Source organism: Pezoporus wallicus, unplaced genomic scaffold (assembly GCF_028554395.1).
Source record: "Pezoporus wallicus isolate ANWC-B61680 ecotype Strahan unplaced genomic scaffold, APGP_CSIRO_Pwel_v1 contig_6658, whole genome shotgun sequence".
Taxonomy (NCBI): Eukaryota; Metazoa; Chordata; class Aves; order Psittaciformes; family Psittacidae; genus Pezoporus; species Pezoporus wallicus.
In genome coordinates, this window is record NW_026642312.1 from 2093367 (window position 1) to 2154314 (window position 60948).

General features: G+C 39.9%; 1 long non-coding RNA gene across 1 annotated transcript; it reads right to left on the reverse strand.

Moving 5' to 3' along the window:
- Window positions 1–13005: 13005 nt before the first annotated feature.
- LOC130609672 (uncharacterized) lies at window positions 13006–60102 on the reverse strand. Its single transcript, XR_008974842.1, has 3 exons — window positions 60033–60102; window positions 59367–59464; window positions 13006–13068 (listed from the first exon to the last, which is right to left on the reverse strand). It is a non-coding gene; the product is annotated as an uncharacterized LOC130609672 (long non-coding RNA).
- Between the last annotated feature and the right edge of the window lie 846 nt (window positions 60103–60948).

The following is a 60948-nucleotide window of genomic DNA, read 5'->3' on the forward strand; positions in this document are numbered from 1 at the left end:
AGTCACTTTCACATTGCACTAAAGAAACCATGGCTGAAAAAACCACTCAACCCTGACTGCAAGCACAATTTTTAAACTAGCCACTGCTATCATAAGAGTTTTTCCCTTATTTTCCAGGATAAATTGGAAAGGCTTAAAAAGAGCCAGAAGAGATGAGAGAATTGTAATAGTCTCAGTTCTGCAAACCAAGTACACAGTTTCCTATATCTATACTTTCGTTCAAGATTCAACAGTAGTGCTCTCACTGAAAGATTGCTATATTTACATCTACACACAATACACATGGAACACCTCAGAGTGAGTATGCTGAGAAAACCACACTTGCTAAGGGCAGAGTACATAACATAGGTACATACTATGAATAGGGGGGGAAAAAAAACAAAACAAGACAAATCACTTAAAAAGCTATTTTATCTGAAAGAATGCATACAAACATTTATCCTGTACCTTCTAGAGAGTGACTGCAGGGAATATCTGGGAAGGTGCAAGGAGTACAAAATGTTTGAATTTCTCCAATCTGGTGGATGAAACTGGTACTTTGGAATGGTCACAAGTGGCCCATTAAGAGAAGAGACAAAGCTACCCAAAGCCAGCATGAAATTGAGGTGGGGAAGCTGCTTCTTTTCAATTTGACAGGTTGGGAAGGAACACAAAAGGATTCCCCTTGTTGCCAACAGCAAAATAAAACAGAAACAAATCACATATTTGATAGAATCTCTAATCATGTGTTTTACAGATTAAACCATGTCATTGACCTGATGACATCCTGGTTGCATCCATTTCTTTACCATCTAAGGCATTGGATATGTAACAAAGCAACTAATGTACTTGCATCAAGGCAATAGCATTTCATAGACATAAGAAATAATACCAGGAGTAGAATCTGTATTAATGAGATGCCGTGTAGTACTGGAGTCACTAATCAGCTACACTGCAGGAAACTGAAGCAACTGAGATTCATGCATACAGACAACAGAATAAAACTGCAAACCCTTATCGATGTAGAAGGTGAAAGAAAGTTCCCTGGAAGAAGCTTTTTTTGAAGCACATAACATTGCCAAGCCTAAGTGTCCTGCCTTATCAAAAACTTCATCCTGCACTGCATTAGAAGGCAAGATGGATTCACAGATGAGAACTCTCATTTCATGTCCATTTGCCAGTTTTAAAACTCTACGTTCTTTGGTATATCAAACAAGGTCCAGGGTCTACCCAGGCAGCCTAGTCAGGAGTAGCAAGAGACATGGCCTGAGACAAAGCTATGACATAGGTCTGAGATTGCTTCAGAAGACAAGGCTGAAGACAGGTTTAAGGACAGGTTTGCTGTAGGTACACTTACAACAATAATTCAGAAAAGGAGGGCCTGAGCCTAAGCTTAAAAATGGATCTCCTAGACCCACAGGCATATGGTGCACCTCTTGGGACTCAGGATCAAGTCATAGAATCATAGAATCATGGAATAGTTAGGGCTGGAAAGGACCTTAAGATCATCTAGTTCCAACCCCCCTGCCGTGGGCAGGGACACCTCACACTAAACCATCTCACCCAAGGCTCTGTCCAGCCTGGCTCTTGAACACTGCCAGGGATGGAACATTCACAACCTCCCTGGGCAGCCTATTCCAGTGCCTCACCTCCCACACAGTAAAGAATTTCTTCCTTATATCCAATCTAAACTTCCCCTGTTTAAGTTTTAACCCGTTATCTCTTGTCATATCACTACAGTCCCTAGTGAAGAGTCCATCCCCAGCATCCCTATAGGCCCCATTCAGATACTAGAAGGCTGCTATGAGGTCTCCATGCAGCCTTCTCTTCTCCAGGCTGAACAGCCCCAACTTTCTCAGCCTGTCTTCATACGGGAGGTGCTCCAGTCCCCTGATCATCCTCGTGGCCCTCCTCTGGACTTGTTCCAACAGTTCCATGTTCTTTTTATGTTGAGGACACCAGAACTGCACACAATACTCCAGGTGAGGTCTCAGAAGAGCCGAGTAGAGGGGCAGGATCACCTCCTTTGACCTGCTGGTCATGCTCCTTTTGATGCAGCCCAGGATACAGTTGGCTTTCTGGGCTGTGAGCACACACTGAAACCGGCTCATGTTCATTTTCTCATTAACCAACACCCCCAAGTCCTTCTCCACAGGGCTGCTCTGAATCTCTTCTCTGCCCAGCCTGTAACTGTGCCTGGGATTGCTCCGACCCAGGTGTAGGACCTTGCACTTGGCATGGTTAAACTTCATGAGGTTGGCATCAGCCCACCTCACAAGCGTGTCAAGGTCCCTCTGGATGGCATTCCTTCCCTCCAGTGTATCAGCCAAACCACACAGCTTGGTGTCATCGGCAAACTTGCTGAGGGTGCACTCAATCCCACTGTCCATGTCAGTGACAAAGATGTTGAACAAGACCGGTCCCAACACCGATTCCTGAGGGACACCACTTGTTACTGGTCTCCAGCTGGACATTGAGCCATTGACCACAACACTTTGTGTGCAGCCATCCAGCCAGTTCTTTATCCACTGAGTGGTCCATCCATCAAATTGATGTCTCTCCAATTTAGAGACAAGGATGTCATGTGGGACAGTGTCGAATGCTTTGCACAAGTCCAGGTCGATGACATCAACTGCTCTACCCCTGTCTATCAGTTCTGTAGCCCCATCATAGAAGGCCACCAAATTGGTCAGGCAGGATTTCCCCTTACTGAAGCCATGCTGGCTGTCACCAAGCACCTTGCTGTTTTTCATGTGCCTTAACATGCCTTCCATGAGAATCTGCTCCAAGATTTTGCCAGGCACAGAGGTGAGACTGACTGGTCTGTAGTTCCCTGGGTCATCCATTTTCCCCTTCTTGTAAATGGGGGTTATATTTCCCTATTCCCAGTCATTGGAAACTTCACCTGTGATTTGGAGAAAACTCCAGGAACAAACCTGCCAACAAACTTGCCATCTTGCAGGACCCAAACCACAAGAAGCCCCCTGCTTCTTGTGAGTGTATACCAAACGGATCCTAGCAGCCGGGTATACGCCTTTACCTACGAGATTTCCTATCTCGATTTACGGAAGGCTTCCAAACCATGCGTATGCTTACCAATTTACCAAACCAATTTACCAAACCGAGATGCCCCCTGCACCTTACAAACCATATAAAAGAAAAGAATACCTTTTATGGGATGGTCCTTGTCTGCGCCTGCAGTGATCCGAATGAGTCGAGGGGTCCCTCCGGGAAAAATTCCTGAGGGCCAAGAGGGAGCCCTGTCCTCAGCGGGTCCTGCAGCCGAGCAGAGAGGGTCCCATCTGGGTCGCCAAACTGATACGGATAAAACTCCAGGAACAAACTTGCCAACAAAGTTTTCAAGCTGACAAGCAGGTATTCTTTATTGCGGCACCAGGAGACACGGGGGACAGCTCATCCTAACGTGTGTCTCCCCATTGCCACAGAAGCCATCCTTTTATAGCCACTGCGCATACATACATATTCATGAGGCTACGTATGGATTACATAATTTTCCAGAAAGTTCCCCGCATGCGTACAGAATTGTGGTGGTGGTCTCTGAGGGTCGTTTACTTCTTCCAACAATCTTCATCACTTCTGGCAGCCTTTGAAGCATGCGCAGTAGATGCTCATACCAGTTTAATTGGTTCGTTAGCACCAGAGACATAATAATCCTCCTATCCTCCTACTTATCAGTTAGTTTAACTGTAGCCCATCCTGGACACCTGCGGTTCCCAGATACTCCTTATCCCTGTGTCCTGCTCTTCTGGACTGTTTTTCTTAAACAATGTCACAACTATAACGATTTATCTTGTGAGAATTCTCAGTATGCTCTCTAGCTGTACTCTATTTTTTTTTCTCTATGTATCATGCACCTCAGTAATTTTCCATTACTACTGTTACAAAGCCATCAAACTTAACATTACTTAAATCTAATTCTAAAGGTTTCTATATTCCATTTTGTGATTTTGTGCCCCCTTGTTTCACCTGACTGCCATGATTTTTCAAATATGATGGACAGTGGCTTAGCAACTTCATTCACCAGCTCCTTCAGGACCCCTGGATGGATTTCAGCAGGTCCCATGGACTTGTGCACATTCAGGTACTTAAGATGGTCTCGAACCAGATCCTCTCCTACAGTGGGCCCAAGGTCTTCATTCTCACAGTCCCTGTGTCTGCCTTCCAAGTAGCTAAACACCTTCTGGTTACTGCAAGACATCCAGTAATCTTGTTTAAGAGATGATTCCTGGGGAGGAATGCTGTTTTTCTGTTGCAGATACAAGCAGAGGTTTGGAAGTTCTTCTGATCCTTGTAACTCATACAAAACAAAACAGCTCATCAATAATTTGGTCCTCTTTCTACTTTCAAATGCAACACTGACATCTTTCATGTAAGACCTGCTAGTGCCAGTAGCTACTACAAACAACATACATGATGAGACATGACACTTTGAATAGCCCAGAATAAACCAGCTAGTCTTAAATGAGGCAGTAATGAAATTAATTACCAAGCGTTCATCCATTTAGGTAAGAATGTACTGTCCTTGCACTAACAGTTGAAAATCCACTTGCCCAAGGCGATTTTTCACACATTCTTGTTCCGACTTCAATTTTTTGACACTGGAGCTTTAAGGGGAGGCCCTGACAAGAAAATCATGCAGCAAAACTGGCTTAAGTGGGGATTTATGTGGTGATGAGACCACACTTGCTGGGTTTCCTTGAGTATTTGACAATAATTCTCCTTCCCCTCTGGGTTTGGCACTCATGCGGTCCCTGTGGTGGGTCCAGAGAAATGGTCTCACACCGAGACCTCTAATATACAATGAAAAAATGTCTTCAGCCTGGAGAGTGTCCAAAGATAACTGCATAGCCAGTAATATTTTATTTCTTTTATTCACTCTTGGAACCTCTGCATTAGACTTTGGCAAGGTGACACCAGAGTTAATTTTGCAACATGCAGTCAAAAACTGCACTATTAAAAAAATTATGAACAGTGCACAGGTTATGACTCTTGCACCCTGCAGTCATTGAAATTCTTAGAAGTCACACCTCAGTATCAAGTACCAACTCAGATAACCAGACAAATGTTTAAGTCTGAAGATAAAAGAAAGGGATATTTAATTCAAAACTGAAATCTAGTTACATTTGTGAAGGATGCACTGAACTGGGCAGAGTGGTTTGGGTTTTCATTCACTGGGGACATGCCTCGTATTATGTTATTATAAAGGTACAATGTTATTTCTAGAGAACAGATACCAAATGAACCCAAAGTCGGTATAGTATCACCAGACATGTATTTGACTACAACATCAAAATCAGTCAAACGTTATTTCTGGGTTATTTAGAATGTAATTGATCTAATAAGATATATGAGCATTACACATGCCAGCCTTTACCAAAAAGGAAGTAATCTCCATTAGCCTTTTCCATTAATACAACGCTGATAGTAAGCAAAAAAAAAAACAACCCAGAACTCCTGTCTCACTAAGCACAGAAATAATATTGCCATCTTGTGGTAGTCTGCGGACAGTACAAAATTTGGAGGGACAGGCAGACTTCAGCTGATACACTTTAGGTATTCCTGGATATCAGAAATTTCAGGTTTACGAACACAATAGAAGATACTTGAAAGGCATCTTAATTCTGCCTTCATGAGGTTTCTCTCTGTCTCATCACCTCGGACAGAAGACCAGGAAGGCCATTAAATCTGACTCAACTGTAATCATTGTTTTTTACCACCTTAATTGTTTACTGTTAAAGTCTGCCTCCTTAAAAGTAGCATCCTGAATTTCCTCTGTGTTCCTTCTGGGAACAAGAATTAAATGCACTGGTCACCCTTCTTAGAGGAGGTGCTTCAGCAGCGTCATTTCACAACCCACAGGGCAAAATGCATCGTTTTTTTTGCCTTGAATCTTCACCACCCCCAGGAAGAATGTGTTGGTCTTACAGACTTTCATAATTACAAACAGACAAAATCAAATGGTGGTTATTTGGATTCCTAAGTCCCTGAGTGTCTGGGTGAGTAGGTTTCCTACAAGTTCACCTGTAAACAAGCAATCATGAAAACAGACTGAAGAGTAGATCACATTATTGAGTGGTCTGGGTTATCAACTAACATATAAAAATACATATGCTTACAATTACACATACAAAATAAGCTACACATTTACCACCACTATTCATTCACTCTAAAATAAAAGGTGGACTCCATTTGTGGCGATAATGGAAGTTATGTAAATATGCAATATATAATGTAAATTACGGCATTGCCAAATATGTGTACAATAAATGGTGAAGACCCATACATAGTTGCCTACAGTTCCATTTAAGACAAATTATGGATGGCAGTCATATGGCAATAATTTTGGTCTTTGATTTTTAAATTACTTTATCATTATTGTAAGGAAACAATCTTAATTTTTACAGTGCTTTTACTTTTTCCACCAACATACTATTAAAAGTTCAGAGTTATTTCTTAACAGTCTTTTCTCACATCTTTTGTGGAAGAGCTTTCTTAGGACAGACTTGGAATCATATTTGCATCTCTTAAAAAATAGACTTACAAGGCCTGTGACTTACAGAGAAACTAAACTTGGTTTTGCTTTCATAGTAAGATGTTTCAGAAAACTTTTAAAATAAGTTTTCTTGCAAGCCTTCCACTGTTAAAACTATTTCTATGAAAACCATGAATTAGAAAAAAAAAAAGACACAAGACAAAAAGGAGTACACCTGTTTCCTAAAATCAGCTGTAAGCCTTCCCTAAATACCCTTGACCATTTGCTTTGTTGAACACAGAAGTCCCTTAACTGACTGCTTTTTCAAAATAGTTACACAAATATGAAGACAACAGTTTTGATTCCAGTGCAAGTGCACAAAGAAAGCCATCATTCCACTTTTCAGATTTCAGGAGGAGACTGCAGTTCTTATTCCTTAAGAAGCGATATTATAGACACATTAGAGACACAGAAGAAAAATTACTGGTAAGCTTTTTTGTTATTGAAGATTCATTCTCTCTGAATACCAAGATACAAAGCAATCTATAAAAGCAGAAAACCTTGCAACTATATAGCACAGTAAAAGTTGATGTTTTTCTCATGTTATTACTGTTTCTAAAATGTACTAATTTTCCAGTCTAGTTGATCATGCAAATAAATGAACTTATTCAAAGATCTTTCCACCGCAACTTTGGTGGCAGGACTATAACAAATTGGGTTTTAAAAAAAAAATCCTTGGAAAAGTCTTCAGCCTCCTGTATCAGAATCCTGTTACCAGTTTTTCCCAGAAGAATATATTCTAGCGCCTTACTTTTCCTATAGTAGCAAGCTGCGGTCCTTTAAAAGCAAGTGAGATTGAAGTAAGACTGAATAATAGGTCCCATTTCTACAACGAACCTGAGCTCTGAGACAGACATGAAAATTACACCTTGTCCTAATAAGGCATTCTCATTCCAGCTGTCAGAGATTTGAGCAAGTGTTAAGTAAACTGAAATACATATTTACTAGTTACTAGAGCTTTTCTTTTCATTTTTACCTTTTAATGTCTGCACCTGCTAGACACATTTGTTACAATATTCCAGAAAGGAAGGTATAGCATAAACTACAAAACATTCTGCGAATATCCCCTTTGCTTGGAAATTTCCTCCTTTTTCCAGAAAGTGTGGGGAAAAAATACTAATGTGAAGCAGGATAGCTTTTTTGGCACTACGACCTCTATTCATTGAGAGCCAGCTGTACTTAACCAGCACCAACTCATGAAGCAGATTCACCTACACTAACTCAGTAGGAATGAAAAGAGAGGAAGTAACCAAGAGACTTCTGATCCTATTTCAACTCCTACATTGCCTTGGCAAAAGGACTCTGCTGGGCTAACCCTTTTTCTGCTTCACCAAGAGGCATAACCAAGAAAGTGTGAAATCAGAACATCTCTATTTTAGATAAACCACAAAAGGTGTTGCTGTCAGTTACACTTTGATTACAACCCTATAGATGGGGTCTCCTCACAACATTGCAGACAGCTCTAAAGAGCAACATGAACAAGATATAGATGGAAAGTACAACAGAGTTAAGAATCTGAATGTGGCACTGGAGGCACATCAGATTCTGTGTTTTCACAAGCAACTGTTATTGCTATGGTCTAAGAGTCCTATTGCCATTATTACATTTGGCAGTTAAAGCACCTAGTTATTAGCAAAGGACAAAAACTCATCTGGTTTTCATTCTGAAGGGCCAGTACCCAGCATCAGTTAGACACAAGTCTGTGTTCCAAACTGCTTAAACATATCTTTTGCATCACAATCTTACATAAGGTTTTTTGGGCACTCCTTCATTTGAAGCGATGATTGCCACTCCTTCCCTTCCCAACCATCCTTACCAAAAAGGTGTATGCAGCCCTGCAATCTGTTCCACAGTGTTTCAGTTATTTCAATTTTGTCACAGACCTACATCCACATACAGAGCCTCCTGTGCCTCATGTTTTTCCCACTTTGCTTGCACTCAAGCAAGTGCTTCAGGTTGTCCCCTTATGACCACTTTCACCCTTCCTGACAGCTGTCTCCCATCACCTTGCTCCATGTATTTGTCACCCCTAACCTCTGTTCCTTCTCTTAAGTGTAAGCTGCTATCACTCATATCTAGTTTAAACCCCTTTTCAGCAGGTTGTTAAGTCTGTAGACAAAGACAGTTTTAACTCAATTTGTCAGATGGATCCTGTCTGTCATTCCTTGGAAAAGGACATATAGTCACAAAAGCCAAAGTGCCTTCTGCAACACTAGTCACACAGTCACTTGTTAATTCACAAGAGGCATCCATTCCTACTGAACCTTTTCCCTTCATGAGTGGGAATGAGCACAATACAGCCTGAGCTATTGCATCCTTCACCTTTGCCTCCAGAGCTCCACAGTCCCTCTTGATTTGGTCTAGGTCTCACTTGGTGGTGTCATTAGTGCCCTCCAGGCAATTAATGAAGGGTAATAATCTGAAGGCTAGATGAATTTTAGCACTCCTCTAAAACACCCTGGATCTGTAGATTGCTGGGCCCCAGGAAAATACAGACTTCCCGTGACTTGTCTAACTGGCAACTGGGTGTCTCCATCTCATGTAAAAAAAACAAATCTCCAACCACTAATGCCCACCACTTCCTCTGGGTACCAATGCTTGTTCAGGCCCAACTGGCTCTGATGCCTCCCTTAACAGATTTAGTTCTCCTGTGTTGGCTATTAGGACACAGTACCAATTTTGTAAATTCAGATGGAAGAGAACAAACCTTTCTTCTGCTGCTGAAGTCAGAAGTTTCCAGCTTCTCCATTCTTGGGAGCATCTACCCACCACTCCTCCAAGCATGGGGTCTACTTGTGCTGTCTTCCTTGTATTGTGTACTTTGGGCTCTTGCCTCCACAAACACCCTGATAAGACAAGAAAATTAACACAAAGAATTCAGAAAATATATAGCAATAAAAGTTGGATTTAAGATCTCATCTATACTGTACTGAAACCTAAAACTGGATGCTCCAACTCTATCCTGATCATAGCCCTAGCCTTGACTCTATTTTATGATTCGGAAGCTACAGATCATGTCAGAAGCAGTTTAAGGTCATTAAAAACTCATTAGCACTTCAGAAGTGAAGTCATCTTTGTGATTCAGTCTGTTCTGGCAAACGGATACATCTTTTCCTTTAAGAAAGAGATCACTGATAAGAGATGTGTAATCCTTACAAAGATTAGAGAATTTTGCAGAACTGGATTAAGATTAATCTGACTCAAACCACTAAATAATTTGATCAGCATAAAAAGACATAGTCCTTGCTCAGTCTCACATTAATGAAAGAAACCCCACTGACATGAAAGGAACTGTTTGCATGCTTCCATAACACATATATGTAGTTGTTTAAAGAAAAAAAACAAAAACCCAAAACACAAAACAAAAAAAATCACAACAGGAAACCACAAACTTGCTATTTCTTCTTACAATAAACAAACATGAAGATATCATTCATATTATCCAGAGTTGCTTTTATCTTTTTTTCTCAAAAGGATGACAGACATCAATAATAATTTTTTCTTTTACTTATGAGATAGACCATTCCTGACTTAGTGTTCCATTAAGAACTTCATCAGCAAACCCAGCGATTTTGCTAAGATGATGTTATGTACACAAAGTTTTATTTAGTTTTAAATCCCACCATTTGTCCCTAAGAGGTTACTTTACTATTTTGTTCACCCCTATAGCATCTGCTAATACTTAGCATAGTATTCAATTTCACTTCTAGTCTCAAAAAAGTAGCAGCCAACATTTCCATTTTTAAGACACAAATTAAGAAAATATTCAACATTGTTAACTTCCCATTTAGTCAAGGACACCCCCCCACCCCCCCCTTACAGAAATAATTTCAGTAATTACACTTGACTGGTGGAATTTTGAGTGCCCAAGTTGAATCAGGTTCCTCTGAGCTTGATGCTACAACAGCAGGGTGAGGATTCCTACAGTACTCCTGCTTCAAAGCACCTAACTTTTAAATATGGCAAGCCAATAACGAGGAAATAAACAGAGCAGATGACATGAATACTAATTTAATTGCTAAGAGGTCCCAGAGATACAAGCAGATGGAGTATAACACCTCACAGGGGATAACTCATTCTGAACTGCACTGTAAGATTTGAAAAGGTTGCTTTTATTAAACATCATGGTTTATGCCCTAAAAAACAAAAAAATAAAAAAATTTAAAAAACTGAAGGGTTAAGAACTAAACAATTGTGGACACTGCTGAGGAAAAAGCAGAGGGATAATCATGGACAGCAACAGAGAACTGTGAACAATTCTCTGAAGTTCTCATTTATTGGTAAGCCATGTTAGTACAGCCCTAACTTCTTTTCAGGAACAAGATCATCCCTGAAAGTGGTAAACAAAAGTGGTACTCTTTACAACTCCAGTTCCTCTCTTCTATTCAGTACCTAATTCCCAAAAGGAGGTATCTTCTGCTAACCTGATAAGAACTGTAAGTTCTTCCCAAAAAAACACGTCTTCAACAAGACAACGCTTGAGGCAAATATTTCTGTCTAGAACCATAGAAATTCCCTCCATTTAATTAAATGCCAACTCAGGAGATTCCAGTAGGATGTCTAGACAGCCACTAGCAATTTAACCAAATAGCCTTCTCATAATTGCATTAGGAAAGTGCATGGCTAGCTGAGATGGCCTAATTATGTGTTAAAAGAGCGTTAAAATAAACTTTCCTAAACGAAATATTTGGCATGGTTATGTTTCACCTACTAGCCTGGTTGCACACTCTGTCATTTTGCCACAGGTACCACAGCAAAATGCACAACTCCCCCCAGTAACTGCATTCAGGGTGCTGATTTTTATCTAGATGGTTTACATATAGGGCATTGTAGCTTAAAAAAAGATGATAAGAAATAGTATGTTCAGGAAACTAAACAAGCTTCAAACTCATAAGGAAATTGAACACAGAGAAGTTGCAGGTGTGAGGCAGCAGCATGTACTAATAAGAATGATTTGTAAGTTACCTTCTTTATACATACCTACTTAAAGGTAGGTCTGTCGTGGTTTAAGCCCAGCTGGCAACCCAGAACCATGCAGCTGCGCACTCACTCACTCCCCTTCCCCCGCTCCCCCCCTCCCGAGGTCAGAAAATAGGATTTCTCTATCTTTTTATTTTATTTCTTTTTTTTTTTTTAGCAAATTAATTTGCCTAAGAAAAAGCGTTTCTCAGTCCTTAAGTCTTCCCTTGTTCAAAATATTTTTGTGGAAAGAGTGGAATAAATTGTCTTCAACAAAAAACAAAAAAGATACTCCAGTTGCCAGTGGCAAAGGAGGAAACCAACCTTAGACTTAAGCTCCAAGCTCTCATGGAAGCTTCTGTGGAGTTAGAGAACTCTTCTTCCATCACTAACACCTCCCCTGTAATCAAGCTGTGTTGGATAGTATGTTTATCTGTATTGGATACACAGATGAAACACCTGCTTTCACATATAAAGCAAAGAATTAAAATTTTATCTGAATACGCCTGTATTTTGACCAAATTGCTTGTAACTACTTTTGAATTCTCTCATTCCACTCTATTTACACCTTCAATTTCTTGCTTCACTCCCCACAGAGCAGAAGGTTAGACTGGATGAGCTCCTGATGTCCTTTCTACATTTAATTATCCTAATACAGGAATATATTACAAGTATCCTAACACACGAGCATTATGCTAACAAAGGAATACTGTAACCACCTCTCAGGTCTAGGACATTGCGCTTAAATTCCTCTCAAAGACCCCACATTGTGCTAAGCTCACTGTGATGATCACATGCATCTTCCACCCACAATACCGATGGAAATAAACAAACAAAAAAATGTAGCTTCCTGTTCTAGACATAAAAGTACATTTAAACTTCTGCGGCCTGAGCAACACTCAATATATGTTCCACAATACCAGATTACCACAGTAGACTGATGGAATTCCAGATTGAAGTAGCTAAATACTGAAGCAAGTTCCTGCTGGATGACCTTCGTTTTCTGACTAGCCGTAGCCATACATAGAAAGTAAATGTACACTTACTGCATTGCCTAGATACTTGATTTCAAGATTTTGAATGAATGGTCACGTTCAGTACAATCCATCATTATGATCCAGTGTCATTTGAGACAGGGAAGAAAGGTTGTTTTTCTTAAACACACATTGGTCCTCATGGGAGTTTTAACCACCCCGATAGAGGCTACAGAGACAACACATCAGTCCAAAAGTATGAAGGGTAAGGTGATGAAGTAGGTTGATAAGAACTTCACGACATTCAACAAGGGGAAGTGCAAAGTCCCGCACCTAGGTAGAAAATAATTGCATGTAGCAGTACGGGCTGGGGAGCAACCAGATGGAAAGCAGCTTTTCAGAAAAGGCCCTGAAGGTCCTGGTGGTCACCAAACTGACCATGAGTGCCAACCATACACACTCATGACAAAGGCAGCTAATAGCATCTTGGACCGCATTAGCAAAAGTGTCACTGGCAGGTTTAGAAGTGGATGGTCCTTACCTTCTGCCCAGCACTGGTTTAAGGCTGAATCTTGAGTGCTGGATGCAGGTCTGGGCTCCCCACTGCAAGAGGCATGGACATACTGTAAAAAATGCATTGAAGAACCACAAAGTTGATCAGGAGATTTGAGCATCTGACATACAAACAAAAGATGAGAGAGCTGAGAATAGTTATCTCCAGATTAGCTTGAAAAAGACTCAGAAGGATCTTGTCAATTGTATTGGGTTTGTATGGTAAGGTGCTGGTAGCAGCAGGGCTACAGAGGTGGCTTCCATGAGAAACTGCCAGAAACTCCCCCTATGTCTGATAAAGCCCATGTCAGCCACCTCTAAGACAGACCTGCCGCTGGCAAAGGTTGAGTTCATCAGTGGTGGTGGTCGCACCTCTGGAATAACATGTTTATTGTAAGAACAGCAGCTCTGCAGACACCAAGGTCAGTGCAGCAGGAGGGGAGGAGAGGTACCAGAGCAGAGATTCCCTTGCAGCCCATGGAGGTCCAGATATCCGCACAACAGGCGCAAAATGAAATACTGTAAAATCCAATTAAACATAAAACAAACAGTGGGGAAGGTCATGACCTGGAGTAGGTTTCTCAGAGAGGCTGTATAACCTCCATTCTTGGAGATATTTAAAATCTCATTGGATAATGTCCTGACCAGCCTGATCTTACTGACTGGCTTTGAGCAGAGGTGTTGGACTAGATGATCTCCCAAGAGGTCCCTTCCAACCTCAGCTATTCCTTGATTCAGTGAAGTTATGAGGAACATTAATATCTAAGTTAGTAGTAAACTTACAGCAGCTTTATTTTTTAAAACATTTTCACACTGCCTAGGCAGACAAAATAAGTCTATAAATATAGTAAGACTGCAAGTACAGGCCTTCTCCTGGAACCTTTCTCTTTATTAAACAGCTCATAACTAAAACTGGGATTCAAGCCTCTACCTCCTGTTTTGCACTATACTGCCCATAGTATAAGCATTCTTTCTCAAAAGTTTTCTATCTACATATCTCAATGCCAGAGGCTTCTCTTATTCCAAAATATCCTGAAGATAATTTTGTTCTCTTCAGGCACAGAAGTTTGCAGGCAAGAATCCCTCTCAATATTGCAAATGTACATATTTATGAATATATGTAATAAATTTTCACCTCATCTTTAAATTCTCAAGCTTACAGGGAATAATCATGTCCAAAAAAAATCATCATTTCATCATATAAACCAGGACAATAACTGAGCTGCAATTAGCTTTTTAACTCTACCACCCTAAGATTAACCATGAAGATAGTCAGCTAGTCCCAATCAACTTAAACAATTAACCACACACAAGAACACCTTGTGCACTTCTCTTTTCCAAACATCTGCTTTGTGCCTAGCAGATGAAATATCTACACATATGGAAAGCTGGGGTCACCATATAGGCCAAGAACATGAGATTTTGTCCTTCAAGTAAATTATTGTATAGTTCTACTTGTCCTATTCTGTTAAACTTCAGCCAAAAGACGCTCCTGAGCGATGCACTTCATAACCTCATGTTGCTAGTTCTAATAGACTACATGCACATTAATAACAGAAAAAAAAACACCCTGTTGTTCACCTAATCACTCCCATCACTTATTCCACTGCCATATCCTCAAATACAGTTTAGCCTGACATCTGGATTTTATTGTATGCAGTTTACCTAGCTTAGGTTTTGGTTTAGTACCACCTGCAGTGTTTGGGAGGTTTGCAAAGGCTGGGCTCTGACCCTGGAAGGGTTTCCCTTGTGATCTCTTTTGATTTCACTGAAAATGAAAATAATCTTTTACCACCTCAAGACCATACCAAAATAGCAAAAATATTTAACTCAGTAACACAGAGTTTGTAAATACAAAAGGCTGTACAAAGGACCATGGACATATCCATTAATTTTGCCAAAAGAGAGCCAAATGACCAGTAAAAATATATAGGGCAACAAGAAGATCTGAGACAGGGTCATGTTCTCTAAAGTCTCTTATGGCTATCAACCTAAGCAAAACAAGACAATGACCTTTACTGATTCATTCAACATACCACTGAATTCCTCTTTTTCCTTCCCTTGTTCAAAAGTACAGGAGAAAGGCAACCAAGGTCACAAAAAATAGTTCAGAGAACAATATTCAGCAACAATTTTTTTTGTTTGTTTTGTTTAACCTTTGCATAATTTCAATAAATGTTTTGGATCGTGATTAACAAGCCTCTGCCAAGTATGTGCAATAACAAAATATATCAGATCGTGCTTCAAGTATTTCCTAACCATCATATAGACAAAGCCATGGGCTGAGTGCTATGGCAGTGACTGAGGAGCAAACCAGAACAGACCAGTAACCATGGCAGTAGAAAGTATTCTAAGCACATAAAGGTGACGATTCACCACATGCAACCATGATGAACAGCGAAGGAGATAAAAATACTTGACAACCCAGGTATGTGATAGAAACAGTTGAAGGTTCCCACAGAAAAGAAATTAATTGGAATCATCTAGACCTCAGGTAACAACATGAATCTCAGTTACCTCTTGTAAGTGAATGTAGGGAATTCCTTTTTAGCATAATACATCACTTTCTGCGATTGGTATCACAGTCAGTGTTGCGCTAATACCCTTTTTCCTTTGAAGTATATCTTCTCATGCAAAAAAAACATGAAATCAGTCTTCTCCTAACTGCACAGTGAAGTCAAACTCTGTCTCTGTTCATAGGCATGAATACCTATAACATAGCAAGAACTGTCACTTATGTCACTCATCCAAAGTATTGAATTTTTCAGGTTAACAAATTCGAATGCACTACAGAATGGCAAGGGGAGGGGAACCCAACAACAACAACAAAAAAAACCCCAAGCTTTTTAACTCTATGCTGTCACATCATGAGTAAATTTAGAATCTATTTGCTACCAAAGGTCAGAGCTGCCATTACAGTTTGTGATGAATACACTGGTATACCCCAGTTTCTAACTGAAGCAGATTTGAGGTGGGGGTGGGGAACCAAACAAGCCAGCACCCCAAGGAAACACAACCCAAGCAAAACCCATAAAGCTGTATGAGTGCACTATGAAATTTAGCCAACAGAGAGTTTGAAATTACAGCCAACTAAAAGTACAGTGCAAGACCAAGCACAGAAATTATCCACAGTCTGACAGAAGTTTGTATACATCTTACACATAGACCAGAGACAACTCCTTCCAAGCAGTAGCTCTCTCCACAGAGCCAAAAAGGTATCACAGAAGATACTTCAGTGCTGCCAAGTAATTGCTCACATCTGTCTCTGCAAGGTGACTACTACCACTGCAAGTGGGTTAGACCCTGGCACTGTGATCATGTTTAAAGCTAGCAAGTTGCATCTTGGTTCAGCCTCCTTCCATCCTACCTCTGTACCTTAACTGTGAACCGACGTCTCACATCTTGAAACAGTTATGAAATACATAGAGGAGCCCACATGAGCAGCAGGCTGCTCTCTCAAATGAGATAGGTTCCACAGCACCCAAACCTGCGTTTATGTTTCTATTTTGGTTAATTCTTCTAACATTTCTAAAAGCTTCTGCTATTAGGTACATGAGCTCACAGGTCTGTTAGTCAGCCAGTCAACTGCTTCCCTCCTGGGCTGCTACTTTACACAACGGCATCTTGCAGCATCTTCTAAGATCTGTAAAATGGCATCAGGGCACACAAGTCTGGGTAAAAAACAAAACAAAGCAAACCACCAGCACAGAAAAGAGAGTCTGCCTGGCTGTTCACTTCTGTCCAGGATTTCCTCCACTACAACCTGTAGCATTACCTTATACTAGTCATGACCAGAAGAGGCAGCCTGCACCTCCCCTTCCAAACTTCACTGATATTTGCCACAGTTTACATGGTTCTCAAACAAATTAAAGAAAATGCCTCAAGGAGGTCAGATCTTCCTTTCTTTCAGGTGCTGAGGGAAGCCTTTTTTCCTCTCCATGGGGTAGCTCTGCTCAGGAGGAGTCTTATGGGATGGCTCTAACCATCTGAGGACATCACCCACTCACAGGGCTTCCAACCCTCAGAAGATAAAAAGGTATGAACATCAAGTCAAAACTAAATACGATTACTATAGCATGGTCCTGAAGGTCTTGAAAGAATTGTAAGGTACACCAAAATGTTATACAGTCCCATAATAGCATTGGATTTATGACAGTTTTAACTTCTACATTATACTCTGGCTGATATTTGGGGAGGAAAAGTTAGAGTTCTTTTTTGTTTCTTTAGGTTTTCCCATGGAAATCAGTTTCACCCTTCTTTCTGCCAAAATTGTCAGTATTTCCTCTGTCAGCAGGACTGAAGGCAGCCGTCTTTGCCAGAGAACATTCAATTCCTTGAAGAAATTATAGAAGAAATGGTTGTACATGAGTCAAACATGGGTAATCTTTACTCATAAAACCCAAACAACTCACAGGACAGTCCCACTCTATGCTGAGCACAAGCCATGTTCTATCTCTTGTAGCAAAGAGAGGTTTTCTCTGCCCCCTCAAAACATGTTTCAGACATGGTCATAGTTATTGACTAAGGCAGGATAAGGAGCTTGTTTAGTATGTCAAGAGGACTCTGAGGAGAAAGTTACCAACAACATTGATATTTCTGCATTCAGTCATTTCTCTAGATCCCCTCCACTTCTGGAATATATTATAATCCAAGTAATATCTCACAGCATGTCTTTTCCTTAATTTGTAAACGGCTGAAAGCAGGACTTGCTCTGGTGAAGTATGTGTTCATATGAACCACAGTCCTTTTGGGTCTTATTTATGTCACTTCAGCCACAGTTTGATAACTGCTCCAGCCCACAGCTCTGTGCATGGCAGTCCAGTCTTCTTTCTCTCTAATGTCAGATCCCCAGTTTCATAAATCAGGCAATATAGTGAGCACTGTAGCTCTACTTACTTGGTCATTACATTACTTGCCTGTGTCACCCTCTGCATAGCAAAGCAATTCAGCCAGTTGCCTGGACTTAGACTTTGAGTACTTCAGTGCTTTTAAAATGGTGAAACAGGGCAAATGTTCATAATTCTTACTAACAAAATAGTGACGAGTCATTTATGCTTTTTAACATACCACTGAAAACAACATAAGATGGAAAGAAGAGAAATTATTGTTGTGCTCCTTGGAAATCACAAGGCACTAGCACTGCACTAAACATTTATGTCTTCTCTCAGCATATCATCTGAAAAACCTTTAGCCATCTCCTGTGGTCTCTGTTGTTATCATTACATTTTAATGGCACGGCCATTAATTTAAAGCAGTCAGCTGCATGATACCAGCACAGCTGTGCAGCTAGTCTAATTGCTCAGAGTGATGTCATTCATCAATTCCAAACCTGCCCTACTAGACACCGTTTTCCCCTATAAGGTAACTTGTCCATTACTGAATTTATATCCAGACTATAATGTGTTCCAGAAAAGGTGTAAAATTATTCCACTGAAACCATGTGTCAGGCTGTTAAAGACTGGAAAAGACATACGGAATTTTAGCTTGTTAACACTGATAAAAGGTTTTATTTGTGAGAACCACAAGATGAACCGTGACAAAAGCCAGGCATTGTGCCTCATTTATGTGGAAGCACTGGTTTTACCTCCTACCTATAACTCCTCTGGCCCTTGCTTTACTCCTACTCAGTTCACTAAACAGCTACTTGTACATTGGACATTATACAGAAATTTTCTCAATGGAAAGCTACACATTTCTATAAACATTGCTTATACTTGTAACAGCTCAGTACTCTGAATGTACCTAATGAAGTGCATTTCTGACTTTTTTCATTTAAAAAAGGACACTATATTGTCTTGAACAACTTGTTATTGCCTCTCAAAACCACACACTGCTTTTATTTACTTTAAATTTGTTCAAATGCCCAAAACAAAACTATCAATTCATGTTTTAACAAAAATACCCTAATCTAAAGCAATTATATCCATGCATTTCAAAGCAAAAACTGAAATAATGAGATCAGAACAAAGGATTTACTTCACTTGTATTTACTTGGCAGCATCTCTGATTTATTCACATAACTCTAAGTTTTCAGTTCACATTATACTAAGGCTGGCATAAAAGTACTATCTAAAATAAAAGCCTCATTATTTCAATACAATACATTACCAAGAAACTACATTAAGGAGCATAGCAATTACTGATACTCTGTCACTAAATAAATTCTATAGATCTTGCAAGTGGCTTCGATGTAGACAGTCTTTTTCTGTGAAATACATTCTAAAAACAGTTCTTATATTTTGACATAAGAATGACTGCATATAAACTGTTACTGTTATCAGCATTGTCTTCCCACCCAAGCAAAGCTTGTTCTATGTGCACTTAGGGAATAACAGACTTAATGGATAGCTATAGCTCTTCTGAGAACTGGCAAGGAGCCAGTTTGTCTCCAAAAAGTCTAAAAAAATAAATCCTTGCAAACATCTATTAGAAAAGATAGTGCCTTTGAGAAAAGGAACAATAATTCAAATGCAGTCCATGCAAAAGTTCATAGCTATGTAAGCCTCCACACTGCCAGATGCAAGCAGCATGCAAGGTAGAGAAGCACAGCAAATAGACATGTTTTGTAATCATTACTACATGGTTCATTGCTCTTCTTGCAATATTTTGCTCAGTCACTGTGTCCAGGCCAAGAATAACATGTCATCTAAAAGGGGAAGGGTAGCATGCAGTCGGCAGACCCTGTATCACATTATTTCTCTTGAACTGCCTGGAAAATATCCCTTCCTCCCCCTAAAAAGGCATCTCGAGCTAACAGGCAATTGTCAGACATTTTTCACTAGCAGGAACATATGCCAGTGTCCACATATGCAGTTTGTCTTCTTTATTCTTGCAATAGAGTGAGCTACCTTTTGTGATTGACTATAAGCTAAAGTCATTTTGATGTTCATGCCTGTCTTCAAGAAGAGGATTTCAGAAATGCTGCTATTTAGAAAACCACATGTTATGCTTGGACAACTAAAAGCAAAAGTAGTCTCTCAGTGTTAGCTCATGAATAACCTTTATCAATAAGAGCAGCCCTACTGAACTGTGATGAACCAGGTATCACAAATATGCATTGCATGGCCCAAGTATTCAGTATCTCTTCTTGTTAATCAAGAATCTACTTAAATTTTTCTGGTCAAAGGTTTTCTCTTGTACTTGGAAGAGTTTTCTTCTTGTTTGGCTCACTAGTTGTACAGATGGCAGGGCAGGACAAACAAATAAAGCCAGTCAAGAAAGTCAAGCCTTGGAAAAAGCCTGGGTTGACTTTTACTTCTAGTCTTTTTTTTTTACCTAGAAGAAAACTTCATCCCAGCAGGGTCAAAGTAGAATTTATGCCTTTTTTTCTTTCTTTTGTTTAACATATTAGGCGGTGCCCTCAGTAGTCTTGGGATAACACTAAAGATTTATTTAAATACACTGCCATTCTACATCAGACAAGAGCCAGTCTGACTTGAAACTTGGGCAGCAAGTCAAATGTAACATTTAATTTAACATAACAGTGTATGCGAGACTGTAACAGAACTGGATTAGGTATGAACAGATATTTCTAAAGAATCACATGTGAAGCACCCATTGTTTATGCAGAAAGAGACCATCTGTAACAAAAACAGCTATAACTCAAGAATGAGATTTTTTTGAAGATAAGCTTTTTCAACAGAAAAGCTTTCATAAAAATAATTTGAAGTTAAAAACAGTATTGAAGTCGATGTGACAGAATTTCTCATCTTGAAGTTACCCTCCTTTTGCAGATTGCTACCTAGGAATACCTGGAGTCAGGATCTGCCATTCCCTTGATTCTCTGCATGTTTATCACCCGCAGCCATCATTGCCCTCTTTCACTGTTTTAAGAGGATCAGTTGGAAGTTTCATGGTTGCCAATAAAGGTAGGCAGCTAGCAATTGTCTTTCAGAATGAATATTGTGGCAATGCTGCACTGTGTAAGCATTCTTTTGCCTTGGAGTCTTTTGATCCTAGTCTTTGAGTTTCCTATTGTCTTTTTTAATTATTCACACCAAAATAGTATCTATAATATACTTGATCAAAGAAAAGATACTTTTCTCATCAGATACGATGAATCTGATACTTGTAGATCAAGTATATATCATAAAAAAAGTCCCCACCCCAAGAAAAATGAATCATCAGAATGTGAGAACTTACTTCTTGGTATTTTATTAGGTATCTGTTTTGTACACATAATGAACACTAATCTCCTGTAGTCAATGAATAACAGAAGTAATTTCAGGACTATTTTACAATTAGAGTTAAGGATGCAGTGTCTACACTTTGAGGGGCACAAAAGACTGCCTCTAGAATAAAAATTCACAAGATGTTTTTTTACCCACCACACCCCTTCAAAAAAATAAAGAATAATTGTGGTTTTTTCACCCACTAATATCTTCTCCAGCCTGTTATCCAAACTTTTCTATATTAACAGCCTGATTGCCCACTACAGAAGCAAATTCATCTGCTGGCCTTAGCAAATATGTAGCACTGGATGCAGGCCAGATTCAGTTACTCATCTGATCCATGAAGATAAATTGTTGAAGGAGCTAAAAGGTGAAGGTCTCCTAACACAGCATGAAGTGTTCAAGAAAGAATAACCATTATGTTTGAGGAAAGGTCCATTTCAGCTTCTGAATGTGATGCTCTGCTCACGTTGGGACCTGCAAGTCTCCCAGTTTTCCTAATCTAGCTTCCAGTTTAGCAAAAGGGTTATGTGACATGGCACTAAAGTTAGAAATTAACCTTTCACACTGAACTTTGGACCTGAACATACCTTGTGTCACCACTTTGGTCCCGTTTTATTCAATAATAAGCCCCCAAACGTATGAGCTGTAATAGCACTGGTAAAGCTCTGCTGAGCAGTCTCTCAGACACAGAATAATCCTCAGGGTTAGGAAAGGCAGCCCATCTTCACACATACCGTTCTCTCCACTACTTACAAAAGGTCGTTTCACACTTAGTAAAAATCCGCCCAGCTGCCCAAGACTCCACTCAGAAGCTACTGCTAAATGTCCTTGAGGTCACTACTGAATACCACTGCTATGAGTGTTGCTGCTTCCTCATCAGCACAGTCACTGAAAAGCAATAGGTCAGGGACTGTCTAGACCGACTGTCACAGATTCCCATCACATCTCTTTGAAGAGCACATTTTCTAAGGCACGAGAATCTTTGTCATCTTAAAGAAGCCAAAAGACTTATTCTGAATGCTCTGAATAGTTACTCTAGCCCACAGGTAAGGCTTGGCACTACAGTTCAAATCTCCTCTTCAATGGAAAGAATATCTCAGGAGAACATTATATATCAATACCATAATTTAAAGCATATGAGAGAAGTGGCAAGCAACGGACTGATTTTTTTTGTTTTCTTTTTCTAAGTGAAGTTTGATCATAACCCAATAAGAATCTGAATTCAATGCACTTGTTGGGTTTTGAATCTCCTGCTTGTGTTAAACTGTCGCTTTGGACGTATCTTAGTGATCCCCACCCACTGGCCTCAACACAAGACAAAAAGGTAGTCTTTTTCTGATCATGTAACACACAGAATTTGATCTGCTTCCAGGTAACCAAATGTTTAGAATCAAAATATACATATCAACAAATAAATACTGCTCACCTGGCAGTGTGCACCACAGGTCCTCTCCTAACTAGCCTGGCTACCACCACATGGATGGAATAGAGAAGAAACAGGATGTAAAGCTTCTAGCCTAAACAAGACACCCTGTGAGTGCACATGCACTCATGGAATTTTTCAATATTATAAGCAAGATTTCTGGCAGGAATGCTTGTCTGGGAGTGGAAGAAAAGCACACAATATACAGCACATTGGGAGTTCTACTAGCATCCTAAAAAACTTTGGACATTTTCAGTTCTCAGCTGTGACCTGGGCCTAGCCTCATTATCCACATTAGGAGCTCAGATCTCTTTGATTTTTGTACATAGAGGACATTTCAGAGTTCCTATATCAGTATTTCAGCCATGCAAGAAGCTTTAGTAAATCTGTTTGCACAAAGCACCCTCCCTTTGAAGGGAGGCCACAGAAGCCTAGGAAAATGCGGATGAAATCACTCAATTGCACACTGAAAAACTTCAGTTCAAGCGTCTTGAACTGAACCTGTCCTGCAGAACATTACCCGCTTTCTAGTCACAGTAAACATTAACAGCTGTCCAGTTTACCTTGACTTTTGATGTCAGCTAGAAACCAAATTAAATCAGGTATATATTTAGCAAACTTTCCCACATGGTTTTGCTATGCGTTTCAGCACATACTCAGCTGTTGCTGTAAGCAGGATTATGTTCAAGAGCTTGCATTCATTTAGCTGCAACAAATTTACATAAGCACATTACAGCATTCAGGCAATATTTTACAGCAAGCAGGCACACCTCGTTTTAGTCTTTATGCTCACTTTCTGTTTTTCTGTTTACACAATCACATCCACGATAGCATATGAAGAAGAGTAATACAAACAAGTAATTTTCTCCGTCCCTTGGTCACTCGATGCCACAGAATGCTCCAGCTGCAGTCATATCAGGATAGGTTCCTCCTTGTACTTCTGGAAGTATATGTGCAGGATGAAGCACTAGAGGGCAACAGATGCCCTTCAATAAGCGTAAGGAAGCCCTAAGATGTGTTTAGCCTTTAGTCCTCTCTTACTTTTGCCAACAGTATTATCCTTACTTGACTTCAAGCCCTAGTTCAAATCTTGTGCAAAGGAGATGCATATTTTACCACGTAATCCAGGCTACATGAGTATGTGTATACTCATCAAATGCCAGCTGCTTTCCTTCCCATTAACGCTTCTCCCACCATAGTCCCTTCTTCCCATTACAGGGTTATCCAAGTTTTTCAATTACATAAATTTAATCTTTTCTATGTGGTGTTCTTGTTTATCTCCTTTGCCATCCATAACTAGAAATAATTGTTTTAATGGAAAAGCGGATTAAGTTTTGATGAGGTCCATTCTACTATTTTAACAATGGCAGGGGAATGGAAGGAGAAGGAGATTTGGGCTGACTTCCTTGGTCAGATTTTGCTACCACTAGTGAATAACCTTATGGATGTATGACTTTTTTTGTTGTATAAAAATTCACCCTCTGCCCTTACATGGTCTTCCCATGAACCATTTTCACTCCTTCTCAATAATAAACCCAACAGAACAAATGTAGTAGTTGTCTACTTATACTTGAAGATACTGATTTCCAGAAATAAGAAAAAAAAAGGGGGGGGGGGGGGGAGGGGAAGAGAAGGGAAGCACACTTGAGTTGTCAATTTGCATATAAGACTGGATAAAGAAAAATAATTAGACAATTCACATGTAAGCCTTTCCTGTTTGCTCACTTTTTCCCAGGTTATTAGGGGGGAATAATCTTGACACTTGAAAATTTTCATACCAGTTGAATAGGTTAAATCACATTCTGCTGGGAAGACCATTGCTTGGGTGTTTGAGAACTTCAGTTTAACAGGTTCTTGCAGTTCTTAAGAAGTGTAACTGTCCCCCAATGGGTTAGAAAGAGTTGTAGAAGAACCTTTTAGAAGAATGTTCGGTGCTCATAATCATAGGTAAGTGTATAATTTAAGAAATTCCTGAACTGAGAACTACAGTTATAGATGAAGGAAGAAGGTCTGAATTAGAATGAACTAAGTCAATGCTTAGTACAAACAGCCCCCTTTAAGCAAATGCCAGATTTTAACAAAGTACAAATGGTCAAACACAAGCCCAAAGTGGAAAGCTTTGAGCCTGGGCAAAAGTGGAGTCACTGCTTCTTGAGAAAAGTATTGGTGAAATGACTTTAGGAATAGAAAGCCACAGGAGCTACCACCAACTTTAAAACAGAACACAGCTGCTTGCATCAAACTGGACCAATGCTTTTCTGAGTTTTAGTCGTCTAACACCTTGCAATGGCAAGTCACCATGCCCACATCTTGCCACATTTACTTACACACTTACCACATCTGCTGCTAAAGTAACCCATCATGTCTTGCCCTGATCACAGAAGACCTCTGTTACTATGTCAATCACTTAATTCAAACAGTGGTCATTCTTTTGGTAGATATTGCAATTTGGGAAGTGGCCCCAGTTGGATATCACAGCACTACTATATGACATTTATTTTTTCCTTTAAGACTTTGGAAAATTTGTCTATAATTCTACAAAAAAAAATTTTGAAAGACAGATTCTGAAGACCTGCTTTCATAAGCCAGATAATGTAATACGCAAGGAAAATGGGAAGGAAAACCATCACCTTGAATTACTGTATAGCATCCTTCTTTCATCTTCCCCCTTCTGATCCAGAATTCTTCCGTTTTAGTCAAAGCACAGAAAGACTTGCCCTTGAAATGAATCAGAGCTATGTAATTGAAAGAAGCCATTTTCTACAGGTCCCCTTCTTTCTCTGGTGAAATAAAATGAGGAAGGTGATGAAAAGGCAGTTTGCTGGTAAGAGTAGTTCAGCTGTGAGGCAAAAGCAAACCGCTACTTCTCCTACTTGTTTCTTTGTTAAATGTGGCTAGTAACAAGTCAAGCTTTTCTAAGGCAAGGGCTAATTGAACACATCAGATTCTCTCAAGTGCCTCGTGTTACTGGGGTTGGAGTCATTAAAAAGCTGAATGCCTACAATTGTGATGAGAGATGGCAGATCCCCTTTAAACCCAGATATTTATAGCACTTGGTGTGCTCTTAAAAGAAAGAAAACATGAACCAAACCAACAAAACATCCGCCAAACAAACAAAAAAAGCCTCAAACCCTATCCCCTCACCCCCCCCCAAAAAAAAACTAAACCCCCAAAACACAAACCACCAAAAAAAGCCCAACAAGCCAACTGCAAACAGGTTCTACCTGGTTTTTCCTACCAGAAAAAAAACTCAGCTATGAGCCCTGTTTTGCCAGTATTAGCCTCAGCGTCCACCTCCATTTCCCACCCACATTATCTAACTCTGAAGTACTGCAAAAAAAAAATATTTAAGAAACAGCAATGACAGCTTTGTTCTTGCTGGGATTCAGTCCCATCAAGAAGGAACAACAGGAGCACCTTCGCAGAGCATCTTTTGGGCTCTGCCTGCTGGTATTGGGTACATTATGGGATGTAAAGGAACAGCATTTGGGGATTACACCAGTCTTACTATAGCATTTTGGGAGGGCGGGGGAAAACAAGCATGGAAAAATGAAGGGATAAAGGAATCAAAAAAGCCAATCACATGTCAGAACACTTCTCTGGCCCTGTCCTGCACCTGACCAGCACAGTCTGTCCTGTCTTCTCATTAAACTCTGTTTTCCTGAGTGGGGAACTCCCTGTTCTCTGTGCGTATATGCTCATGTGTGTGTTCAGGGCTTCAACTACCAGCAAATGGCACTAATATGGGCCTGCAAGTGAGCATGTGATCACTAGCAAATATTAACCAAGGCTTGCTGGTAAGTAGGTGAAGCACCCTTGGAGCCAATATCTGTCTTGAAGAGTGATGCCACTGGAGGAGGTGGCTATGGATGGATCAGTGGGCTCCAAACCAGCTGCTTGTGAGGCCATAGGGCCTGGGGGGGTCAGTGACTTCCCCCTCATGCACCTGTCACTTTCTAAGATCATGGGGGTTTGGTTATCAGGACCCAGAGGGTCCTGGCAAGCTGTGCATGTGCATAGGTTTAGGCCAGCTGTATGGCTCTGTGGGCTCAAAATGTCCACGTGCCAGAAACTGGGGAGATGGGGGTCCAGGGGCAGCTACCTGCTAGTCCACATGCCTAAGTCCAGCTGCTGGAGAGATCCACATTATACATGTGTGCGCATACTTAATTATATATGTAATTATAATTACTATTAATTAATTGTAATTATTGGCAGCAACTCTATAATTTCTAGTGATTAATATATACTAATGATGTATAATAAATTGACAATATATAATTAATAGTGTGTGTGTGAATATATATCTATCCAAGAGGAACGGATACATATAATTATGTATTAATGTTTCACACTAAGAGACCGTCATCTTATTCAGCCAGAGAGGAGCCCAGGATGAGGCCACTGGTGCCATGTGTGTACCTGCCTGTGTCGATCTGCGTGGTCAGCCAGGCACATGTGTGGTGTACATATTTAGAGGTTTGCGTGCAGGGTGTGTGTGTACATGCACATGTGCCTACCGCAAACACACCCTTATCCGCACCACCGGTTGGAACCAGGGTCATGGAGCTGCAGCAGCCTCCCCTCTGTTGGGCTACTGGACCCAGTCCCCCCCCAGAATAAAGAATACATCTAGAATTCTCTATATACTCTAGATGTTCTTATAACCATTCACTCTGTAAAAATAACTAGTCATAACATCACCTTTGAGAAGTGCTGTTTTTCCTGAAGACACTGTCCATTAGAGAAATCCTATCTTTTTCAATGGCTATGCCCTTTTTTGTCCTCTGTACCAGCACCCACTGTAGCACACATCGTTGCTGGAAGACAAAACCTACAACATAATTTAGTGGTATCTGCTAAAAAAATTCATTGATATCTGAAACTTTTGAAGTGATAGACTTCGAATTAGCAATTAATCATATAGTTTACTTCAAAGGCTTTGTTCTCAACCACAAAGCATTGAAAATAAATACAGCCATGCATTTTGTTGCATGAGAGAGGAAGAAGCGGAAACAATACAGTCCTAAAAATGTTTTGATTAACTGCATATTAGGCAAACCAATCAGCTAAGGTAAGTTGTTAGAGAAACATACACACACTTCCCAAAATGCATAACCCACCTGGTAGGCCACTATCAACAGCCTCATCAAGAAGGCTGACTGAAAGCACTGACTTTACTTTCAGCCAAGTGACCAACTACTGATTGATTAACCAACAGCAGTTTCTGCCCCTCACATGAGCACTGTGCCTGGGCTTTCCAGAAGGGGTTAAGATTCTGTACAGGCCCATATTTCTTCCTCTGCCCTTGCCAAGAGAGTGAAGACAGCCCTCAAAGCTGTTTGACCAAAAGCAGAACAAAGTCTCATTAAGTTTTCAGACAGGCTTTTACACACCATGTTTGTTTCAATTCGACATCAGAGCAGAAAAAGAATTTCCAACCTGCATGCCAGGAAACTAATAAAACTCCTCAGTTCCTTACCAATAATCACAGTAGTGCAAAACAACACTCTAGCTATCTTAAGCACAGAAAAATCCTGACCAAGAAGCATTTTAATATTTAAGAGAGAGAAGAAAATATTCCCTGCTGATGAATTCTAAGTCTGTAGGTAGCACATAGTGATAGTGACAGGTACCAAAATTCACCAGCAACATATTAAGGGACCTCAAACCCAAAAATGTGGAAGAAACTAAACATTGGCAGCTCTGCTCATGCATTGCTGTTGCTACCTCCTCTCCAAAGATGCAACTGGTTTTCCAAGTCAGATACTACTGTACTTGTATGAAGGTCCTGACAAATTAAAATACCTCCTACCTTCTCAGAAATCCAATAGCAAAATTAATACATCTGATTCCCATTTTTTACTTTCCCACTCAGGGCCGTATATTGAGGATGCATGCAGTATAGCCACCTAATGCAGACCAGTCATTTGCATTTAATGGTTTCTTTTTCAAGGAACCTTTCGACCTGAATGCAGAGTCCCTTGCTGCCCAAGACAAACTCTGCTCTTACAAACTACAGTTACTAAACCTCACCAGCTGCATTCTCTGTTAAGAAATATTCATTCTCCTGGCTTTTTCATCCACTGGTCAGATTTCGTCCTATTTTTCATCTGGTTCAAGAAGCAGAGATTAGGGTGAACTTTCTGTGAGGAGCAACAGAATGGAAAATTCCATTACAGGGGAAAAAAAAGAAAAAATAAAAGGAAAAACAAACACCACCTTTAAACAGACGAAGGTGTCATAGCTTGGTTCCACTGGAGACACTAAGAATGTCAGCTAGAGCTAGAGCTCCTAGACACAGCTCCAAGACTCATAAAAACTCAAGGATACTGTGAAACTGCCCCAGCACAACTGATTCTCCAGAGCTGCAGGAAAGCAGTGCCAAGTGGCTGGTTTCAGCCTGTGTAATTTACATGTTAAATATTAGAGTTTTAATGAGTTCCTTTTCATCTCTGCTTTCCTCTCACCAGTTCCCCAAGCAAACATAAAGCCCACATGGACCGAATCAAGGAAGTTGCAGGTCTATGCTTTCAGGAAGACATGATATAAGGGATGACAAAGTAGAAATCCACAATCTAAACCTGTGGGAAGCATCCAGCCAGAGTGTAAAACAAACAGGTTGCTTACTTGGAGGAATCTATTTCTCTAAAGAAGTTAAAGCCATGGTGTAGACCTGCCTGAGTAAGAGTCATATGCCAAGGCAAGACAGTGTTTTGACTTAGGAAGGAAAAAAGGAAAAGGAGAAGACCAGTGTGCACAGATCAGCAAACCACTGGATCTCAGCCCAACAAAGTCAAGGAGGAAAAAGGGGGGGAAGATAAGAGCTAAAAACCTCACTTGGCTGATTAAATATCATCTCTCAGTTCTGATTCAAGCTTCTCAGAGCTAAGCCCACACAGACAAGTGACTGGCCCCTCTCCTCACTTTGCTGTCTCACACTAGCAGTACTATCCAGAATAAATACCATTAGGACAGCAGAAAGGGGCTAAATCTGATACAGAACTCATGTCTTCAGTGCAGGACAAAACCTACACACCTACCCTTCAAAATACTTATGTGTGTGCATATACATACACATGCACATACTCAAGTCGTATGTGTGTGTGCGTGTATGTGTGTGACTAGAACTACAAGCAAACTCAGTTATTATTTTGTTACCCTCATATTATAAAGAATTTAAGGAGATGGCAGACAAGAAAGCAGCCTCAACCTTAAAAAGGAGATTGCTTCAGAAGTACTTAATTTAAGCCTAAGGACTAGCAGTACAGACCACTAACACCCAGTCTACAGCACTGGCTATATTAAAGTTTTCAGCCACTGGAAGAGCAGGTTTTAGCTCCTGGGAACAAGCCAGGAAACGATATGGTATCATAAATTTCAAGCAGCATCACACTTAACTGAAGAGCTGCATTTTCCAGAAATCACAGGTTCTATCCTCAAAATCCACAGGACCTTACTAGATGAGGTTTAGAACTCCCACATTTGAAATAGACAAATCCTAAAGGATTTTAAGTTGTCATAGAAAGGACTTTGACTCCAGGTGTGCCTAGGACTGTCTGCATTGCCCCAGATCTGTCCCTTGGATTTCATTCCCAGCATGACTGTTTCACTGCAGAGCCTGCTGCTTCATCTTAACTCCTTTCTCTTGCTCCACTGAAAAGTAGAGTTACCTAGAAAGAACATTTTTTTGAGGCCAGATAGATCCATTTACTCTAAACCCATCCAGAATATCAAACAGTGCATAACCATAGAGCAACTTACCCACACCTGTGCAGGAATAGTTTGAGTACAGAATACAGTTGATGTAGACTGATTATTTTGGTAACACCCCTCCGCTCCATCCCTTGTCATGATTTGTCACAAGGGTGTTATTGTGCATCAGCAAGATCAAGGACAATAACAGTAACACAGGCAGCTTTTGGTACTCTGTCACAATTCAGAATACCCCTGAGGAGAAGGACTTGGGGATGAAAGATTGGATACAAGCTGGCAGTGTGTGCTTACAGCCCAGAAGGCCGATTGTATCTTGGGCTGCACCAAAGAAGCGCGACCAGAAGGTTGAGGGAGGTGACCCTGCTCCTCTGCTCCACTGTCATGAGACCCCACCTGGAGTACTGTGTTTAGCTCTGGAGTTCTCAGTACAGAAAAGACAATGACCTGTTGGGGAGGGTCCAGAGTAGGGCCACAGAAATGATCAGAGATGGAGCACCTCCCCTATGAGTAATGGCAGAGAGTTGGGCTTGTTCAGCCTGGAGAAGAGAAGGCTCCAGGAAGACCTTATTGAGACCTTTCAGTTCTTCAAAGGGGCCTATAAGAAAGACAGGGGACAGACTTTTTAGCAGAGCCTGTTGTGACAGGAAGAGGGGTAATGGTTTTCAACCAAAAGAAGGAACAGTTGGGCTGGATATGAGGAAAAAAATCTTTTAAATGAGGGTGATAAAATATTGGCACAGGTTTCCCAGAGAGGTGGTGGATGCACCATCCCTAGAGACATTCAAGGCCAGGCACAATGTGGTTTGCAGCAACTTATTCTAGTTGAAGGTGCCCCTGTTCATTGCAAGGGGGCTGGACTAGAAGACGTTTGAATGTCTCTTCCAACCCAAACTCTTCTACGATTATATGAAAGCAGATCAATTCATGCTGATAGGATGACTGTAAGGCTTAAAAGAACCAGACCAGTCAAACTGAACCACCAGGCTGCTACCAAAGTGTCGGCATTTTCACAGTAGTGGAAAAATGCAAGGTACTAGCGAAGAGGAACAAGGAGGAACCAAGAGACACTTCTTGAAGTTCTCTTCCTTCAGTTTTGGCAGGATCTAAGATCTACCGGTCTTCTTCCTTACCAGGAAGCACAGGCAACTTGCTTGCTTCTAAAGAAGTATCCTTGTTCTGGTTGACTGAAGAGGCACAGCTCTGAATTGAACATGTCCTAGAATAACAGTTGAAGACCTGGGCACACTAACTTTTTATGTCTTTCTTGAACAACTTAAATTCAAGTTATTTAGAAAAAAAACAAACAAATAAACAAAACACAAAACCAACCCCTAAACTCCTTCTTGCAGCCTATTACTTCCTGTGGGAAATAAACCGCTTTGTAAGATGGGAGTTTTCCTGGTGCATATTTAAATCTTGAGGAGCAGGGCCTAAGCCCTTGAACTGCAGAGTCCTAGACAGGTATGCCAAGTCTGAACAGAGATCCAGCCCAGAGCCAAACCCCTCCAGGGCCCATACCAAGCCTAGCAAGCATATTGCAGGCAACAACAGACATACAAACCTGTGCTAGCAGCAATTATATTTTCTGTACATCATTCTAATACCCCATACCAATCCTTAGAGAATTTCTATTAAAAACAGTAGTAAAATTTAAATGTATACCAGCTTGCCAAAACCTCTGCAGAATCTTGGAAACCCCTCGAGAAAGTCAGTTATTGCACAACGGCAGCTCTGTATGTTGTTTACTTCTTCAAAGATTTCACAGCCGTCAGAGGAGTATCAGGGTGTTAGCTTATAGTTTAATTAAGTTAATTCCATAACTAGCAAGGAAGGATGCTAATATCTTATAATAAAAATGTTCATTTCTAAACTTCCATTTCAGATAGGAAAGGCAAAGGGCAATGCATGCCTAGGTGGCTAAGTTCTGTGGGTAGCACATCCTAATTCAACTCTGCAATAAAAAGCAAGAGAAGGTTAACACACATTTAGCTGTATCTGCATTTCTGATGACAATAACCCTTCATTAGAGCTCAAAGATACTGACTCCTAAGTTAATTTCAAAGCCTGGCAGACAGGGAAATAAGAGGCTAACTTCAGTTCTCTGTGCCTTCTAAGCACAACAAGTAGACACAGCAAACAAAAGAAACCCCAGTGTTATTCCACTGAATACCCATATCATCCATTTCCATGGCAGAAGTAAGTTTTAACTTGAATTACATGTTTTGAAGTATCTGAAATGCAAACTGGAAACAAAGTGTGGTGCTTATTTTGAAATTTTACAGTCTGAAAGGTCGGTTATGACAACAGAACTTTTTACCACTAACTCTCATTCATTATGTGCAGCCACCACAATCATAATTGGAGGGAGTTGTTTTTTAGAACTAGCAAGCAAGCATATTTATTGGTGTATCAGAAATAGCTTATTTTTCATAGTTAAAACCATAAGGGCTCCAAATGGAAGATGAGCATCACCAGGTGGGAGGCTGGAGATACAGAATAGAAACATGAAAACCAGCATTAAATTTATTCTCTTCGTTAACTACCAAGACAAGCTGTTTACAAGAAAACCTCATCATCTTTCTAAGTCTTTCCTCACTGTCACCAAATGTTGACCTGTATGTGCCCTCTTTTTCATCCTCCATTCAGCTCCTACGCTTCTAGATTTATCCAAGCTATCCAAGTGGCAGTATCAACAAGAAAAACAGAGTGTTTAGGAGAGGTATTTTTCCACAAGGATGATGCTTATAACTCACAGTGGAGTAAGGTTGCTGTCAGCCAAGCTCAACTGGGGCCTGAGGACAGCAGCCCTCAAGAGACCCCAGTGTATTCTAGCTTCATGGACACTACTATGTTCCAAAATGTATTTAAATTCACAATTATTACCAAGCTTCGGTAGATAGACACAAGACTGGAATTTCTCAGTCACCATGGTGGTTCTCACCATAGCGTAAGTCCTTCCAGTATACTAGGTTCAAAATGGAGTGAAAATGATGATGCTTTCAGTGCATCTATCTCCTTTATGGCAGACAAACCGTACATTTGCTCCCACACATGTATACAGACAGGAAACTAAATATGCAATTACCCAATTCGCAAGTGTGACACATGTGCAGACATCTTTGAGGACACACCCTCTCAAGCTCCATCCTGTATTTCTCCAAATTTAATTCAGTTTCTTTCCTCCCACAGACATCCATCCTGCTTGCCAAATTCAATTCTGGAAAAAAACAAGAGATGAGCAGCACTGGTCACTCTGGCTGTTTGTGAACCAAAATGGGTTTTACTCAATTAATCCTTTATGCAGGTTCATTAAAAGAAAAGCCCAAAAAGATGGCAACAGGAAGACAAAGGTTAAAGTCAACATTTTTGTTTTGTGGAAGTCACTTACTCAGAGAATAAAAAAGAAAACCAAAACAACAGTATTTAAGAATAGGAAAACACATCCAGGGAAGTGGCCCATTCAGCGATTATGTTTTACTGCAACTGCTTATTTTAGGCCACATCAGTACTGCCGGAAAGCTGTAGAGATGAGTACATTGTTTCCTAAGTCATATCAGTGATAAATGACTGAAAATTTAGAAACCGAACCAAACAAGCTTCTCTTGATTATCTTCCAATACGTATAACAAGATCGAAGGAAGAGAGAAACTACCTGAAGACTAAAATTATGTACCAGCTTATCGGATCTTTTAGCTTTAAGCTACTCTGGTGACTGACAGAGATAACAGCCGACAGAAATATCAGTATTGGGCATACAGAGTAAAATAGCAACTCCTGAAGTAAAGCCAAAGTGAAACAATTGGTTTTCATCAAACTGGTCAAGGGCACAAATGCAAAAGGTTGAAAGAAGGTGAGAAAAAGGCTGGGAGTAAAGATAAGCCAGTTAAGTTTCATAGGAGGATTAGTGGAACACTACAAATTAAAATAATAATTAAAAAACATACAAACAAACAAAACCAAACAACAAAAAAACCCAAACACACAAATGTAAGATTAAGAGAATGACCCCAAACAGGGATCATTACAAACATTAATTCTCATCTTCCCACCACTTTGGCTAATCTCGAGAGTTAAGAGTCTTACACAGGACACTTCTGGGGGACCATCTCCTCTGAAACCATGCAACAAGGTGAAGCTGTGAGCTCCCCAAGGCCAACGTTACACAAGCCTGGCTGTAGTTGGAACCTACTCCCACTTCCCTGCGACTATTACCTACAGGCAAGAGCTCAGTTACAGGACTAACTGCTGAGGTGCCCGGCCCTTACAAGCCCTGGACCTCAGTGACACTCATGTGCTGGTTAAAGTCAGAGTTAGCAATGGCTGAGGTCACACAGCAGAGGGTAAACAAGGCCAAGCTGGGTTTCTGCCCCTGCCAGGAAGCAGTGCCCCTGTCTGGCTCCCCACCACATGCCACAAGCACCTCCAGCAACCAGATAGGCCCCAATCAACTCCTTACAGGAAACGCAACAGCACTGAAGTGGTTCATTTTTATTTGGGAAGGGTGTGCTAAGCCACTTCAGCTGAACAAGAGAGCTGAAATATTTCAAGTATACAATAAGAGAATTAACCCTTATTTTATCTACAGCAGACTCACGACAAGGCAAAGTGCTACTAAGAGAAAAGTTAATCAGAAAGACCAACCAAGAATAAGCTAGCTCACAGACTAGCACAGATATTAACCTCCAAGGCTGCAAGAGAACAGTTCTCAGTGTGGGAGCTCTAGATTTACACACACGTAGAGACTGAAGCCATAGACCTGTGAACACAGAGCTGCTGCCTCAGGGAAGCAGCTCACATCTTGAAGTGATGATCCTGCTAAAATCCAGCCCCAAACTCAATCCTTAGCCATGAAGTGACATGTGGTCTTTCAGATTATTATTGCTGTTATTATTATTATTCATTTTATGATAAAGTCTTGGGAGCAGGGGCTGTAAAGTTGAAGACTGTCTTCCAGATGAAAACTAAAATGCAGCACAGCAGTGCCCTCGTTCCAAATGAAAGATCCCATGCACCAATGTGCACTTAACAAATAATGACAACACAATACTGGATTCTAGTCTGCAGGGACAATTTCTGGACTATGAGAAAAGTAACCTCAGGCATTTCAAATCCCTTTGATTTTCAGGCCTGTCTTCCAAAGAAGACCCTAGACTCCAGAATACATGGGAATACATGCTGAAACTCCAGATAAAGGCAGACATAACCCTCAGTTCATTGTTTCCTGCCACCTGCATCCTGGATAACGTGTGATCATTACAGATCAGCTATCTAACCGACAATCTAAAGAAGCCTAAACCCCAAATAGCTATAATCACCTGTTGGAGCTTGATAACCTCCTCTCAAGCTGTTGTATCTTCATATACACATACATAAGCAAACACAGTGAATCTGAACTATGTAATTAACTCGTACACTTGGCAACATTTTTATTATTGCTATTTTGCAGCTTATTTTTTACTATGCACACATCAATACAAATGAAGCAGTATCTTCACCTGCACAAGAGGAAGTGGGTTGTGATATGCTACTGCCAAACACCCCTGCTATCAGAGTGCTAATAAGCCCAAAAATTTTGTTGCTTACCCACAAAGTAAGATTTTGGAGCCTCAGAATGACATCCCACAGCCCCAGCCAGAGAGCAGGATAAATGGAGTGGGCAGCCCAAGCTCTGGACTTCAGTCACTTACCTGGGTATAGGTCAAGGCTAGACTAGACTAGAACACTAGCCCACAGGTCAGGAACAACAGTGTCCATTGCCAGCAAGGTGCATAACAAATGCCTGTAGAGCAGCTCAGGCAGGACTGAGGGTCCAGGGCTGGGATGAGCTGAACTGGAGCTCCTGGGCCATGGGCAGAGGGTGGCCCAAGGTGAAGGTGGTCAAGGCCATTAAGGCCTACTAGTGCCCCCAGGGCCCCTGTAAGAGCTGTTTGCATGAGGCAAAACAAGTCTTATGAATAAGGGAACCATAATCCTGCAGCCTGGGGCTTCTTTTAAATGCTAAAGGCAAATAAATGGACCTGATATAAATGCTGTTTTTGAAGCTCCTTCTATGTTCCTGGAGAAAAATTAGTAAGAGCTTTTTCTTCTCCCTCTTCATGTGTTCTTATTTTAAGGTAAAGACCATGCAGAGAAGATTAAACTTACGTGGAAATATCTGTAGGAGAATGATATACTTGTAAATATAACCCTGGATGGCTATATTTCAAACTCTCTGTTCTTCACTGGATGGCATAAAGACTGGACAAGCATCTACTCTGCTTGCGCTGCTCATTAAGCCACCTGCTCCTGGGTGTTAACAAGTTTATGCTGAATTTTGGTGCTTTAACAGGGAAGTTACAGAGGCCTCACCCCAATTTCATCAAGACATTAAACCAAATTACTGGTTCTCCTTTTTGTTTATCAAATACATATTTAACACTAGGGGTTTTTTTCAGCTATAAGAAGTTGACTAGTCTACATTTATCTTTCCAAAGAAAACCTTCCTTCAGGCAGCTTAAACTCTGGAAGTTTAGGATATGCCAGAGGAAGACAAAAATCATAGCTTCTAAGTATCATGCCACATTAGCTAAAAGGAAAAGAGAATCATTATGGCTATTTTGTACAGACCAGCTGGAAAGGCACCAGGCACAGCACTTGCTACCACATGGCTATTTCAGGACTGCAGATGCTTGGTTCTACCAGCCTCAAATACCAGCTGCAAAAAAAAGGATCCTCAAGGAAAGCATTTTCTTTCTCTACCCAGTGAGAAACCCTGTAACACAGAGACTTAGGAGCAACCAGAAACTTGGCTGTGATGTTCTTCAGGAAGATACTGTTTTCTCTAAACTTCAAAGGACTCTGGGTTTATACTACACCAGAAACTGCATAGTACTTTTATACAGTTTGGCATTTTAAACAGAAAGTGGTGGGGCGTTTCTATAAGAACGGGTTACAGAGCACTGATTCAGGCTAAAGACAATTCACTAAAAGACCCTGGTGATGTGATGGCTGGGGCTATAAAAAGCTGCAGCCACAAGGTAGAAGGGTTAAGGAAAAACATTTAAGAGCTTAATTTTTCCTTTCCCAATTGCTAGGGAGGATGGGGAAGCCAGTAAAGAAGTCTCTACTGGGTTATGAAAAACTACTGTATCAGTTATACAGAAAATAAAAATACGGACATACTGTGAAAGAACTTGAAAACAACTTATTAAAAATCAGGGATTTGGTGGGTTATAGCGGTTCCAATGCTCTATGTAGAGTAGGAAAATGAAGGAAATAAAAGCAGAAAAAGTGTAGCAATGTGCGTGTACTTACAGTGCTTTAAAAGTGGCGAAGAGAGGAGGGGAGAGAAACCTCTGACAGCTTGACTAGAAGGTTATTCCTACCATTCATCTCTCTCCTTGAAGGGTGGTGCGACCAGTCTAGTGGGATTAGCTCCATGATTCTTTAACCATCTCTTCGCTCTACGGTACCTTTTACTGAGACCGATACAAAACTTGCTCTTTGAAGTTTCGGCACTGTTTGTGACAGCTCATTAGCACAAAAGTGTAACCTCTACGCTGATTATTTCATTCACTTGATCACATGAGAGCACAACAATGTTACCTACCAGATTTGAAAATGACACTCCAACAAGAAATCTACACTTAAAGTGGTCCATTACTTCTTTCAGCTGCGATGGAATTTAGGTAACTTTGCATTATTATGCAAAAGTTGGTTTAGTTATTTATAAAAACGTTTTCATACTCAGAGATCATGAAAAATAAAATTTGTTTTTATAAGACAGGGTTTTTCCATTTGCTGAAAATTGCAGTGAAAAATGAGTTAAGCATTTTTAAAAAGGAAAACCAAGAAATTGGTAACTACATATTTATGGTACTTAGCTGTGAGACCCAGATTCATTTGAACAGTAACCTAATTTATTTAAGTTGAAGTCACACCTCCCACATGCTACATAAGTATTCTGTCTCCCCTGTGTAACAGGAGTGGAGTGTCTAACATCTTATTCCCTGCTGAGGATGTGAAAATCTTCACAGAATACATTTGTGAAGTATCTCCTTTACAGATACAACAGGTTTCTCTGGAAACGAAAGTAATCTGATGAATTCCTTGACCATCTGATGAAAACTGAGGCGTATTTTATGTGCATTGGTTTTATCTTAATAGAAACATAAAAAGATTAGTTTGCTACAGTGCTGCTGAGCCAGAGGGCTATAGACTACATCTACGACTGCAGTCTCCCAGGAAGTGAGTTTACAGCAGTATGCTAAGCTTTGAAGCTAAATACCCGCTATTGAAGCAACAGATAGTCTTTAAAGTTACAGTTATTACTGAATATTCCTAAATTGCTGGGTAAAAATCCAGTCTTCACATATGGAAGTCCCTGTACAGCAGGTTGCATGAATTTAACTTAGAACCTCACCAAAAGCTTTTAGCTCTTAGTGAGCCTGGCTATGCCTGCAAGACAAACAGGCTGTATTCAAATAATGAAGGTGTTTTCTTGGCATATGAGAAAATGTGAAGTTTTGGAAGGACTTCTTAATCGACAGTCTGTGACTGTGTGGTTCTGTGGGGCTCTGGCGGAGAAATTGTATGTATGTATATGTATGTATAAACGCACGCTCATACACAGAAGAGGATGGACAGAAAGAGCAAAAACAGGCTATCTAATTGAGGGTAATCCTAGAGGCACACCTGCATGCCTTGCCTAGTGCAAAGCAGTGAGTATTGCTTGGATTACTGAAAGAACAAAATAATGATCTGTACATCTGCTGTAATGATTTCCTTTGAAGGCTGAATTCTAAACAAAAAGGGAGCTGTCAGGGACAAAGAACAGTGAATTATATGCACTTGTTACTTTTCCAGCAGGAAGCCAACTCAAAATACATCTGCTAACATCTGTTCACCTGCTAACTCAATAGCAGATGTGCCAAGTCATCGGTTAGGCTTACTGGTTATTGCTTTTACCTGGGGTCTCTAAAACACGTCACCTGCTTTAGGAAAGACCACCTGACAACACAAGGTTGAGGTGCAAAGGACTCTCAGAAGACAGGGACAGTGACATTGGCTAAACCAGGACCTGTCCCAGTGCCTACCACTGACAGTGGTCAAAAGCACACACCTTGGGAGAACTGTTCAATCGGAGTGAGTGGGGAGTGTTCCTTACCTGTAGCAGACAGGCTCAGTGAAGGGCCTGTGGCTGACAGAGAACTGCACGACATGCTGCAGCTGATGGGGCACAAGCCGTGGGAACAGTGAACAGAAGACAGTCAGGAGGATGCAGGAGAAGGTAGTGGAATGCACTGGCATTTATCTAAAGCGAAACATAAGATTGTGAGGTGGTGGGAATATGATCCTTTGTGGGAACAGTGTATTTTGTGAAAAGTTACTAAATGCTTGTAATGCAAAACAATGCCCTGTGTGAAGGTATATAAAGGCATGCTTTAGTACAATAAAGGTCTTCTCTCTACCCCACAAGAGGAGTCCGTGTCATCTGTTGTCACGCTTACCTGTACCACACATGCAGTCCCCAATGACGCCCAGCTCAGACACACTTCTTGAGCAACATACAACTAATATTTAATGACAGAGGATAGTATTCTTTTCCACAAATTTATCCAGTCTCCCTTTGAACCTATGTAAAACATTTAGGATCAATAACATTCTGTGACAAGGATTTCTACTGCTTAATAAGCAGTTTTGAACCTGAGTGCTGCCAGTTTCATCCCATGTCCCTTATTTCTGCATCAGAGGGGTCAGGAAGCAATCAAACCTCACTCACATTTTCTGTGACACTTGAAATATTACATGTGAGGTCTACTTCTCATAAGCTCTTTCCTTTCCAGCCTGAAGTGTTAAAGTCTACTAGATGATTTCCCATATAGAAGTCATTACATACCTCTGACGCTTTTTCCTTCAGCTTTATTACCTCTTTTGGAGGTAGGCTTGTGGTCAGATTAAGTAGAAAAGAGAAGTACAGGGGAAGAAGCAATACCATAACTGTACACAAGGCGCCAGATATAGGCGTACTATGGATTTCTGCAGTGGTCCAGTGCTGTCCGTTCTGGACTCTGACAATAACTTTGCATTAAGCTGACAATAACACAGGTTACTATAACAACGTCTATATGCTGTCCATCATAACTGTGGGAAGACAAACAGTTCTGTGTCCAGGATAGGAGCTGTTTCCTTCTCCTGCCCCTTGAGCATCACTTCATACCTGTTTACATGGAATTGCAACAGCTGTTCAGTACCGTGAGGTTTTTCTGCAACTCTTTACAGCCTGCTTCAGTTGTTTCACCCTGAATGCAGCAAAATGATTAAAAGGGTACCTTTTCTGTAATACTGGTACTGGTCAATAGTCTGGGTGTCAAAATACTTGCTGTCAAGTATGCTCAACCCTAGACATATACAAGAAACCCAATTAAACAGTTCTAGTCTCCTGACCACTCCCAAGTTTTCAAGTTCATCGAAGGATAAGAAATGCTGTGCCCACTCCTGTCCATGCTTGAAGTTGAGTGTTCCTACATAAATACAGCAACAAAGAGGTTTTGACTCAAGGGCTTCAATGCCCTTTCTTTCAATAAAAAAGTAGCAACACTTTAGATGCTAATTTTTTTCCAATTAAAATACCCCTTGTATATATCACAAAGGTGTGAATAGAGCCATACAAACAGTGACTGTTAATACATTAACTTCTCCAAGCTGAGCTTATAAACTTGCTGGTTTATGCTTATCAGAGCACTGACTAGTTCATATGTCCTGGTCCTGTCTGTCTTAGAAAACCATAGAGCCAAGAAAACTGGATTTTTAAAGACGCATTTTCAACCAGTAATTAAAGATTCTTAGTTTAAGATCCTAATGAATATATGTGCCCCCTGCAAACGCAAAGCTAACATCCTACACAGTGGAGTCCTGCTGGGAGAAGATCAGCCCTGGAAAGCTCTTGAAACACACGCTGTGAAAACTCAAAGAGTTTTGTTTTCTCGTCAGAGGGAGAAATTACATATAGTAGATGTTCACTATGAGTTAATGAACTGGTTTAAGCTATCTAATCCTCACAGAGGAAACGTTCAGCTCTTGTATCTCAGTCAAACATAGTTAGCCTTCATTGTTATATAGTAACCCTGAAATCTGCAGGCAGTTTTTTGACTACTATAGTGATAGAAGTTTCAATTTCCAGACACTGATTGCTTTCAAAAGGTTTTTTTTAAGCAGTTTGATGGCAATAGTTTCACGGACACTTGTGTGTCCACATGTAAGGTAGATGTATATTAACATCTGTAGATACACACCAGAGGGAACAACCTCTCTACCTAATCCACTGCAATTAAATAATGACAAATGTTATGACAATGATGTCTTCCCATTTATTTTCTGAAAAGCACAGTACCACATACATAGAATGCATCTTCATGAATACTCTGATTCTAGTTTTGACTCCAGGAAAAGTGCAATTGAAGTTGAGCGCAATATTAATGCTCTAGCATGGTCCATCGTAAAAGCTGTCTGTAATTGGGTATAATCAGTTGGGAAAGTCAACAATCACACTGTCATTGCATCACTTATTAGCCAGTATACTGCAGTTTTTTACTATCCTATTTTTTCCAGTCTACTGTTAGGTTTGATCTCATATCTCTGCACCGTTGCAAAAATAGAAGCCTGGCAGAATTTCATGCAGAAACAAATAAAACATTCTTTACATGCAGGAAACAGGAGAAAATAGTACTACCTACCTGAATCAAGACAACTGTAGCATAAGTGATTTAGGTGATTTTATTGCCATTTGGCAACACTCCAGATGTAGCTATAGAAACGAGCATTTAATAAATTAACATTGAGTCCTGGGGAGTTTGAACAGCAAATTTTCCAGCATAAGGAAACAAAACAATTATCTTAATGCATGTGGACACCATTAGGAAACACCAAGGCGTGTGGAAAGAACTTTAACTTTTCATAGCTATTCTTTAAGAGTTCAGACATAAGGGAGTTAATGTCACTCCCTTTGTCAGACATAAGGGAATAACCCACAATCAGAATTGAAGGCAACAGCTTTTGACCATATAACTGTGTGATTTAAGTGGCAGCAGGGAAACCCATTTCTTAGATCCTAACTGCACTGCCAATCTCAGGCATATTGAACTGAATCAATTTCTCAGGATCACTATTTTGGTCAACCTAGGCAAGATCCTGCAACAGAAATAGGGAAAGTAGTAACTGCTGCATAAGCGATGACTGCTGACCTCATCTCTATCTTCCCAAGTGAGAGCAGCAGAGACAACACTTAGAATTTGATTCCACAGTACATGTAATTTCTGATTTGTAGGGCAAAGATCAACTTGCCTGGAGAAACACGATGAAAATATGCACTCCCCTATCTGCAACAGAACTAGTGCACACCACGTGTCTTCCAATCAAGATGGATAAGCAAGCAACTGACTTTCCCCTTGTGTTCACCTTCGGAGATTCCTCCTTCATGTCACAGTTATGCAGCTGCCTAAAGGATAAATCGCTGCAGTCTGTATGAGGAGTGAGTGGAAAAGCACTGCTTCCTTATTTCCTTCAGTCCCAGCAACAAAAGGACTGCTGCTGAGACTTTATCAATTATTTATTCAACTGCCATTTCTTCTGCTGTCCTTTATTCCCCAGATTCAAATACTTCTCTCTCTGGACCAAACTGAAATAAAATCTTCAATTATTCATTCAATTGGGCAATTTTTTCCCCTTGCTCATTTAAGTCCTTTTTTTTTTGTTTGTTTGCTTGACTTGAACAATTGGAACAGTAGCAATTTGTACATTAGATAATACTGAGTTTGGAAGGTAGCAAAGACCTACAAGTCTCTGCTAAATAAATATCAAGATTTGGTATGGAGGATGGAGTAAATATTGCAATGGCTGTCATGGTCTTTGCATCGTATCATAATCATACTATTCTAATCCATGTGAATAGTGGCACTCACAGTAACTGGCTAAGTAGCACAGCCGAAGTACCTGTCACTAACTGACAGTGACCTCTATACACCCGTTCAACATATAAATCCCAGCTAACCATACAAACAAGTAAACCACCCAAGTAAGTGTGCCAGCTAGCTTCCTGTGCCAAGACTCCGGTCAACACATTTGGCTTAGGTTCACTCTTTCATCTTCAGAAGAAATTTCTCATTTTGCTAAGAAATATAATTAAACCAAAATCAGCTTCTTCAAAATTAACTTTACAAACATGTATCCATTTCTAACCAGTATTACATATGCAGGGTAGTCTAAATTGCCACAGAAGCTAAAGAAAAGAAGGGAGAAGGATTTTACGTTCATCATCTCTGGAAATCACTCTCTCTGAGTCTGGATTTTATACTGAATCGGTTAAAGTGATGAGGACTCAGAAATAGCATTTGCTTCTTTAAGGTTGTGCATGATGTCTTTAATATGATGAAAGCACAATCTTTTTAAAAAGGCTCAGAAAATAACTTCTTACTCTTCCCATTCTTTGCAACTTGAAAATTCTTGCTGTTCATACAGAACCATTTTGTCTTCTATTTCCATTAAACAGCACATTGAGACAACTAAATGTAGAACCTGAAAGTTTTGAAATGAGGGAAAAACATCTAAAAGGCTAATTACTGTCCTTACACAGTTGCTGTGCAATGGTTAATTATGGAGATAAAAGTTGTGGCACCATACCTAAGGCTGAACCAAGTATTTGGCTTCAAAACGTGGATTTTTGAAGTAAAGTTTTTGAAACTTTAATATTTATTTAATATACAAGCAAGCAAACATAAAATGGAGTCTGTGTGGAAACCTCACCAACTTTCTCAGAGGTTTTTTTAGTGGTAATTTCTCTCCTTGGTGGGTAGAGAACAAAGCACATTTTTCTGTCTTATGGTCCATTCTGTATTATCTTACTCTACTAAGCAGAAGCTGTTTTCCCTGTTTTAGGCAACAGGGTCCTATGGTAATGTACTAGAAGAGCTTAAACGCTTTCTTATAATGATGAACTGTATCTCTACCTTAGAGCTACTGCACGCTGAGAACATGAATTTTCCAGTGCTTAACAGTTAGATAAATTGACCAGATAACAGGAAAACAAGACAAATCAATTCTAATGCTCCATAAGTGGTCCAGATTCAAACAAAATTATTTCAATCATTGATTCTACAAAAACCCAACATTAGCCAGAAATTAAATGCAGAGACACCTTTAGGTCAGTATCAATCTGTTACAGAGAATGAGTAAAACCAAAACAGACATGAGTTTTAAATTCATTTCTGTTAATTTTTTTTTACTTCGCACAGGTTTGGTTCAAATAGACATGTCTCTAGCTTGTATCCCAGAGAGGTTTTTATAAATTTCAAGGTATTATTAATATGGCTACTGCTTTAAAGCTACTTTTGTCATTAATGTCCCAGGTAACTAAAACTAGAAAAAGCCAATGCTTCTACAGAACTGGCGCATCAGTACATATCAAATGCCACAGACTAAGTGTATAACTATTAGCCTTCATTCCTGTATAGCTTAGGGAAGTGTTTTTAAAACACATCAACTGAAAGCAGACTCACTTCAAACATCAAAGCACAGCAAGCCTCTGTACATCTTGACAGGACCAATCTATTTCGTGTCACTCTTTCAGTACAAACAGACATTACATTAGTCACTATCGCTTGACAATTATTTTTTATTAGAGAGCTTTAAAGGTCTTGTTCATGTAACTACCATCTTCCACCCCCAGGCACTTTACCCGGCTGTGTAGGTAAGACATCAGCAAAATACAGTCAGATCTTATTTTATTACAGCAGTACTCATCTTTCATAACTAGGAAAGAGAAAAGACAGAAATAATTTACTCTAAACACTCCGTAAAACAGTGGGTATCCCTGAAGCTGCCAGTGAAGGCGTAGGGCTGTGACGGCAGTGCATCTATTTAGTTTCGCTTGGTTTGCAATTCTGCCCTTTCTTTTTCACAGAGGAAGCAGAATCTCGTGGACTAACTTCTTGGAGCCGCTGAGCCCAAGGCAGGCAAGAATAACAGCTCTGGGTTCTCAGTGTCTTGGGAAAACTAGCCATTTAATTCTGAGACTTCCTCGACAGGTAGTCTGGAAGCATATTGTGCAACTGCTAGTACATCTCTCCCTCCCTAGACAGTCAGAACCATGTCAACCCTACTAGAGCTCAAGAGTAGCTATGTATTTTAAGTTTGCTGCTTATGACAACTTCACAAGACCATGATGATGGTAACTAGGAAGGTTCTTCCTCTCCTCTATTTTCCGTCTCCCAGTTATTATTCCTTCCTACAGAGAGAGAAGGGTGGCGGATGCCTATGAAATCTTACTGCAGGCAGTTAACTTCATTTAACTTCCATATGCTCTGAGGATTACCAATAGACATTTTGAAATACATGTTGAGAACACTTTGTATAAATTATGTTGCTGTCAATTAACCATTTTTATTACTTCAGTTGATTTATGCTCAGGACCTCTTTGTCTCTCAGGCTTTTTGATGCTGTGTCTTCAATTGCCCATTAGAACAGTCCCTTGGGACAAGCAGTCCCTTGGGAAAAGGTCGAAAGACTGTCTCTTCTTACCCTTTTAATTTCATTCTGCAAATTTAATTCTAGTTTTTGTCTTCATTGACAATAGCCTTTCTATGCAGTTTGTTAAGGGAAAATGACATCATTGCCTTTGAAAAAAACAGAAGGAAATTTTTGCAAATGAATCCATCATGGCAAGGGACCACTTTGGAGTAAGGCTCCTTCACACGGGGCGAGCAGCTATACAGGGAGCTTGCTGAGGGACTGAGTCCCTTGCAACTGCAACCCACCAGCAGGAAGCAGCCTCTGTGTAAGGAAGTGATTAGATATTTATATCCTTCACTGTGGCCAGTAAACAGAATTAGTGTGACTTGGACCAAGTTTTAATTATACAAGAGCTTAATGTGATCTAAGCTGTTGTGGGAGGAGAGCGTGGGGAAAGAGAATGAAGGGTCAGCAAAGTGCATCTGTCTGTTTTCTCTCTTCAGAAATGGCACTCACAGAGCTATTCTGGGTTTTTTTTTCCAAGGTGTTGTTTTTTCTCCCGTACTCCAACAAAAAAAGAGATTCATGACTGGCTCTTGAAGAAGTGAAAAGCAAGGAGGTGCTGGGTCATATTTCAAGCACAACTCCTTACCAACACGTAAGTTGCTGAACTTAGAACACCAGCAATCTCATTTCTCAGCATACATCCTAAAACCTGCTAGGCAGGTGAAAAAATCCTCTCTGAATGGTACCTGCTCACACTCCATGAGCTAACAAAGTTACTCTGCTGCCTTGACCAACAGCACAACTTGTGGGTCACAGTGAAGAACCAGCACTGATCATGTAACTGGCAGCTCTAATTAGAAATTTCAGGGACAGTGGGTCAGTTTCTACCTGTCTGGAAGGAAACTAATCTCCTGCATACTTAAGTTCAGGAGCTGTAATTGGATTGACATTTGATTCCTTATTTTTCCTACAACCTCCCAAATTGGAATATACCCTTCAGAAAGTCTATTGAATAGTACTGTTTCATTCCAGCTACCAGAACAGCTCTGAAGAAAAATGCAGGTTCAGCCAGTTGTTTTGAATCTTTTGATCCTTCCTGATTTTATTTTGCATAGAGGGAGCAATATGAATATGTCCAACACTTAGTTTGCCTAGGGATTCTCCACAGCTCACCTGTTGCAGCTAGCATAGCAGAGAATGAACACTTTGCAGTACAAAACTCATGTTTTGCATTTCTAAACGCACTTAAAGTTACAGCTAAGGCCTTGGCCAGTCTGCCTGGCAAATGGAGCATCTGTACAGGTTCAGATCTCAATAAAGCCTACTTGCAAGGATTTCATTAACCCCTGATATTCATTTTTAGGCTGGATGTAAGTACAGAGAAGTGGCATGCATGCTGAAGTAGGTAAACTCTTATACTTCTGGGTTTAGTCAAAAATACTGATATTTCCCTTTTTCATCATTCAAGTGTTAATTGCTGTGCCAGCCTCCAACATGATTTAAAATTGATAGAATAACCATCACTGTCATAAATAAAAAATAGGGCCATCAAATTAAAAATATAGGGCTCTGGCATGTACTGCTTCCACAGAAATAGAAACGTTTTTATGCAAGTAGTTTGCAATCCTCTGGAAAAAAAAAAAACAAAGGTGATAAACATCATTATCACTCTAGTAATGCTGAAAAGCACCCTAACAGTAAAGGTGATCTGTAATCTGACTTTAAGACAAAGAAAGAACTTATTTTCCTTTACACATGGACTGGGTATTCCAATGACTTCCAAACAGAAAAGTACAGCACAAGAAATTGTGGTTTACTGCCATCCCTTTCCTTAAGTGGAGCTCATTATGATTTTGACTAACAAGCTTCCCTGTCAGCAGGGGTAAATCACTGCTTTGTCAGCTCAATTGCCACTCACCTAACCAGAGCACAATCCTGCAATCAATCAGCACTGTCAGGACAGAGCCAGCAAGTTAACAGAAGGAGGGGAAACTGTGTAGAACCAATTTGCCCCATGAATGCTCAGTTTGAGAAATCTCAAATCTGATTTACAGGCTCCTGCCCTGGTCACCTGTGCCTGTGCTGAGCAGACTCACAGTTAAGTACTTGCAAGCAATATGCAGAACACAAGTATGCAGGAGAGGTATTGATGTATAGCTCAGCTAAAGGTTACACAGCTTTGAACAGCTGCAGATTACAAAGCACCTATTCAAGCAATTAAGTTCTCCTCACCTTTTGCTGAGATTGCAGAACATAACTTCATGGTTCCTACACTGCTATTGAAATAATTTATCAAAGGTTTGCTTTTCTTTTCAAAATGGCTGCTGCTCATTTTCAGCTTCATGAGTAGTATCAGCCTTCATGGTTAAAGCAACCTCAAAACTGAAGGTACCTTTTTTTAATGTAAAGAGGTTGTTAAGAAGGCAAAATAAACTATTGACATTATCAAGCAGATAGTATTAAGTAGATAATTCTGTATTTTCATTTAAAGGATGATCAGCTGGATTCAAGTGCCAAGTGAATTAAAAATCAGGTTACCACACCTGAAATCCCAGACCAATACATCATAATCTGTGAGTCAGATACCATAGAAACCCATGTCTTGTTCAGTCTGATAAATTTTGGCACAGCAAAAACCTGTTTTTCTGTGCCCAAAGATAAAAACCTGAAATATCTAAAATGAATCAGAGAGAGGTTTATTCTGCAAGAAGCTATCTATCATTTTGAGCCAGACTTCTGCAGTCTGTCATCCTGAATTAGACATCTACTGCAATTAAATTGGCTTTTCTTTAGGCTGTTGATAAATATAATTTGTGAATGTGCTAAGCACTGTTTCTGCAGATTCCGATTGATTCACAGTGACAGCATTTGAAGGCATCATCACTTACTCACCTAGAATAAGTGCCACACCAAGAAGTAAGTAATCCTATAGTTTTTCAAGGAAAAGTATTCTTTAAAAAGCACACGATTTAAAGGTTACTTCCTTTCATAATGCACAGAGACATACCTTCTTAAAGATGTTATGTATATTCACACAGAAGCCAAACAACAGAAAATGGTGTCAGTTCTAAATGTCAATTCTTCTCTTAACACCACAGTAAGAAAAAAAAAAAATCCAAAACTGAAATTCTTTAGTTCCTGACAAGTTCATCTAAGACCATGTGTTGGCATATGCATTGGGGTTATGCACTATCTAACCATATTGTGCGAATTGATTACATGCATCAAGGAAAGGGTTTTCAGAGATTACATTCTTACATGTAAAACTGCAAGGTCAAATTTGGAGGGTAATGCTTCAACACAAAGCAGTCAGCAATGTGTACATCTGGGATTTACTATATCTCATGACTCCCATTCAACTTTAGTGAATGACAGTTTAAAAGGTTGCAGTCGCGCGGTAAAACACTATGAGGAGACAGCTAGAGAGCTACAAAATCAATAGCTTCCTAACACAGAAAGAGTTTTTACAAACAGAAAATCCCAAAGTGAGTTATTTTACTCTGCAATAGTAAGCAGCTGTTGACCAGTATTTCCTAACTATCAATACGGAGCCACAATTAAGGCTTTAACTAAGAATTTGTAAGATTCTAGTCCTCCATTCAAATGCAAGCAACATGCATTGAACATCTGTAAACCAAAACATATTTGTGTGTTCTGTAGCTTTTGCCTAACATACTTCTATATGTACCTCCTTCTCAGTCCAGTGTGACTGGAACACAGCTTTACTTATTTTAAATTAAATTTAAAACAGTGATTAGGAAGAGAAAATAGTTTATTGAGCAGAAAATAGCTGTTACCTACAAATAACTTTATAAACATTCAAAGCTCTTCAAGAACCTTAAAAAATAGCAGAGATTCACTCAACTCTGAATGTTGAATGAGGAAGAAAAAGCAAAGGCCATTGGAAGAAAGCACCTCTACCTTTTTTTACTACAGTTACACTATTTGAGACTTAGAAAATGTGACCATGCTTTCAGAATCCCAATCAGAATGATTTTAGGCAGCATTTTAAAAACAAGAAATAGAGATTAAAAGTAGCCCAATATAAAGAATGCATTATTTTTTTACTTCTGATCCTATGTATTAGCTTTTCAGAATGAAAAAAATTCTCTAGTTTCAACAGTTTAATCATGATAGTTCAAACAAAAGCTATCATTGCTTTTCAGCAGAACAGATCTGAGAACATGAAGTACTTGACTTCTTTTCTTTACAGAAACAATTCACCATACTGAAACCTCACTCTCCTAAACTGTTTGCTCCCAAGAAGTTACTTTCTCTCTCTACTAACCACATCTGATGTGCAGGGCCAGGTGCCCAGAGCCAACAGGAACCAAGGAATGTGACACATACTAAAACACAAAATAGATAAAGAGAGCAGCATGAAAAACAGGACAGCACCAGGAATTGGGCTCAGTTCTGGAGAAGGAGCACCCAGTCAGATCACCCCAAGAGAAAAGCCAGTCAGACATTAAGACACAAACTTCCTTTAAACTATGTGCTTGCCAATGCCACCGCACGCTTCTTCACATTGCATGGGATTCACAGGATCAGGGAGACCACCCTGCACATGAAGTGTTTTGCACTTGGCAGGTTTTTTCCATTCTTTTCCATAAAGTTAAGAAAGTTCTGGAAATCTAGAATCAAGTCAGGAGGACAGAAATCACCATGAGTATTACCCTTACAGCATGGGTCTTTTGATGTCAATGGAACAGTATTTTCCAGGGAAGGAGTTTCAGACAGTTAGTCATTGGTGGTAGTGCAAGATAACAGGCTAATTACAGCACTATTTCTGCACAGCAGCTTTCCAGCTCACTGTAGAACGCTGCAACGAGAGAGCTGGCATCTTTTTTAAGGTACCTAAGGGGACAGAACGTAGCTGTTGTGAGCTGTCCCTACAAGCACAACAAATATCACCGGGGGCCTTGGAAACCCCAGTTAAGAAAAGAACAGAGCAAATTCCTGTTTTGATGATAAACAACAATCTTGTAACATTTTAAGGAGAGTTTCATGACTGGCAATCCATGTTCCCCGCATGAATCCCTGCTTTTGATAATTATGCTTTTGAGAATTTCACAATATAAAAGAGAAAAAACAGAGAAGTTGGAAAAAAATGAACATTATATGCTTCTCAACTCATTGCCAAGTCAGGTACTCATCCAAATGTAGAGTGAACTCATTAAAAGTAATAAACCAGCAAAACTTCACAGATAAAAAAAGATGAATTATTGTATTTTAACACTTAGCAGCATGGAAAAGACATAATTCTGACTTTTATTCAGTTAAAACAAAAGTAAAGAATTCAGACATCTGTGTAGGTTCTCCAGTAACCTGAAGAACATAAACTGCCATACAAGATATGTACTAAATTATCTCACTGAATCAGAAACCTAGCCCCTGGCAAGTTGTTAGGATATTTTTCTTTACCCCATAAGCTGCTCGGGGCTTCCTGTAACCCCCTTTTTCCAATTCCACACCGCTTTTTTATGCTAGTTCTCCACTGAATGTTTATTCACAAGTTTCTATCAATCAGGTTGATGACTGTAAAGCATCATGAAGGTGGGGTGTAAATAGAAGTATGTTTGCACCAGTCAAATACCAACATTATTTTAAACTTACTGCACAGCCATTACCATACAAGGATAAGTAGGCCACCACCAAATGACACATGGGGTTTCAAATAAAGCTTCAATTTCAAGCACAAAAAAGTCCATGAAACTGCTTGGGTCACATCTACAGAAATGTGAATGTGTTTACAGAAGGCTTTGACCTACTCATGGAGAGCATTTATCCACTAATAAGCTCAAATTTCCATTTCACCTGCTCACAACTCAACTAGAAACTTCTTATCAAGAGAAACAGGAGTTTCTCTTATTCCCTGTGTGACACATTTCTCAAGGCCACAGTTAGTGTCTTAGCTTCATTGCACAGAACACTCTCCCCTTCAGCTTTGTGAGGCTATCTTCAGATACAGGAGTCAGGACTCTGTCTCTCTCTCCTTCCTCACACCAGACCACTGTAAGATGACAGCAGTTCTACATTTTCCTCTGCATGGGTACCTCCCTCACAGATTTCAAGGGGTCTTTAAGAAACAAGAAGCATCCAGACTAAATAAAAATTTTAGTGCTTGCCCTGCCAGTGCTCTGCAGACTACGGAATTTCGCTTTCATAAGTTATCTTCAACTCACAATGAAACACCTTATCTATATCTGGTTTTTATATTTGTGTTGTTTAAGGAATATGTTAGCAGCATGGCAAAAACAGACTAAAGAAAATGCACCACAAAGGTCTGTAAAATGAGACGGTTACTTGGCTTTGGGGAGGAGGGGCTTTATTAAGTATATTAAAAGAAGAAGGATGTCTTATCTGTGCTATTTCCATATACCGGTGGCTCCATTATGGAGGAAGGTGCACTCAAGATAGCAAAGGAATAATGCAAAGAAATTTCCTTTAAATATTCTGGGGTGCATTACAGAATAGCCCCAGTCTGTCAGGGCCCTGGGCATACTAATATGCCTTAAATAGCTGTGACTAGACTCACGTGAGGCTGCTGCCACACCCTTGGGCCTTCAAGAGTGAAGATGATAGCATAATGAGAATGGAAAGAAATAGAACTCATATGCAAATAACATTTTTTCTCATTCTAAAGGAGAATTAGTGAACAATTTATTCCAAAACACTGAAGGAAGGGTGACTTCTACACCACTTCAAGGATCATTTGTTATAACCAGAAATAAGATTTTCATAATTTGTCAGATCATCAGTTTCTGTCTTACTAGTACAACTGTCAATAGACTATCACTTGTATAAAATGTCCCTATGGGATTTTTATGTAAAGACCGTAAATCTGAAAATGAGTTTGACCCCAAAATAAGTGAATTTTCTTTGTAAATTTAGAGCTAGAATGGATTCCTGAAAAAGGAATTACGATTTTTGGAAGTACATTTCAGGTTGCATTCAAGAAGCAGACTTAACTTGTGGTGCAATCACGTGAAAGTAACTCAAACTTTTGAATTGGTTTACCCTTTCCTAAGAGCAGATTGTAATGCCCACTTTTTTTAGGGGTTTTATAGTGGCCCTTGTTAGGCAACTTAAGAAAGTACTTTTCCATACTTGCATGAGAATTGGATAAATGCTTTATTGTTCACTACAACTGTAAAGCAAAGGTCTTCCTTTTGGTGGTAGTGGTGCTGGAAACCCAATCAAACAAAATATTCTACCCAGATGAAGCATGCAAACATAGATTTGTTCACAGCATACTTTGAATTACACTGTGAGATAATGAACATTAATTTGCCAGAAAAGAAAAAGATGTATGCACCCAATCTACATACCAAGCAATTAATTTAAAGATAGATAACTTATTTTTTAAAGCAGTTATGTAGACTGTTTTGCAAATATACTACTTTTTAGATCAATGACCTCCATTTCTTTTTCAGTTTATGAAGCTTACTACAGAACTAAAAAATGTTATTTTGTACAGTCTTTTCCTGCACTAATTTAAACTTTATTACACAATATGATGAAGTCATGCTCCTGTTTTCCAAAATGAGGCAGGAAAGACCTGACCACAGCAGAAAAAATCTTAGGACATAAGGGGAACAGGGGCAACATAATTACCAATTACTTAAATGCTGCAAGAAAAACAGGGGTAGTGAAGGGCATGTTGAGTGAAAGAAACAAGGCTTCTGTTTACCAGTGAAGGAGAGAGTCATCTTCTGTTTCTTGTGTAATCTGTCAAGTAAAAAATGTTTGATTTGGGCAAGAACCAGAAGCAGAAGAAAAAAATAACACTATTGATCAGTGTCATATCACCTTTTAGACCTAGAGTAAACTTAGAATGAGACTTCTTGTACAAAAATATCTGAAAACAAAGGTCTATATATCTCTAACATCAAAACACTGATCTTTTGTTCATCATACTGCCTAAGGAACTTTAAAATAATTAAATTGCAAGAAGCTCATCAATTAATTCAACTTATTCCTACTATAATCCTGGAGCTTTTGTTCAGACTCTATTTTGATCTCTCTAAGTTTTCTGCCTCCTTCTGTTCTGCTATCACTTAATTCTGGTTTTTCACACTGCTGCTGGTGCACTATGAGAAATGTCCTTTGATGTTCTTGGCTTGACTCCACCATTTTCTAGATTCTAAATAGAGACAAGTTTTGTCTGGTACCGTAAGGCAAACAGCCATGCTATGTAGCTAGAAAGTAAGCCAACATATCTCCCTTTTAACACTCTTCCCTCAGTTGCCAAAGACTTAAGCTACATTTTCCATATTGGGTTCCTCCTCAACCTACATACTTTTGCAGTTCAGGTTGAATCAGAATCAATTCTATCATTTCTAAGAAGCATTAAAAGTCTTTCTGTCTGATTTAACAAGAAAAAGGAATCTTCCTTTTTGAAAATCATACTGAGTGCTTTCCAGCAAGATTTGAGGTCTTCTGGGATGGGACTACAGTCAGCTTTTACACTCATTGTGAAATCCAGACAATATATAAGACTTTGTACTACTCAGAATCTATGCACTCAGAGCAGACCACCTAACTGTAGAACAGAACTTAACCGTACTTGTAGTACAGATTTTATCTGTACTATGTATAATGAACCTTTTACAGACATATCTAGTGATTCTATTTGTTCCCTGGAAATAAGAATGATGAGCAGTCAGAAGATGCAGTTGCAGGGAAAATCACACTGAGGTTGAGTGTTCTTGCTTCAGGCAACTGCTAGCCAAGGAAATTGTGTGCCCATCTCTGACACAGCCCCCATGGGATACAGGTCATTCATCCAAGACAGAAATTTCAAAAGTTCTAATTCCAGGCACCCACAGGAGACCCTTCAGTCTGGCTTAAAAATGCTCAGCATACAGAACTACCAATGCAGTCATAGAGGGGGGAGCCATGCTTTGAACATATCACATAGTATTAGGCATCTAACACCTGGTACTCCAGTTGCCAGAGAACTTTAATTTCTCTGTGGTTTGAATATCAGCTTTATCGTTAGGGCAATGCCCTTTGTACTGCTCATACAAGTCTCTATGAGAATTAACATTCATGGCACAAACACTGCTCGAAGTACACAAGAGAAATACTCACAAAGATCTTGCCAGCAGGTGTGGCACAGTATGCTCTAAATGGGGTCTAGCATTATGAAGGGAATGGGAATAAGAGAAAGTCAGGCAGCTATGTGACAGCTTCCCATGAGCCTTGAATTGCCCAGACACACCTCAGCATCTCCCTGTTTGCCCAAGCCCCACCTATCTGCTAATCACCACAGGGAGACATAGCTGTATCCCCTCTCCCCGCTGTGCCAGCTCCTCACTCAGGTCCCACAAGAGGAAAGGAGATTGCAAAGTCTGTCAATATACTCTGATACATTTCAGGATCATGTCCTATAATTTGTCTGGCTATTGAAAACTCCTTATCTCAATAAGGGGTTTTTGGTTTGTTTGGGTTTTTTTTGTGTGACTTATTGGAATTTTTCTGTGTGGAAAGTGGTTTAGTCTGGGCATTATGTATACATGTATATGGACAAAATATGTGATTCAGACAATAATACAGAATAAATAAATGCAGTTTTCATTACTGTCTCAGACTCAACAACCGCTTTGGGATCATAGCAGTCATGGGACAGCTGATCCTCAATCCCACCTCAGAATAAATAAAAGGATGTGGCAATCTAATTAAAGACTGCATTGATGCACACAATCAAGGAACTAAGCTGGAACTGTAGACAGGAACGGAAAAAGACTGTCTGAGCAGTCCCCACACCTCTATTTCTACCCCAATGACTTCACTTACTGTAATGTTTCTAACAATTTAACAACTATACACTTTCACACAAAAAATCACAGGGGTCAGAGGAACCAAAAGTTACAAATAACAGATTATGCCAGATATTTCACTTCATAATCACATATCCTCAAGATGATAAGGCTTCTCTTACTCCTTCTTTAATCCATGGGGCTTTAACTGATTCAAGTACTTCAAACGCTTTAAACCACGCTAGGGTTAAAGACGTAACTTTCCCTGTCAGTGCTTGCTGCAGATGGGGACTCTTGAAGGAGCAGGACTGGCATGGCCTAAGACTAACCAGAGAGCCACTCACTGCTCAGCATCAGGCCTTTGGCGGGAGTATGTCACAGACAGCCCAGTCACTGCAAACATGCGCTGGGTGAACAGAGATGGGGATGAAAATCTGGCCCAGAAAACATAGCAGGGGGCAAACTTTATTTAGTGAAGCTACAGGTTCAATCATCTCAGTCTCCCCTTCAAGCACAGAATCAGCTTCCTTTTGACAGAAGTCTCCAGTTTTGAGGACTCTCAGGTTGCTACTACAACCTGACCATTGGGTTAAAAGCCAAACTTACACCCCATCCAACTGGAATCTCAATTAAAAAAAATTCCCAGTCACAGCTTTCCCTAGCCACTATTTTGGTTCACTATGAGATAAAGTTAATATTAATTCCTTCGTACAGTTAGAAATGCAGCACAATAAAATCCTCAAAGTAAATGGTTGCATGTTTCTAAAGCACAGAGAGACAAGTGTATTATGTTTCCACAGACTCTATGTGTGTTAGTCTTAAAATTCTCCCTTCATACAGCAGATTCCAGACTCACAGTCTTACCACTGCTGTTTGAACGGAAGCCCCAGTCTTACTCAGCATGAGTTGTTTGGTTGTGTTCAGAGGAATAAATCTAACAGGATAACACACTCCTGGTAGGTTCTGGTGACATTACTGTATATGAACATCTGGATTTACTTTACATTTTCAATCAAATTACACATTTACTTTCTGATTCATTAGGCAGTAAAAAACAATGAAAACAGAACTCCAGAATTAAGTAGCTTTTGCTGTATTTTTTAAATAATTATTCTAATACGAAGTATACCTCATCCCTGTTTCTTCCCTACCAACTACTTTGTTGTAGCTGTCATTTCTACAGGGAACACAGGCAAAAACAAAGAATTTCTTTCCCCCATTTTTTTCTTTTTTTCATTATAAAAGAATATCAGATTGACAGGTTTTAAGTTCAAAGGCCTTTGGTTTTAAGCCCCTGGAAGGGTTCTGTGCTCCAAGTTAGAAGCTGGGGTGGGGTCTGTAACTTCTCCTCTTCCTGCCTCATAAACAAATACGGTTTCACTGCAGGCTAATGTGAAGAACAGAAAATAAGCTTCTGAGAGCTTAAGTCACCTTATGACATGTAACTGAGGTTATGATAAGGACTAGCTATAGAACTACAGAATTAATTGTGGAGTAGTTTTGGAAGCAAACTATAAATGGTGGTACAGTCTACTCTTCATTTCTGCCATGCCAGGTAAAATGTGAAGTTTATATTTAAGCTACCTGTCCATCTGTAAGGAAACCAAGAAAAGCAGCCTAGAAACAAGCCTAGAATCAATTCTGCTTCTACATTACTTGTTAAGGATGGCTGGTTTGTGAAATTCTGTACACACAGGTACTCTCTAGAAATCTCCACACGGCCCAAAGTGTTTCTGGACAATGTTTGCAGAGCACTAGAGCACACTCTTCTCTATGACTTGGGCAACATGAGCCTTTAAATTTGATCGTTAGTTCTCTTACAGATGGAGACATTTATAATTTGTTATTGTTGCTGCTAAAACAACTGAGGTTTTGAAGGCAGGAAAAACCCTTATGGAATGAGGTTTCTGAAACATGACCAAGCCAAAGCCACCAAAAATAAGTCTGGCCTGACTGCAAAACAGAACTCTTAGCCTGTCTCAGTCCATTCCCAGTGTTGCAGCTATGCTTCTGGCAATACACTCACCTTGCCACTTAATCACAAGAGGAAAAACAACCTAGCCAACCCCATGTCAGTAGATGAACCCCAAGTCTTAATGTCATTCATCCTACAGACTGGAAAACATTAGAAGAATAAGGTTTTCTTCTCTTTGTGTTCCTCCTCAAAGCAAATATGCATGGAAGAGGGATTAGAAGAGGAATCTAAACAGCACAGACTGCACAAAAATGCAGCAACTTCAGCAGCCATACTCCAGGTTTAACGTCAGCAGAAGTGGAGGACATCATCAGCTGACCAGCTGACACACTCCTAATGTCCTCAGGGAACCAGAATGCAAGAAACATGACTAAGATGGCTGTTCAAACCTTAGTGAAGCTTCAGACTGCTGTAGTTTCCTTTGAATAGTTAACAGCAACCTTTCCTGGAAAGCTCCTCTTTCCTCAGTAGCTACTGCCTGGAATCTCATCAACAACTAATTGAACTGCGTAACAAAAATAAGTATGTTAGGGGACCTTAGTGGCTCTTGAAAGACACTTTGAACAGAAAAAACTGTCCCCTTTTTCCCTTATGTCAAAACATCACAAAATATCAACTATAGGGAAACTATGATAAAAAGAAAAGGAAGAGATCTTGAGCTTTCCTGTGAAGGATCCCACACAGGATATATACTCAGCCAGCTGACGATTATGGAGAGAGAATTCCAGACATGTGGGTCTCAGCTAGGAAAGCTTTCTCTTCCCCTACACACCCACACATATCCACTTTGTGCTACACTTAAGCTTCAGGATGAAAGAGTAAGTATTATGGGTGAAATATTTGACATGAACATACACTCCTTGGCTTACACAGGCCTCTTGATGGATTGTCCTGAGAGTAAATGTGTACCATACAATTTTCCTTGAATAGAAGGAAATGCCAGACATTTACACAGTGACCAAGTTACCACTGAACTTTGCTGCCTCTACCAAAGAGAGCTGTATATCTGATCCTCCTAGAAGAGATTTTGTCGTCAAGGAGGTCACAGGTATTAAGCTTAAGTAGATTGTTCACTAGTAACCTTTAAGAACTCAACATTTGTCTAGCAGATCTTCCTAGATATACTGCCCTTATTTCTTATTCGAAACATTGGGATCTTCTGAAGTACTGTCATATATAAAGACTTCTGCTACCAGTTTCACACTGATATACCAGTGTTGACTATGACTCTTTCATATCCTGCATGGATAGAAAATATTCATACCAGGATTCTTCCATTTTCTTCAGGTTAGCAACTTTGAACCTAAAATATTGACCAGGACATAACTAAAGCACTAAATAATTATACAGTCTATGCTAATAAGAGAGAAATAAATAACATCATGCTACTCACATATGATAAAATCTATTTGTGTTCAAATTTTTAAGAGACCATGTGAGGCATACAGTTGTCCAAAGACACACAACTGCAGCATTTACGCTGTATTGAGATAACATGTCTTATGAACCTAGTGGCCTTTCAGTTGAAAACACTCCGTTTATTCTTCTTGGTGTGAGAAGACAACATTCATAGCACTTCTCACATTCTATGACCTTCAGGAGAATAAAGAGCTGATATTTGCACTTCATCATAAGTCAGGAAGGATGACTCCACTTCCTGATTGCTAAATTTACCATAAATCCCAAAAGCTGACTGTGAAAAAAGAAGTTCCAGGAGCCCAGGTCTTCCCGAAAATTTATCACAACGGAAAAATAAAGTAGTTTACCCTTATTCCATGCCTACACCCCAAAGGAAAATAATATTCTACCTGCTGATGACAGAATTCTACCAACTGCTCCAGCCACACTATTGTTCTGGTCTGGGTTGCTTTCTTTGCTGGTTTTTAGTCTTGGAGAGAATTCATCACTGAAAAAAAACTCAAAAGAAACTCCCTTTCACTGATCTTCAGAGAGCATATATGCTTAGGTCAATAGTAAGTTTAGACCCACAATTATAATTAAAACCAAACAAACAGCAAAAAATTCTCTATGCCAAGCTCAGGAAAGACTAGTCTGTCCCACCTGGTCCCCTGCTTAGTCACCTTATGCAATTATCCTTCTATTACTATTGGCAGTTATGGAGCTCTTAGGTATGAAGCATGCATCCATAGGCAAAAGTAGTATAGGATTGATAGCATTCCTGACTATTTTTAATGAAAAAAAAACAAACCAAAAAAAAAAAACCTACTGAATATACCAACAAGGCAAAATATCACTTCCTCTCTTGGAAAATAATCAATCTAAAATGCATGCTTTGCTTTTTCAGTTTAAATACTGCAGTACTTGAAGGTCCATATTTTTGGGAATTTCTCTTTCATGCCACAATGGGACAGACAGTGAAGCACGCATGTTTAGTGCTCTCATGTTTAGTCTGCTATAAGATTTCTACAATTATATGCATCTTGTAATAACCACATATCAATCCAGATTCTGACCCTAGTTACAAGGTTGAAGCTTCTTGAAGCTTGGTTGAAGCTATCCATCAATTCTGACTAAACAGCTAATTGTAGCAATATGTTGACAAGGGACAGATCTGTAAAGGATGATTTTTGTAAAAAAATAAAATTAAGTTCGTGGGGAAATCAATACTCAACTTCACTCAGAAAGCATTCACTTTAACTGCAAGGTGTTGACTCAGTATTTTAATGGCAAGGCAATTGACCTGCTCGGATCTATAAATGGTGCATTTTTGGTTTTTTTTGTGTTTTTTTTTTTCTTTTTTTTTCTTCTTAAATACTGAAACTACAGAACAAAATTAGCCTCTTGTTTTGGAAAAGAGCCATTATTTCTTACTAAATGTTGATCTTCATGAATGTTAGTTCACTGTCTTGGGAGAGGCAGGAGGATACAGTTGGACTGCACTTTGAAATTTACTAGTAGAGAAACCAAGCTTGTCAATGTGGCAGCATCAGTCACCTGGATTTTAACCCCTGCCTGCCCGCTTCCTTCCAAAAGAATGTAGTTAGGCAACAACACAAGGACATCCTGCATTTTAAAATTAGTATTTGCACAGTGTGACGGAAATGTAATGATGGGTGTTCGCTTCTGGTAATTGTGGGTTACACAGTCTACAGCAGTTTTGCAAGGGATGAGGGTGGTGAGGGGTACATGGGGAGGATGTGGCCACCCCATTAAAAAACAAAGTGGTGAGAATCTGTCCACTTGACTGAGGATACTTTCCAGAAGCAGCAACAAGCTGCTGAGATTCACCATAGAGCCCAGTTTATTTCCCTCACAGATTTGGAGGTACTGTCACCACCCTCTCCCCAAACAGTTTTCCTCCTATGGTAGAGTATGAACTTCCTGATTAAGAATACAAATAAAAAGAAAATTCAGATTTTGGATGCAGGT